General features: G+C 33.7%; 5 protein-coding genes and 1 long non-coding RNA gene across 7 annotated transcripts in view; 4 read left to right on the top strand and 2 right to left on the bottom strand.

The window, feature by feature from the left end:
* LOC140839617 (rho guanine nucleotide exchange factor 8-like) overlaps window positions 1-1,953 on the top strand; it is a 2,874-nt gene extending 921 nt beyond the window's left edge. Inside the window, exons 3-7 of the mRNA XM_073206448.1 lie at window positions 16-170; window positions 286-360; window positions 464-730; window positions 823-1,143; window positions 1,253-1,953. Coding sequence (XP_073062549.1) covers window positions 16-170; window positions 286-360; window positions 464-730; window positions 823-1,143; window positions 1,253-1,690 — 1,256 coding nt within the window. The 3' untranslated portion in view covers window positions 1,691-1,953. The remainder of the gene's footprint in view (window positions 1-15; window positions 171-285; window positions 361-463; window positions 731-822; window positions 1,144-1,252) is intronic.
* A 15,091-nt stretch (window positions 1,954-17,044) lies between these two features.
* On the top strand, window positions 17,045-26,868 carry LOC140839616 (aldehyde dehydrogenase 1-like). Its single transcript, XM_073206447.1, has 9 exons — window positions 17,045-17,231; window positions 17,734-17,876; window positions 21,937-22,320; window positions 22,402-22,491; window positions 22,599-22,772; window positions 22,874-23,011; window positions 25,831-25,968; window positions 26,064-26,125; window positions 26,389-26,868. The coding sequence occupies exons 1-9, from the start codon at window positions 17,129-17,131 to the stop codon at window positions 26,660-26,662; spliced, it is 1,506 nt and encodes a 501-aa protein (XP_073062548.1). The 5' UTR covers window positions 17,045-17,128; the 3' UTR covers window positions 26,663-26,868.
* A 14,989-nt stretch (window positions 26,869-41,857) lies between these two features.
* Window positions 41,858-44,103, top strand: LOC140839613 (MLP-like protein 43). Its single transcript, XM_073206445.1, has 2 exons — window positions 41,858-42,137; window positions 43,557-44,103. The coding sequence occupies exons 1-2, from the start codon at window positions 41,951-41,953 to the stop codon at window positions 43,823-43,825; spliced, it is 456 nt and encodes a 151-aa protein (XP_073062546.1). The 5' UTR covers window positions 41,858-41,950; the 3' UTR covers window positions 43,826-44,103.
* A 1,187-nt stretch (window positions 44,104-45,290) lies between these two features.
* LOC140839615 (uncharacterized) lies at window positions 45,291-46,741 on the top strand. The gene is made up of 2 exons (XR_012119765.1): window positions 45,291-46,531; window positions 46,575-46,741. It is a non-coding gene; the product is annotated as an uncharacterized lncRNA (long non-coding RNA).
* A 115-nt stretch (window positions 46,742-46,856) lies between these two features.
* Window positions 46,857-51,431, bottom strand: LOC140839614 (casein kinase 1-like protein 3). Its single transcript, XM_073206446.1, has 15 exons — window positions 51,217-51,431; window positions 51,079-51,119; window positions 50,482-50,551; window positions 49,951-50,099; window positions 49,755-49,850; window positions 49,590-49,660; window positions 49,156-49,217; window positions 49,003-49,066; window positions 48,813-48,897; window positions 48,583-48,709; window positions 48,320-48,396; window positions 48,116-48,170; window positions 47,561-47,697; window positions 47,169-47,356; window positions 46,857-47,012 (listed from the first exon to the last, which is right to left on the bottom strand). The coding sequence occupies exons 1-14, from the start codon at window positions 51,290-51,292 to the stop codon at window positions 47,177-47,179; spliced, it is 1,290 nt and encodes a 429-aa protein (XP_073062547.1). The 5' UTR covers window positions 51,293-51,431; the 3' UTR covers window positions 46,857-47,012; window positions 47,169-47,176.
* Window positions 51,432-53,081: 1,650 nt separating this feature from the next.
* LOC140839612 (putative E3 ubiquitin-protein ligase LIN-1) lies at window positions 53,082-61,801 on the bottom strand. Of its 2 annotated transcripts, none has more exons than XM_073206443.1 (15): window positions 60,782-61,801; window positions 59,220-59,405; window positions 59,024-59,115; window positions 57,773-58,933; window positions 57,551-57,695; window positions 57,218-57,478; window positions 56,648-56,954; window positions 56,431-56,555; window positions 56,244-56,360; window positions 55,525-55,656; window positions 55,319-55,441; window positions 54,363-54,473; window positions 54,124-54,270; window positions 53,441-53,686; window positions 53,082-53,346 (listed from the first exon to the last, which is right to left on the bottom strand). In XM_073206443.1, the coding sequence occupies exons 1-15, from the start codon at window positions 61,583-61,585 to the stop codon at window positions 53,329-53,331; spliced, it is 3,975 nt and encodes a 1,324-aa protein (XP_073062544.1). In that variant the 5' UTR covers window positions 61,586-61,801; the 3' UTR covers window positions 53,082-53,328. The 2 variants fall into 2 exon arrangements, with proteins under 2 accessions (XP_073062544.1, XP_073062545.1); XM_073206444.1 differs by having other exon boundaries at window positions 60,789-60,925.
* Between the last annotated feature and the right edge of the window lie 10,288 nt (window positions 61,802-72,089).

The raw sequence follows: 72,089 nt of genomic DNA, 5'->3' as shown, positions 1-72,089 counted from the left end.
ATCAAATTCTTGCAGCTTCTGTTTTCGGAGAACAAAGTAAGTTAGAGCCCATGTCTGTAGAGAGAAAGGAAAGATGGAAAAAGGAAGTAGATTGGCTTTTATCAGTTGCCGATTATATAGTAGAATTTGTTCCTTCTCAACAGAAATCAAAGGATGGAACAGACATGGAGGTAAAATAGCATTTGTCACTATAGTATTTTCTTCAAGTAAAGGGCAATATTTTTCATGAGTACTCACTGTATTTGTATGATTATATTTTGAATGTATTTATTTCGTGTTTCATAGATAATGTTGACGCAACAGAGGAGAGACCTTCTTTTGAATATTCCAGCCTTACGCAAGCTTGATGCAATGCTTATCGTAAGAATTTGCTACTTATGTCTCTTGCCAAATCGTTAATTTCTTTTACTCTTGTTACTTGCCACTTGCCAGACATAGTATTCTTATGAAATTATAAGGGCAGGGTATCCTGGAAAACTTTGAAGGCCAACAAGAGTTCTGGTATGTTTCAAGAGATGCCGATGAGTCTGAAAAAGGGATCCAAAGAAATGATAAATGGTGGCTGCCTACGGTAAAGGTTCCCCCAACAGGACTTTCAGAAGAATCGCGGCAGTTTTTGCAAAAACAGAAGGAAGCTGTAAATCAAGTATTGAAAGCATCCATGGCGATAAATGCTCAAATACTTTTGGACATGGAGATCCCGGATAACTACATTGAATCGCTCCCCAAGGTGTGTGGAAAAGGAGAATATTTTCTTGTATTAGAATGTTCATTGGCAAATCAATATTGTTTTATGTTTTGTGTATGTCTGGTATCTTGCAGAATGGTAGATCAAGCCTAGGTGAACCAATCTATAAAAACATTACTGTCGAGTTCTTTGATCCTCAGCAATTCCTTATGACAATGGACATGTCATCCGAGCACAAAGTTCTTGACCTAAAGAACAGAATTGAAGCGTCTATTGTGATATGGAAAAGGAAAATGCACCAAAAGGATGGGAAATCCGGATGGGGTTCGGCTGTGAGCTTGGAGAAGAGAGAGCTTTTCGAAGAACGAGCCGAGACTATCTTACTACTTCTCAAACATCAATTTCCCGGAATTCCTCAATCCTCACTCGACATAAGTAAAATCCAATACAACAAAGTACGAGTGAAAATAAGGAAAAAAACATTTGATTTCGATCTTTTCCAATACCAAGAAACCGACGTTACAATATTATCTATTTTGATACTTCTAAATTCTAACATTGTAGGATGTGGGGTTGTCAATACTTGAAAGCTATTCCAGAGTACTGGAAAGCTTGGCCAATACAGTGATGTCTCGTGTCGAGGATGTCTTATTTGCAGATTCTCTGGCCCAAGATCAATCGCTTGAAGCTGCAACATGGAAGCAATCGATGAAAAATTCCTCTGAATCACAGCCACTAAGCCCAGAGGCCGAGGCAGGGAATTTGAGTTCTGCAGCAGAGACACCAACAGGTTCAATGACTTTGTCTGATTTCATGGGGTGGAATGTAGAGCCTCCCATCACAGAAATCAGGAAGAATCGTTCAACCGGCAACTTGTCGTCTAGTAAGGATGAAGAAGAAACATTGGTGACAAAACCTGCTCGTGTTAACATTATCAAGAAATTATCTTACATTGATAAGATTGAGATGAGTGGTTTGAGAAGTCCTACATTTCGGCATTGATTCATTTGCGGAGAAATATAAAGATAGATACTGATTAACTATATGCAATAAGTAAAAAGAGAACAGAGGTTTAACTTTTAAATGTACAGATGCTGATGACCTTTGAGGCGTCCATCGGTCGAGTTAGCTTATAAAATGATCGCCCTTCCTTCCAATTTTGGATAGGGAAGCATAAGTCACCTGCCCTTTGGTACTTGGAGTGGTTTGTTTTTTTCCCTTCTTGTATCTGTGCAACTTATCTAATACTCATTAATTTGGAAATTTGTCATTGTTTCTTAATTTATCTAATTGATTACATGACCATCTTCTGAACTGATGCATGTATCAATCCATCCATATAAGCTCATGCCTATGCATGTAAATGAAGCTGACACAGCCAAAATTCTGTGCCTCGATCGATCCATTGATATTTTGCTTTCGACAATGTTTTATAATTTTTTCACAAAAAATCATGTTTCTATACAATTATGAACATGATAAACAATATATGGAAGCGGATCGAGCATTACCTCTGGCCATCGAATAATTTGTAAGTTTTCTGGTTCCTCTGATTGAAACCTCCTAAACACTACAACTCTCTGTAGATGATGTATTTTGTTCTTAGAGGTGTGTGTTTAGAGACCTCAATCACTACTATTTATTGGTATTTATCATACGATCAATGAGTTTATCGGGAGCTCGAGAGTCAAAAGGAGAGGCGCATGCGTGTCTCAATTTTCTAAAGTTGAGGCGGTGCATGTACCGTTTTTAAAAAAATGTAGACTATGGCCGTCTTAATTTCCTATACATCTTTTCTTCTTTTGATATGGGCCAATTTTTTTTTACGTTCTCCGACTTGGCTCATATATCTCTTTTACCATAGGAGAAAACAAAAGCATGAATCATCTTGATATGTCCTCTAAAAGTGATTATTATCTTACATGTATTACAATGAATTATGTATCTCAAATCTGTATAGCTTAATGAATAAACCGTATGTTTACTCTATGTCCAACTTTATTGATATTTCTCGAATCAATGAATGTGTGCACAAAAAATATGATAAAATATCACATCAAAGTTTCATTAATTTGTTCTTACAACAAAATTATACAAAGAAACCAAGTCTCGGTCTTTCTGTATGATCCTTAAATTTCAATGGTGGCATGCCTTTTGTCAAAGAATCTGCAATCATCAGTTCAGTGCTCATGTGCTTGATAATTAATTTCTTATATTTAACACGTTCTTGTATGGCTAAATACTTAATGTCGATGTGATTGCTTCGACTACCACTTTGTTATTTTTAGCCACAAAAACAGCAGCTGAGTTATCATAATATATTCTTAATGGCCTAGATATAGAATCCATAATTCTAAGCCTTGAAATGAAAATTTTCAACCTTACATCATGTGAGGTTGCCTCAAAACAAAGCCATGAACTCAGCTTTCATAGTGAAAGTAGCACTCAATGCCTGCTTTGCATTTCTCCAAGATACTTCCAAATTCTCAGTTCGTCTGAACATAAGCATGTAATATTTGATCCCTTGAAGGCACCTCATCACTTTCTTTGCAGCTTTCCAGTGGTCTAAACATGGATTACTCTGATATCTTCCCAACATACCAACAACAAATGCAATGTCGGGTCTAGTGCAAACCTGAGCAACATCAAGCTTCCGATAGCAGAAGCATAAGGAATGTTTTTCATTTTTTCCTGCTCTAAATCATTCTTTGGGCATTAGCTTAAATTGAACTTATCTCCTTTCACAATGGGACCTATACTTGATGAACAATCTTTTATTCGATCTCTCTCTAAATGTATAGCCCAAATTCAGTATACGTAAAACTCATGCATTTATTTAATTGTTAAATTATTTAATCAAATTTAAAATGATTTTTGAGATGCATGATTTATGAAATTGAATTATTTTAAATTATTTATGTTTATGCGATGCACGTTAAATGTTTTCTTGAGTTTCATGTTTCAGACGATTATTCGATGCGGGATAGAGGAAAAGAGGCCGGCGACGATTTTGACGATTTTAAAATGTGGTATTTTATTTTAAGTTAAGGTTGGGACATTTTAAAAGATTTATTTAATTTTTAGCAGTCTAAAAGCCTAATTTAATTATTAGATAATTTTATGATTTTAAACTTTTAAAGATGTAGCACTTGTGCATTTTATTTTAGTTTGGGGATTTGTAAAGTTGGTGTGGATTAACTTTTATTTAACATTTTAAATTATTAATTAAGCAATCTACCCACAATTAACCATTAAACTCACGCACACACCCACATTTACACACACAAAAATCGTCCAACACACAACACACACATACACATTCATTTCAGATTTCTTTAAAAAGAAAACCTAGGGTTCTATAGCAAGAGCAGCCGTCCATTTTCCCTTCAGTTTTCCAGCAAGTTTTCGTTCAGTTTCTTCAAGGAAATCGAGCCACAAATCGTTCCGGATCAACCTCGCATCTTTCCTGCTTCGGTGTCGTCATTTCGGTAACGTTAAATATCAAAAGACATATATAATCTTTTGTTTCTGCATCGATCTTGTTATATTATATATTCTTATGTTTATTAATGAGTAAAAATCCATCTATGTTGTAAAAAGTTTGAGCAAAAATTTTTTGGATCGGTTTTGAAACGATTTTAGATCTGAAAAATTGAAATTTGCTGTCATTTTTAATATTGCGACTTTTCGGTCAATTTTCTGGAAAAACTTTCCACATATAAAAATAGAACTTTTATATACCTTCAATTTGACAGTAAATTCGAAATATTTGGATAAGAAATGAGTGAGTTATGATTGTTTTCGTGGGACTGCTCAAACTACATTTTTTAAAAATGCGTTCTTGATGTGTTCTTGAAGTTTTTGGGTTGCAGGCTTCGTAGGGCACCGCCGGGCTTGTGCTACTACATTTAGATATGTTATAGGATGTATTTAGGTGTTATTTGGTGGTTTGATTATGTCGAGAATGACTTGGGATGTAATAGAAGTCGTAGGAAGTGAAATGATGTCGAATTACGGGTTATTGTTGTATTAAAGTTGCTTGTCGATGCTTGGGGACGTTTGGGGTGTTTGTACCAGTTTGAATCAATGTAATAGCATCCTATGATGAGTCTCGAGGTGTTATTTCATGGTCCCTAGGCTTGGATTGGAAGAATGAATAATAAGTTAGTGAATTTTCGCGAGTTTGCAAGTTCAGAGGCTACCCCAGACCCCGACACGGAGTCCGTGCACTTTTTCTTTCAAAATGCGAATTTCTAGCACCTACACGGACCCCGACACGGACCTTTACACGGGGTCGTGTCCTTTTAAAAAAACTTTTTTTAGGGATTGTTTTGGGGTTTGATGTAATGATTTAGTACGATGATGAATGAGGTCAAGTCCCGAGAGATTTAGAACGTCGTAAGGAAATTTGTCATTTTTGCGTGAGAGCATGACTATACGTCTAAGTTATGCAAGTTAGGGTTAAAACTCATGTTAGTACTTACAGCAATGGCCTCAAGCGAGATCGAACGAATCCCTCAACGCCAAGTAAGTATGTTCGACGTGCAAAAGAATATATTTTTATGTTTTTGAGGTATGCTAAATGTCTTGTGACCAAATTATGAACGGGTTTGGAAGTCGGTGAACGTGACCGAGGACCTCTCCACCCCGGTAAAGCATGACCGGGTTTAGATTAGGATTGGAAAACGGTAAAGCATGACCAGGGTCCAATCCACCATGCAAAGCATGACCAGGGATCTCATGTATGTGGCAGTGGATTTTCTCTGTCAGCCAAGTACTGTGGTTTAGTCTGATCAGGCAAATATAAGTATGAGTTTCTTTGAAACATATCTCTACGCAAAATGATGTTATGTATGGTCAAGTATGTATGATGCAAGTATGTTTAAGAAAAGTCTTATGATGATGGCACGTCTACGTTCATGCTACTATGTTCGAGTTTCAAGTATGTTTATGCTATCACGTTCAAGTTTCAAGTACGTTTATGCTATTATGTTCAAGTTTCAAATATCTAAGCCCTACTTTAAAGATGCATGTGGTTTTATTATGTAGTACTTGTTATCTTCAGTTTATACATGTTAAGTCTTTAGACTCACTAGACTTGATCGATGCAGGTGAGGATGACTTTGAGGAGACGAGGGGTGGGGACCAATGAGTCGACTTGAACTGAGTCGAAGGCTAAACCCGATGACCGCCCATGTTTTTATGAAAACTTTATGCATGTTCAAATATTCTAATTTCACGTTGTTTATGATGTTTAAACAATAATTTTTAGCAAACTTTATTGGTGATCTTTTGTGACAAATATTTTGGATGAACAATTTTTTTGATAATCAAAATTTGAAAGTTATTTTGTATTTTAGAAAATTTTTATTTTTCCGCAAATTTCAAAATACTTAAAAAAAAGTACGGTACATTACACTAAAACTTTGTTGATATATGTTTCTTGAGACAGACCTATAATACCTCTAATTTGGTCTCTATGTTTCTTAATGTCAATGACATAAGATGCATTATCCATATTTTTCAAATCAAAGTGTTTAGAGTGAAATTGTTTCACCTCATATAACAAACCTTTGTCATTGATTGCAAATAATATATTACTTTCAAATTTTGAATAACGAGGGTTGTGAATTAAAGTGATCTTTCTCAAAAACTATGTTATTTGAATGATCATTTCCACCAATCAAGTCATTCTCAAGAAATTTTGCATTTCTTGATTCCACAATTCTAGTGTTGTGAGATGGACAATAGAATATGTACCATTAGGATTTTTCGACATATCCAATGAAATATCCACTTATAGTTCTTGGGTCCAGTATCTTTTCATGTGGGTTACAAACTTTTATTTCTGAAGGACAATCCCAAACGCGTATATGTTGCAAACTCGGTTTCCAGCCTTTTAAAAATTCAAATGACATCTTTGGGATAACCTTAGTTGGGACTCGATTTAATATATACACATTTGTCTGCAGAGCTTCAGTTCACAAGGATTTAGGAAGTTTGGAGCTACTAAACATGCTCCTCACCATGTCCAATAATGTTCGGTTTCTCATCTCAGCTATGTCATTTTGGTCCCGAGAACCAATCATAATATATTAGGCAAAATCTCATGCTCTTGGATAAACTTCACAAACGGAATAGGTGTCTGTCCATTCTCACTGTATCTACCATAATATTCTCAACATCTATCAGTTATCACAATCTTAATTTGTTTTTCACATTGCATCTCCACTTCAGCCTTGAAAACCTTAAAGCTTCAAGTGCTTCATTATTGTTATGAAGCATGTAGATATACATGTATCATGAGTAATCATCAATCAAGAAGTTGAAGTATTTAGGACTTTGCATATCCACATCTGGACCACAAATATTTGAATATATGATTTCTAATATCTCAGTACTCTTCTTGGCACCTTTTTAGACTTAATGGTCTACTTTTCATTTATGCATTTTACACAAGTCTCATTATTAGTAAAATCCAAAGTACTAAGTACTTTATTATTCACTAATCTTTTAATCCTCTCTATGGAGATGTGTCCCAATCGCATGTGCAACAATATAGAAGAATATTTATTTATAACACATCTTTTAATACATCTTTAAGCATGCATAGTGGTGTTATTATTTCCCTTGACTTTGGCTTACTTCTTACACTTTTTTGTGTAGTCATAAAACATTATCACTTATTTTCATTAATCTTCCTTCCTCTTGAATAGACATGATCATTAATTCATTTATTGACCACTTATCTTTGAGTGATTGTAGGAAATTTTGAAGGGTCCATATTGTTGTGGAAGAGTGCATAAAATGAAGTGCACAATAAAAGTTTCATACATTTCCACTTCAAGTGTCTTGATTCGAGCCGCTATGTGCCGCATTTTGCACCCCTCTCACACTGATGAGCCTTAATGAAAAGAATTCCATAATTAGGGTGTTGGCAAATGCCTTACCTGAAGACTGAAACCGTTCTTCAATAGCTTCAATAATTCTTTGACATTATTATGCTGATATATGAAATCATGCATGCCAATAGAGATTTTGGTCTTTATAAACATTACGCAGAGTCGATTAGATCGCTCTCATTTTTCATAAAGATAAACATCATCTAGATTGTTATTTTCAGTAATAACGTATGGTTCGTCTTTCCATATAGAATAATCAATATTCATCCATCCTAATTGAAGAATAATTCTTTTTTCTACATATTTTATAAGTATCGCCCTTCAGTTCGAAAATGAAACATTTCATATCAGAAAAACTCGAAGGTTGCATAAATGCCTAAAAATATAATATGTTTATTATTTTTAAAATTTTGAGGTAATATCATGTTTTACAATGTTAATCATTTTTTTAAAAATCTAGTTACATCAAATTTGTCTGTAGGCTAAAATTTTAATTCAACGAGATTTTCTGGAACTTTATGATAAAACTATCAAAATATTTTTTTTCCCTTAACTCCTGTGGCTAAATTAAGAAAAATATAATTTGATATTTTAACCTAATTAGTTATATAAATATAACAAAAATCCATATAGGATGAAATTTATTATGTTTATATAATTAATTGCAATTGATGCCAATTATGTAATTCAAATTCACTTAATGCATAATTTTTCAGAATTAATGATAATGTGACTATTCCTCAATTATTTAAAATTATACAGTTCACTGAAAAAAAAATTGGTTTTACTTATACTTTATATAATAATTATTTAGTGACACAATCGACACTTTTCAAGAGTGCTCACAAGAAATATAGGTAGAGCTAAGGCCTTATAAATACCTTACTTCTAGATAGAGCTATGTTTTCCAGAGAAACCGGTAGCAAGTCAAATTTAAATCAATTTATGAAGAACTCTATCGATCATTTTTTCTTGCGTCACCTTATAATTATTATTTAATTTAATTATCTACATTTATGTTAATCTTTATAAGCCAAATTTTTCATTAAAAATAACTTTATATTTACATTTTTACTTGATACGTTTATTAAATTTATAAATAACTTTTTATATAATTTAATATGAACATAATGTGAATTTTAATGTTATAAAATCTCATATTAAAAGCATAAAAAATATTTATAATTTACTTTCAGTGTATTAATATTATTCCACTTAATATAGTATGCATATATTTAAACAATAAATTATACATAAAAAATAGAATAAATATTTTTATGCACAAATTAAATTAGACAAAAACTTTAGAACAATTTTAATGTGTACAAATTATCCAAATGCTATATATATTTACCTAATTATGCATATAACTTAATAACACATTATTTATTTATTTATTTATTATTACTATTATTATTATTATTATTATTATTAATATTAATAAACAAATAATGCATTTACCGACAGTGTGTGGGTCTCCTTTGTTTTTAATAATTCAACACATGACTTTGTATGTGCATCAGAAATATTGAATGCGATTCAAAAGCTTCATCTTCTACAAGCTTTCTTCTTCTTTTGAATATTTTGTTACTCTAAAAAATGTGCTCTAAAAAAATTTCTCATTTTATTTTCAAGATTTAAAGAAAGAACTTCAAAATACAATCGAGAGCAAAGTTTTCCGAAAAAAATTTCACGTAAATTTCTTAATATTATATTCAAACTTCAAATTTCAAGTTTCTTATGCAAAACTTCCATAAATAATATTTTCCAAAATTTCATGATATTTGGTTTTCATAAAATGAAAAAAAAAATATTATCAAGGTAGATGTATCACGGATCTGATACCAAATGTTATAATTTTTTTCAAAAATTCATGTTTCTATACAACTATGAACATGATAAACAACATGCGGAAGCGGATCGAGCGTTACCTCTGGTCATCGAATAATTTGTAACTTTTTTGTTTTTCTAGAATTGAAACCTTCTAAGCTACTCCAACTTTCTGTAGATGTTATATTTTGTTCTTATGAGGTGTATGTTTAGGAACCTCAATCACTGCTATTTATAGGCATTTCTCGTATCATCAATGAGCTTATCTGGAGCTCGAGAGTCAAATAGGCTCAGGACGTGTCTCAATTTTCTAAAGTTGAGACGATGCATATACCGTTCTTAAAAAACGTAAGCTATGGTTACCGTCATTTCTTACACATATTTTCTTCTTTTGATATGAACCATTTCTTTACACAATGATCTTCCCTTCAGATACTATAAACCGAGTGAGGTTTGGAAAAGACCATGGATTAGAAGCTCTTGACAATTGTCTTTGTGTTAAATTCTTTGCAACTTCCATTTGTCGTTCGCCATGGCTCTAAACTAACTAGTACGTTGAAAGTATGGTCTTCACTATTTTATATTACTTGACATTTGTGTCGGCAGAAACAAGGGGGGGACCATTTAAATAAATAAAAATAAAACGTGGGCTGTTTGATTGAATTATGTGAGAAGATATTCTTCACACGGTCAGGGGGCACTATAAATAGAGCTCCCCCCCTTCATTCTGAAATCATCCCTTCTTCGAGTTTTCTCTCATCTTATAAGCATTTGAGTGCTTAGTTCTATAATATTTGTGAGGTGTTTGTTCTCCTGTATTAAGAGAGTGTGTGTTCTCTTTGGAAACACAGTGAGTGAGTTGTACACCACAAAATATTATAGTGAAATTCTTTTCATCTTGCCCGTGGTTTTTACCCTAATAATTTTTAGGGGTTTTCCACGTAAATCTCGGTGTCCAGTTTATTCTTAATTTTCGGCTTTTATTATCTCAAATTCCGCACGTGGGACCAATAAGTGGTATTAGAGCCTTGGTTTAAAATTTCTTAAAATTTTGAGTATGCTCTGTGGTTGCAGCCTGGACTAATCTTCCACATCAGAAAATATTTTTTGAGATTTTTTATTTAAGGACGGGATTATTTTGTCCGGTCTACTAAAATTGTTGTAGACATAATGGCGGGAAGGTACGAGATAGCAAAGTTCAACGGAAGCAATTTTATACTGTGGAAAATAAAGATACAAGCAGTTTTAAGAAAAGAGAGTTGCTTGGCGGCTATTGGAGATAGACCGGTGGAGATTGCGGATGTTGGAAAGTGGAATGAGATGAATGATAATGCTGTTGCCAATTTACACTTGGCTATAGCAGACGAAGTTTTGTCAAGTATCTCTGAGATAAAAACAACCAAAATTATCTGGGATACTCTTACAAAAATGTACGAGGTCAAGTCGCTACACAACATGATTTTCCTAAAGAGAAGGCTTTATACTCTTCGGATGGTGGAATCCTCATCGATGACCAACCATATCAACACACTAAATACTCTATTTGCCCAACTCACTTCCATGGGGCATAAAATAGGGGAAAATGAACGTGCGGAGCTTCTATTTCAAAGTCTACCAGATTCATATGATCAACTTATCATCAACATTACCAACAATATTCTTATGGGCTTTCTAAGATTCGACGATGTCTTAACTGCGATTCTCGGAGAAGAAAGCCAGCGCAAGAATAAGGAAGATAGGTTGGTAACCTCGAAGAAAGCCGAGGCTTTACCGATGATAAGAGAGAGATATTTATGGACCGTGACTCCAGTGGGAGTCAAAGACGAGGTAGATCAAAGTCAAGAAGTAAGAAGAAAAATATCTACTGCTTTAAATGTGGCGGTAAAGGGCACTTCAAGAAAGAGTGTACGAGTATCGATAAAAGTTCTCAAGGAAATGTGGCTAGTACTTCAGGCAGTGGTGAAATATTATTCAGCGAAGCAGCAATTGTTGCAAAAGGCAGACACAAATTTTGTGACACATGGATTATGGATTCAGGAGCGACGTGGCATATGACGTCTCGGAGAGAATGGTTTGATCATTATGAACCAATCTCAGGTGGATCTGTATTCATGGGAATTGATCATGCCTTGGAAATTGCTGGGGTCGGCACTATCAAAATTAAAATGTTTGATGGCACCATTCGCACCGTACAGGAGGTACAACATGTGAAAGGACTGACGAAAAATCTTTTGTCCTTGGGGCAATTGGATGACATCGGGTGCAAAACTCGTATCGAGAAAGGGATCATGAAAATTGTGATGGGCGCGCTTGTGGTTATGAAGGCGGAAAAGGTTGTTTCAAATCTGTATGTACTTTTGAGAGAAACTCACAAAGAGGCAGAACTAGTTGTTTCATCAATTGGTTCAGGAGAGGAATTAACAGTGTTATGGCATAGAAAGCTCGGGCATATGTCAGAACGAGGGTTGAAAATTCTCTCAGAACGGAAGCTGCTGCCGAGACTTACAAAAGTGTCACTACCCTTTTGTGAGCACTGTGTTACCAGTAAACAACACAGATTAAAGTTTGGCACTTCTACTGCCAGGAGCAAAAGCATATTGGAGCTGATTCATTCGGATGTTTGGCAAGCACCGGTTGTATCCCTAGGAGGAGCGAGATACTTTGTCTCGTTCATTGATGATTTCTCTAGGAGATGTTGGGTGTATCCAATCAAGAAGAAATCAGATGTTTTCCAGATCTTCAAAGAATTCAAAGCGCGAGTTGAACTTGATTCTGAAAAGAAAATCAAGTGTCTGAGGACTGACAATGGAGGAGAATATACCAGTGACGAGTTTGATGCATTTTGTCAACATGAGGGCATCAAGAGACAGTTCACGGCGGCTTACACACCTCAACAGAACGGAGTGGCGGAGTGGATGAACAGGACCTTGTTGGACATAACAAGAGCTATGTTGAGGACTGCGGGTCTAGAAAAGTCATTTTGGGCAGAAGCAGTCAAAACCGCTTGTTATATTATCAATCGTTCTCCTTCAGTGGCGATTGATCTGAAGACTCCGATGGAGATGTGGACGGGGAAGCCGACGGATTATTCTCATTTGCATACATTTGGAAGTCCTGTGTACGTTCTGTACAATGAGCAAGAAAGATCAAAGTTGGATTCGAAATCCAGAAAATGTATCTTCTTAGGTTATGCTGATGGAATAAAGGGGTTTCGCTTGTGGGATCCTACTGTTCACAAGCTTGTCATCAGTAGAGATATTATCTTCGAGGAAGATAAAGTAAAGGGAGACAAAGGCACACTGAATTCAGAAACTACTATTTTTCAGGTGGAAAATAAGACGGACGAAGGTCGGATTTCTTGTGAAGCAGTACCAGAGCACGAAGAACAAGATCATGTTGAGTCTGAGGTTTCCAATGTGAGGCAGTCAACTCGAGACAGAAGACCACCAGGTTGGCTTTCAGATTATGTCACTGAAAGCAACATTGCATATTGTCTATTATCAGAGGATGGTGAGCCATCGAGTTTCCACGAGGCTACTCAAAGATCGGATGTATCCTTGTGGATGATAGCAATGCAAGAAGAGTTGAGGCATTAGACAGGAATAAAACTTGGGATCTTCTTACACTACCACGAGGGAGGAAAGCCATTGGAAATAGATGGGTCTATAAGATCAAGCATGATGGCAATAACCAAGTGGAGCGGTATCGTGCTAGGTTGGTGGTAAAAGGGTATGCTCAGAAAGAAGGCATTGACTTCAATGAGATATTTTCTCCTGTGGTTCGGCTTACAATAGTCAGAGTGGTGTTGACATTGTGTGCGGTGTTTGACCTACATCTAGAACAGCTAGATGTGAAAACAGCATTTCTTCATGGAGATCTTGAAGAAGAAATTTATATGCTCCAGCCAGAAGGTTTTGCAGAAAAAGGCAAAGAGAACTTGGTTTGAAGGTTAAACAGATCTCTGTACGGTCTCAAACAGGCGCCGAGGTGTTGGTACAAGAGATTTGATTCCTATATTATGAGCCTTGGATACAACAGACTGAGTGCAGACCCTTGTACATATTTCAAGAGGTCTGGTGATGATTATATCATTTTGCTGTTGTATGTGGACGACATGTTGGTAGCAGGCCCCAACAAAGATCAGGTCCAAGGATTGAAGGCACAGTTTGCTAGGGAATTTGATATGAAGGACTTGGGACCAGCAAACAAGGTTCTAGGGATGCAAGTTCACCGAGAGAGAAGTAACAGAAAGATTTGGCTTTCACAGAGAAATTATTTGAAGAAAGTCTTGCAACGCTTCAACATGCAAGATAGTAAGTCAATCTCAACCCCTCTTCCTGTTAACTTCAAGTTATCCTCCGAGATGTGTCCTAGCAGTGAAGCAGAGAGGATGGAGATGTCTCGAGTACCATATGCATCAACAGTGGGAAGTTTGATGTTCGCCATGATCTGTACAAGACCGGACATTGCTCAACCAGTGGGAGCAGTTAGTCGGTATATGGCGAATCCTGGAAGAGAGCATTGGAGCACTGTTAAGAGGATCCTTAGATACATTAAGGGTACCTCGAATGCTGCATTATGTTATGGAGGATCGGATTTTACACTCAGGGGCTATGTCGATTCAGATTATGCAGGTGATCCTGATAAGAGAAAATCTACTACTGGTTATGTGTTTACACTTGCAGGAGGAGCAGTAAGCTGGGTTTCAAAACTGCAGACAGTTGTGGCGTTATCTACAACAGAGGCAGAATACATGGCAGCTACTCAAGCTTGCAAGGAGACGATATGGATTAAAAGGTTATTGGAGGAGATTGGACACAAATAAGAGAATGTTCCTTTGTTTTGTGACAGTCAGAGTGCCTTGCACATCGCAAGGAATCCAGCCTTTCATTCCAGGACTAAACACATTGGAGTCCAATTTCACTTTGTGAGGTAAGTAGTAGAATAAGGAAGCGTGGATATGCAGAAGATCCATACGAAGGATAACATAGCTGATTTTCTGACCAAGCCAGTGAAAACTGATAAGTTTGAGTGGTGTAGATCCTCAAGTGGTCTAGCGGAAACGTAAGCAGCAGGGAATAAAAAGATTGAAAGGATGTGTGGAGATGTGTTTGATTCTCAATCAAATCTCCAAGTGGGAGAAATGTCGGCAGAAACAAGGGGGGACCATTTAAATAAATAAAAATAAAACGTGGGCTGTTTGATTGAATTACGTGAGAAGATAGAAGACGCGTTTTATACGCGTTTTATACGCGTCTTCACACGGTCAGGGGGCTCTATAAATAGAGCTCTCTCTTCATTCTGAAATCATCCCTTCTTCGAGTTTTCTCTCATCTTATAAGCATTTGAGTGCTTAGTTCTATAATATTTGTGAGGTGTTTGTTCTCCTGTATTAAGAGAGTGTGTGTTCTCTTTGGAAACATAGTGAGTGAGTTGTACACCACAAAATATTATAGTGGAATTCTTTTCATCTTGCCCGTGGTTTTTACCCTAATAATTTTTAGGGGTTTTCCACGTAAATCTCGGTGTCCAGTTTATTCTTAATTTTCTAGCTTTTATTATCTCAAATTCCGCACGTAGGACCAACAATTTGGAGCGTGAGATATACATTATTCGACGCTTAAAAGTATAATTAACTTTTAATTCTTTGTTTAATTCATAGGAGAAATCAAGATGATTGATCAAGTAAAATTTCATTTTCGGTTTTTACTATCTCTTTTTAAATTTAAATTACATATCACAACCGAACAGAAATCCATGTTGAATCAACAAACTATAAATGACAATAATTATATACATAAATCTATTGATAAATATAGATTATTTGTTATGAATATTCCAAAACAACATAGAAAATTGTCATCTTGTATTTATTTATCTAAGACGGGAGAAGGAAAAAGAGTGCATTATTTTCATATAAAAATTGTATATTTTGTATTGTTCTCAATGCGTTGATACCATAACCTTATATATAAATATATATGAGAAATCTTGTATCCATCACATAATATGTACGGAAAAGTTTCTATACACAGTGAATATATCGTTTATTGATTTGTACATGTAAAATAACAATCACTGTGCACTTTACTAATAGAAATTCACATGTACTCAAATATACCCAACCAGGGGCGGATTACACGGTGACCACGCCTCCCAAAAATTTAAAAAAATTTGGCGTTGTAACGAAACCTCGCAATTCGCGACGTTTTTATAAAAACGTGCTATAGGCGGCCACGGCCCCCCCAATTTTAAAAAATTTTTTACATAGAAACTGTCGCGGGTAGCGGTTTCAAAACCGCGAATCCTCCATATGCGCGTTTGAGGAAACGTCGCAAAGTGGCCACCAATCAAAACCTGATCGCCCCTGACCCAACAATATATTCGCCATAAGTTTATCATGATGAAACGCCTAAACTCGTTGGGATCGTTTTATGCTACATTAAGAGTGATTATTCTGATTTATTTTCTATACAAGATATTTATATAAATGTCTGAATTCAAAACAAAAAAATAGACCCGATATAACATAGATGTACCAACTCCAATAAAGGTGAAATCTTAAATTTTGTGTACCTAGGTTCGCCATGCACTTACATATTCTCCAATTTGTAGCCTTGGCTTGTCCGACAACAATTAAATTGTTGAGCAAAAAGTTATCACATTAAAAGGTTCATTTATTATAGCATGCAAGAACATGGAATATATATCCACTTTGATGTTGTAACCATAGATTTCAGATTATAAATCGAAATTTACATATTTATTAAATCTCTTTATTTTTTAAAAAAAATTGTGTACATTTTTTTCCTGTAGAAATGATTACAAAAATATCATTAATCCAGCTCAATTTTAATTCCATCCGAAATCAACGTGGGTAAATAGACTTGCTAAAGCATGATAATCTGCTGAGTTTTAATATGCTGCACACCTACCGTGCACACTTATGTGAGCACCGATGAGGTGTCATTCACCCATTGGATACACAATTTTTCTATATTTCATCACATCCAATTGGTGAATGAAACCTCATCGGTACTCACATAGGTGTGCACGATAGATGTACAGCATATCAAAACTCATAATCTACTTCGTTTATATATTTGCAAAGATGTATAGAACTGCGGTTCGAAATCGCCATCAAAAGACTTATGCAATCCTCCAATCATCAATACAAAGCTTGATAAATCGTTGAGCTAGCCGAGAGTTTCTAGAATAAGTAAAAATGTTTACTTATTATTATTATTATTCATTCTAACTTTTCAATTTTTATTACAAAAAATAAATCGAATAAATGCAAATACATGCCCCTCCAGATTGACACCTCTCACCATAAAGTTATTTTTTATTCACAAAAACTTTTGTGACATCGTTTCAAAGTTAAATTTTATGAGACGGATCATCAACCTGATCTAACTCGTGAAAAATTACCATTTTATGCCAACGATATTATTGTCATAATAATTTTAGATCGAATCAAATTGTCTTACAAATAAAAGTATCTGAAATCGTGTCATCACTGTTTGTTTTAGTGTGACCTACCAAAAAAATAATAAAAATTAAAAAATTGATCCACCCACAAGCCCATGGGCCTGCTTGCTCCTTTAAAAGTGGGCACCCCTCTCCCCTCCCCGTGTTTCACATTTCCCAAATCGGGCAATCATCTTCGCTCTTTTCTCCTCCATTATAAGCGCAACTGTTAAAAGAAATGCCGGTGCAATCCAATCAGATTATGGAGTCTCACGTGAAGATTCCTGAAATCAAATTTACCAAACTATTCATCAATGGAGAATTCGTTGACGCTTTATCAGGTTAATTCCTCCCCCTTCTCTCTCTATTTCTATTTCTGTAACTGCTTTTTTCTTCTAGATTTATGCGTAATTTTCATGTAAGTTTTATGGAGCAGTTGATGAGAACATGAAGATACTAGTTATTTCAACGTTTGTGAATTGTGGAAGACTTGTGCTTATGAATTTTGTTTACTTGAATAACAACATTATTTTTTAAGCTTTTTTTACGGTATGAAAAACCTGGACTCTCCTCTTTGTCGTTGGAATTTTTTTATACGAGAACTTGGAAAACATGAAAGTTCGTAAAACTGCTTTCGTACTGAAATTAATTTTAAGCTTTTTTTAATTTTAAAATGGCACAAATTAGCTAGAGACCAAATGTGAATCGTTCGCGGTTCAATCAATCTGGTCGGCTTTGAAATCAAGATATTTAAATTACATTTTACAAAATTGGGTTTAGATTGATAATTTTTTTGTTGTGATTATGAATAAATTGAGGTGAAATAGTTGCGTGTTGAATCAGGAAAGAGATTTGAAAGCATTGACCCGAGAACGGAAGAGGTGATTGCAAATATTGCCGAAGGGGACAAAGAAGATATTGATTTAGCGGTAAAGGCTGCTCGGGAGGCCTTCGATCTTGGTCCATGGCCTCGCTTGCCCGGACGTGTAAGTCTACGATAATAATTTTTCATACATATTACGTGCATGTGATCCAACATCAAATTTCAACTAGGTGTCGTCAATACTTGTTTTTTTTTTTTTTGAGCTGGCGAGATTTTAGTCTATGATTAAGTTTTATAGGTCTCGTCCTAATTTTAAAACTTTGATAATGTTCGAATTTTTATATGCTACTTTATTTATTTTATATATTTCAAAAAAATTAGATTTTTCTATCATATGCAAGTAGCATGTTGTGCAAACATTTGTGGCCCAGAAGAATAAAAAATATTTTTTAGGCAATAATACACATGATTAGGTACATCAATTTTTTATAATAAGAATAAAATATCAATTTAGGAAAAACAAAAAAAGAAGCTTGGCTCTCATTATTATTACATTTATTTAACTTATTTAGTTGGGGTTTTTTTTTAATCAGATTGTAATATTTTTCCAAAAGTTTTATAAAAGTATGTTATTTTTGTATGTTTTATCGAACTACTGTAAAAATTAAATGATGAATTGAATAAAAATTTACTCCAAGTTGTATCGTTAACACAGGCGGGGTAAATAAATTTTTAAAAAATATAATGTACGTATGTATAAATATATGTGTATGAATATGTATATAATATTATATTATATATTATTTACATGTGCATAAATTATATTATTATTATATATATATAACCAAATATTTGTCATATTACCGAAAAATTTATTTGGTTTAAGAGTGATTCAGTGTGGTATATCAAATTTTCAAAGAAAATTGTATATTCTATCAAAAATTCGTTATAAGAAAAAAAATATACAGATGTCGTATCAAAATTTTGGTACGAAATAAATTTAATATCATTCATATCGACAATTTCGATATGATATCGATATTTTATCGTCTTTACCGTTATAATTATATTTTAGTTTTGTTTATAAACTCATTTTCAAATTTTAATCTAATTGTATATTAATTACATAGAAGCACTATAATTTTATTATTTTGCTCTCCTTATTGCATATCAATATTTATTTAAAAAACAATTACGTTATTTTGTTAAAATTTTGAAAAACATGATAGTTTGATAAAGATTTTTTTAAAATACAATAAACTAATTAAAAAAACCCTATTTAGTGGACTTGTTTGTGGCTTGGTTTCACGGGAGATCAAGACGATTTTGTACTATTTTGATCCGAAAACAATTACAGTCGGCTTTGCCGGATGATTCAATTCCACAAATTTACTGCTAATTAACTTAAAAATATTTCGTGTAGTTAATAACATTCTTCATTCTTTTGTCCACATTACATGCTAATTAGAATTAAAGTTTTGGACCAAAAAACTTAGGGAATGATTTTCTTTACGTTTTGCAATTTTCAAAGTGGTGGTTGATTGAGAAAATATTGCATACCATTTTGTGTGAGAAAATTATATTTTGAAAACACAAAAATTTTTATGAGATGGATCTTCTATTCGATCTGATCCAATTAATAAAAAATATTTTTCATGATGAATATTGATCGGGTCAGTCAGTCATCTTACAATTGACCTACTCTTTAAAAAATTTGATGCAATTAGTTAGTATAAAGTTAGATTTATTTTATTATATATCTAAGAAAAATTTATGATCTAATGAAAAATACTTGAATTTTCTGGTAATAATAGCGGCATCTGATTTGCGTGCCCGCTCATACTTTTTAGGCCCGCCTTATTTTGAGGTGCCGACATAAGATTTGACTTTCTTGCGTCATTCTTTACCGATTGCCACCGCACAATTCTTGCATGGCAAAGTCAAGATTTGCTTTCTTTTTCACTGATTTTTTTATTTAATTTGTCATATATGGTCGTCCTCCTCCAAATTAAAATGTTAATACACATCTTGTCAAAAAAAAATGTTAATACACATGCATGACACAACATTAATATATACAGTGTACCGACGCACGTATATAATATTTTTTTATGATTCATTTGATTTATATTTATACGAAGATCAAAATGTAATTATGAGAAATAATGACGGACTACAATCAATTTTGTTATATGAATTAAAAAAAATAAATAAAAAAGGAAAAATATCCAAATTGTACTACAACTGATAATTTAAGAAACAAACTCTATCAGCTAAGCTACATGTGACTTGCATTAAAATTTAAACACTTTATTAATATATATATATAATAATTATTAAAACAGACTATGACACCAAAAGTCAATTATTTTAAGTGTCTCAAATTTAATAATATAGTACAGATTAGTGTCTATCTATACGTGTTAACACGTATATGTACCAAATTTTTAGACATCGTATTTATTTTCAAACTAACCTAGCAGCATATTGAACCTTTAAGGCCAACCGATTTAATAGAATCGATGTTATACAGATATTCTAAACAACTGAACCGAATTTATAAGGGGAAAAAAGGAAATAAAAAATCATCATATAAACTCAAAATTGGTCGATCTTTCATAAAATTTAAACTGGATTGATCTGAATTATTGGACACCCCAGAAGGTTCAATATTAAAATAACGAAAAAGAAGTTAGGTCCGATGGAATTAATGATCTTGGAAGAAGTGTATTCAATATAAAGAGTGATGACTTTTAGTTACTTTTCTAGATTTTAAAAATATAGAGTTATTTAATCAAGACTTTTGTATATTTCATAGAAGTTTTTTTAGTTTTTATTCAAAAAGTCAAGTGGTATTCATCTATGATTTTTAAAATCGGTACGAATTTCTAGATATATTCAAAATTTTAATTGACTTTTAATAACTCTATGAAATCCATTAACATACAAATATTAAAGTCTATAGTAAAACTATAAAATGTCAAAAATTGTCTTTGATTCAATCTAAAGATTGACTTTTAAAACCTTTCTCTAATATATACCAAGTATTATATATTCAATAATAATGACAGATGATACAGTAAATTATGATATTATTTGTTGTCTCCTTGTTTACAAATTAAACTTTAATTTCTTTATGAAATTGTGCAAGGTTTACAAATTATAATTATGGATTTTTCTAATAAAATTATTACAATATATAGAGGAAAATAGAAAAATTTATTGATTCATAGAATTGCAAGTGCTAGCAATTTAATTTATTAAATAAAATTTTATTTTTATTAATTTTTTAATAAAATTTGATTTCTAATTAATTTTTTTAATAAAATTGATTTTTAATTATTTTTAATATTTTCAATTAATATGCATACTCTCGTATGTTTACTAGAAAAATATATATTTCTATGAAGTATTGTAAAAAGACTTCATAAGTCTATGAAATTCTATTTTCAAATATATGAGATTCTATGAAAATTAATAAAAATCTATCAAATTCATAAAAGTCTACCATTAAGAAAAGTAATTAGAAGTCATTAAATATCTTGAGTGAATACATTTCACTAAGATTTGGGACAAATTTGACTAAATAAAGTGTCAAATGATCAAAGAAATTATGTCAATTATAACATCCTAAGTAATTATATTTGTTGTATCGAAATAGAAATTTTTATATGATTAAGAATCAAATAATTTTTAGCTTGTCGAAATTTGTGAGTGATCGTTAAGAACTTTCAATTCGTAAATTTAGTATGAAATATTTTTACTTCTACTAAAAAAAAATTTATTTGAGATTTTGTTGGGTATTTGAGGTCTAATACACGCTCAACAATATTAGACCTTGTATTCTTTTTTTCTCCCTTCGATTGGGAAGGAGGTTTGTTATAATGGAGTCTTGAACCGAAGGCTTCATTCCAAATCTAAGACCTTTGTGTCAGATGGACTATTAGTCATTGACAATAGACCTTGTGCTCTTAATATCATACCTTTGTCACGAAGGCTTGACTATACTTGGGAGGAATCATTGGGATATGGTACTCTTTGTAACACATATTCGAGCTGTTCGAACTTTGAGGCTAGCTGTTCCATTAGAAATGCCGATCCCTCGGCTTGCTTTTATTTTCATGCAAACTGTTTCGAGTTGTTGATATCATGTAGGCCTGTCAGCTACATCCTATCTAATAATGTATAGCAGACATTAATTTGATTCATGTTTTATGGGGCAGGAAAGAAGAAAGATAATGCTGAAATTTGCGGACTTGATTAATGAAAATTTAGAAGAATTAGCGGCCCTGGATACAATCGATGGTGGAAAGTTATACAGTATGAACAAGATACTAGACATTCCCAATGCAGCAGAAACAATACGTTACTTTGCAGGGGCAGCCGACAAAATTCATGGGGAAACTTTGAAAATGTCTAGGGAACTACAGGCATATACGCTACGTGAACCCGTTGGTGTCGTGGGGCATATTATTCCCTGGAACTTCCCGTCTACTATGTTCGCAATGAAAGTTGGCCCTTCATTAGCTGCTGGTTGCACCATGGTTGTTAAACCTGCGGAACAGACTCCTCTTTCTGCTCTTTTTTACGCTCATTTAGCAAAGCGCGTAAGCTTTCTTATGAATTATTATGATCTTGTTTATTTGTTTTGCACAACTCGTCCCAGCTTGTTAAATGTAATTCCGCAGGCTGGAATTCCAAATGGAGTGCTTAATGTTGTGACAGGATATGGACATACGGCTGGTGCTGCCATTAGCTCTCACATGGACATTGACATGGTCATATATATTTGTATTTATTTTCATATAGAAAATATTTTCCTAGATCTTTTTCCTATACATCTCAAAACCACCGGGCCTCATCTAATTTTTGTTCCTTTGTTCAGGTTAGTTTTACGGGTTCTACAGAAGTAGGGCGCCTTGTAATGCAGGCGGCCGCGTCAAGCAATTTGAAGCCTGTTTCTCTAGAACTAGGAGGCAAATCACCCTTCATAGTTTTTGATGATGTCGATGTTGATAAAGTTGCAGATCTAGCTCTCCAAGGAATTCTATTTAACAAGGCAAAACAAACTTAATTATTCGATTAATTCTAATGCGACACCATTTCTCATATGCAACACTAGTTTTCAAGTAATCATATGACATGAATGGAATGTTCCAGGGTGAAATATGTGTGGCTGGATCCCGCGTTTTCGTTCAACAAGAGATATATGATAAATTTACCCTCAAGCTCGTTGAGAAGGCAAAATCATGGGTGGTAGGGGACCCTTTTCACCCAAATGTTCGTCAAGGACCTCAGGCATGTATTCGATTTCTTAGTAATGATCCGCAAAATTGAAAATGAAATTTTTCTAAAGGATAAGAGGAACAAATCAAGTTTCTGTTACTTATATGGAAACTGTTTTGAAACCTGTTATTAAATCTCATTATTATTATTATTATTATTATTATTATTATTACATATAAATATACCACTTTCAATTGTGAATTTCTATGTTTGTCCTTCTCTATTTATTTATTTAGCTTAGTAAGTTGTTTTTTATATGAGTTAACTTGTAATTTCTTTGTTTTATCTTAAATTACTAATGACTAACTATTAATATACATATGAGGATAAATATTCATTGAATACATTGAATTTTTTTCCTACCTCCCCTCTTGCGGTTCTACATGGCTTCTTTTTGTTTTTTTTCCCAGAGTCCGGTTAATTAATCTACTTACATATAAATTTTTTTCCTACTTCCCCTCTTGCGGTTCTACATGGCTTCTTTTTGTTTTTTTTCCCAGAGTCCGGTTAATTAATCTACTTACATATAAATTATAACTTCCAATTGTGAATTAGTAAAATATAACATTTATGTCTCTAAGGATTTATTTTTATGGTTATCACTCCCTCATCTAAACTATATATTAGTCTATATTTATTTTATTTTATTTCATTAATTTGTTTAATAAATTGGATTTTTTTTTGGTTTCATTTTATTTTAGTGATTATATATATATATATATATATATATATATATATATATATATATTTACTTAATTATTTAATGTTACATTGGTTTCTTTGATTTAATTAATTTAATTTATCAATGGCTCGTGTTTTATTTCCATTTCTTTTTCTTAATTTTTTTTATGATTTGGTTAATCTACATAAAATACCTATCATTTTAACAAAATTACGAGATTATAGTAGTCTTGAAAGATTTATTTTGATAGTCATTTTGTGCTCTCCTCTTCCGAATTATATATATATGAGCAATAATATTCATTAAATACATTGCATTTATTCCTACTTTTTCCCGCCTTACGGTTTTACATGCCTTCTTCTTGTTATATTTTTCAGTTTGGTTAACTAATTAGTAAAATATATTTGAAACTTGGTAGAAAATTTAAAAATTACTTCTCGATCTCTAAGGATTTATTGTTGGTTATTTTGAGCTCCCCTCATTCAAACTATATATTAGTCTATATTTATTTTATTTTTATTACATTATTTTTTTTTAATGCATTGGATCTTTTAAGGTTTTATTTTCTTTTAGTGATTATCTATTTTCATCCTTCTATGAGTTTTTTTACTTAATTATTTGACTCCACATTGATTTCCTTGATTTAATTAGTTTCATTAATCAATGGTAAGTGTTTTGAATCCATTTATTTTTCTGAATCGATTTTTTCGGTTCTGTTAATCTATATAATATACTTATCATTTTTACAAAATTATGATATTATAGGAGTTTCCAATGATTTATTTTTATAGTCATTTTCATCACTCCTCAACCAAATAATGAAATAAGGTTATTCTTATTTTCAACCTCAATCTCAATATATTTTTATCGAATAATTTATAACAATATTTGACCTTAAATAAGACAAATATTACAATAGACTTTAATATGATACTTTATTTTATTAAAACTTCTTACATTGTGATATTTAATTATTGTCTGATTATATATATCAATTTTACGCTTTTCTATAAGTCTGATTAAAACATTCAGTAAATATATTTTTTTATGGTACTTTTCCAAAACAAAAAAATAGACATTGAGAGTATGTAGATTCTATATGCACTTTTGCAAATTTTTTAAATATTTTATTTGTAATATAATTTGATTAGTTTGATTTATTTCAACTTTACTAAAAAAGAGAAATTAATGAGAAATTAAAAATAATGAAAATTTATTTATATTTATAAAATAATCCTTATCATTTTTTAACGAAGATAATCTTTGTAATAAATATAAATTATAGTGATACTTTATTAGCATTTGTTAGATATTTAATTTTTATATATGATATTTTTAACTGAGTATTACGTATTATTTTATTAGTTGGTCTCTTGTGAGACGATCTAAAAAATTATATGTGAGACGGATTAACTTTGTTATATTTACAATAATAAGTAATACATTTGGCATAAAAAATAATATTTTTAATGTGTTTGTCTCAAAAAATTGACTCGTGAGACCATCTAATAAAAGTTTTACTACACATATATTTGAATGATATTATTAAATTTTTATTTCACATGAAATTATTAATAATAAATATTAATTTACAAATGATCCATTCTGATATAAAATTAATTATATATAATATGTATTCTAAAAAAAACAAAGAAAGTTACACCAAATCTAGGGGTTAAAAGTTAGCAAAATGACAATTGATATTTAACTTAATAACAAGATTAGTGATTTTATTTTAACATTATTATGATAATTTAGTTAATTAAAGGAAGACAATCGTTTATTTAAATGTATTCCATTTAAGTATATTGTGGTTTTGGTTTTGGTAAAACTAACTATTTGTTATTTTTATTTTTATTATTTTTCCATTGTGAATTATATTTGAATGAAAAATATATCTGGTAATCTGAGAAAAGTGTCATTATAATATTGAAAAATGTATAAGTGAATACATATGATTTATAGTCATAATATATTTTATCTATTGTGTTTTGATTATTCAGATTACATGCAATTGGACATTCCTAGTTATGTATAAATGGATCACTTATCTCACGCCACTTTCCGTTCATATGATTTTCGTATGACACGAATGAATTTATTCTTTAATAATTAACTCCGGGATTTACTTTTTAATGTTATTTACAAGGTTGATAAGAAGCAATACGAAAAAATACTTTCATATATTGATATTGGAGAGAAGGAAGGTGCCACTTTATTATATGGTGGTAAGCCATATGACAGAAAGGGTTATTACATTGAGCCAACAATTTTCGTAAATGTCACTGTAAGTATTTGATATTAATCAAGTTTTTTTTTTTTTAATTTTTGAGTTAATAAGACATATGTTGTATAATATTTTCATCGGATCTATTTGCATAGGACGATATGACTATTGCAAAGGAAGAAATATTTGGACCTGTAATGTCAGTTCTCAAGTTCAAGTAAGGTCTTCATTGATTTTTAATATTCTTCAAAGTGGTGATAAACAATCTGATCTCCTTAGCTCTGACTATCACATATCATTCAGAAGTTACCCTGTCAATTGCTGTTATGATTGTAGGACTCTTGTTTTAATACGATATTAGTGCAAGTAATTGTAAAATTTCAATTTTGATCATGTATGTTTGTATTTTACGATTTCGGTTTTCTTTGTTATCAAATTTCCGTCTTAGTCAGTATATCTCGGTTCCAACTGAATTTGTAGGAGTGTTGAAGAGGTGATAAAGAGAGCTAATGATACAAAATATGGATTAGCAGCTGGAGTTATGACAGATAGCTTGAATATTGCAAACACAGTATCGAGGTCGATCCGAGCTGGTGTTGTTTGGATCAATTGTTATTTTGCTTTCGACAATGATCTTCCCTACGGGGGCTATAAAATGAGCGGATTCGGAAGAGACTGTGGACTGGAATCTCTTCGTAAGTATCTTCAGGTTAAATCGGTCGTAACTCCCATTTATAATTCCCCATGGCTCTAAACTAGTTTTGCATGGATGGATCCTCATTGCAAGGCCAACTTATCTTCTATTGTTTGATATAATAATATTAATATTCATTATGAAAATGTGACTTAAAGTGGTAAGACATTCATGTTTCTGTATTTGGGAAGTGAATTATGTAAATCAATATGTCGTGTATACTTTATCCGAAGCCTAAGTTATAAATCAAGATTAGTTATGTATCACTTTTATCCGAACCACTATTAAACAGACTAAAAAGCATGTAAAATTAAACTTAATAACAACAATAAAACAGCGGAAACCAAATAATTTAATCATCTTACAGCTCAAACGAAAACATAACAATAACAGCAGTCTTAAACATTAATACAACCGTATAAAAAATATAATCATGCATGAGAATACGATAAACCAAACAAAAACTTCCACTGGATCACCACCGAAAAAGGAAAACACGACTGCTCTAGCCACTGCTTTGAGCGTCCGAACCATCACAAACTAAGACATGCCCCGTGGAATAGGCCGGGTGCTCAAGTTGAAAACAAGGACGGGAGCGACAATCGCTGTAGGACCGAGCACTTTACCAAAAGCTATAGCTGGTGGTAATGGTGCAACTCAAATCTTTTAAACCACACAGCAGCTCAAGCACCACAGTTCGATCTCTCTACCAAGCAGGGACAATTATTGCACCCAACAATCTCCTTCCCAATAATTGCACTCCTTGCAATCAATGATAATCAAACTCGTGACCTTGGCTCTGATACCAATTGTAGGACCGAGCGCTTGCCGTTTTACCAAAAGCTATAGCTGGTGGTAATAGTACAACTCAAATCTTTTAAACCGCACAGCAGCTCAACCACTAAGGTTCGATCGCTCTACCAAGCAGGGACAATTATTGCACCCAACAATCGCTCAATACAAGAATGTACGATTATACAAACTAATATGTTGCATGTGAAATGCAATATGCTCGGATATCAAGGATCAAGTCAAGAATCTCATGCTCAGTCTAGAGACGTTGAGTGTAGTCTTTGATTTGCACTAGGCATGTTTTGGGTCCCACACTCATCATCAAGACGTGGACCTACAATATCCAGGTCATCAAACACCGCGGGTTCCGTCGTACACTATAGCTCTCGATGCCCCATCGTCTACAATACAGAATAAGGCTGAACGGCTCCAACAAACAAGGTATATCTCAAAAGATATCGGGCTCAACATGATATGTAATGCATAATATGCCAAAGTAGTAAAACATATATTACGCAACAGATAAATATACAACATATAAGTGTGTATACTACGCTTGAATATCTCACTCAGAACATCACTTACCTCACTAAAACAATCTGACATAAAGCTTACTCGTCTGAATCTAGACAATACCAACATAATGAAATCACTATCAAACCAGGTCTTGAATTACCAAACATGCTCCAAAGTTCTCCCCAATAATCCTTAAATCACTATTTAATGCTTTAGTATTATACATGCATCTGTCGTCAGTCCGTTAATGATGTCTCAATCCTAGTTCATCGACCCCTCCTTGAGTTGACACTAGCTCTGAAACTTCCCGATACCAAAGTGCCCTAGAAACTGGTTAGAAAATATAAGGTATATGACTAGAACTCTCTCTTAAGGAAGCAATGTAAGAAAAAATAAGAAATCAGCTTTCATTTATAGGCTGCATCCGCACTAGTTCAAGAAACCTGAATCAATCTTATATGTCATGTGTCAAAATCTCATTCTTCTAGTTGGATTCGTCGAGATAATGTAACCTGAAATAAATTGAGTTGTCCATTTTAACGTCGGTAGATCTCAACATGTTGATATCGAATTATCAATTCCTTAATAATATTTAATTAACAACCATTTAATCATATTTTAATTAGTACTTAATTCAAAATAAGGGTTTTGGTCATTACAAGTTAGGTTAAGTTGTATCTTTATTATTTTAATTTAAATACATAATAATAAAATTTTGCATAGATATGATAACTATATTTCTTGAATTAAATTTTTAAATTTAAAAGTCTAATTATATAAACTATTAATTACTCCATGAAAAAACAAATGTTTGAAAATTCAAATATTTCACGAAACAAACATCACACGATCAAAATATATGATATCGATATAAAATAAAAAAATCTTCAAGCATCACGTAATAACTTTCAAGTTTCGAGCTCTACCTATTCATCGTTTGTATTCAATCATTAATGATTCAGACCGTTAATATAATGAGTGGAATGAAAGACCCCATATATATACAAGAAGTGTCAAGTGTGCCTCAATGCACCCATTCCAAAACTCCGGCACATGGTGAGGGCTCGGGTTCGGTTCGAGTCCGAGTTTGGTCGATGTGTAACTCCCTCTTGTCCCTCGTGGATTTGTACAAGTTGACCGGAAACAACTACTAATCTTTCACACAAAATGGTAGATGAGTTGAATATAGTAGTATCGTTTTCCCAATGTGATAGATGACCTTTCACCCGCCAACCATATTACGTAATGAGTCTTAATTAGACTATATATATATATATATATATATATATATATATATATATATATATATATATATATGATTTGTTTTATGTGAGGATGGGCTATTGAGTAAAACCATGACGTGGTCAATCATGAAAAATTAGTATTTTTTATGTCAAAAATAATATTTATTAGTATAAATATAAACATGGTTGATCTAGGACCGAGTGCTTTCCGCTTTACCAAAAGTTATAACTGGTGGTAATGGTTCAACTCAAATCTTTTAAACCGCACAGCAGCACAAGCACCATGGTTCGATCGCTCTACCAAGCAGAGACAATTATTGCACCCAACAATCTTTCTCCCAATAATTACACTCCTTACAATCAATGAAAATCGAATCTGTGACCTTGCCCCTGATACCAATTGTAGGACCGAGTGCTTACCGCTTTACCAAAAGTTATAGCTTGTGGTAATGATGCAACTCAAATTTTTTAAACCGGACAGCAACACAAGCACTACGGTTCGATCGATCTACCAACCAGAGACAATTATTGCATCAAGCAGTTGATACGTCTCACGAATAAAAATCTATAAAATCGTGACACAATATACTTATTCTCTCGAAACTCATTAATCGAATAAAAAACTGTTGCATTAATATTGTGAATTAAATAAAAATATCTTCAACTTCATTTTCGGCTCGTCAATTATTGTGGAGATAAGGATTGTGTATGCATCAGCTAATTTGGCAAAAACTTGTGTGAGACGGTCTCACGGGTCGTATTTTGTGAGACGGATCTTTATTTGGATAATCCATGAAAAAGTATTACTTTTTATGCTAAGAGTATTACTTTTTATTGTAAATATGAGTAGGGTTGACCCGTCTCACAGATTGAGATCCGTGAGACGGTCTCACATGAGACCTACTCAGCTAATTTAAATACCGTGGGCCAAATTTATCCGAGTATTTATTCATTTGATGCGTCATACCAAAATAATATGTAATATTTTATTATTTATTATATGATTGCGTATGATCTCACTTAAAATTAATTTCGAGATCTTATGCAACATTTATGTACATATTTAATTTCGAGATCTTATGCAACATTTATGTACATATTTGAAAACGACTATAATTTAAATAATGAATCTTGCAGATTTTATTTTTAAAAGGAAGTGGAATTAAAACAATGACAAGCGTTTATTATCTAGCTTCTTGCCTGCTTGTCGCCAATATAGGCATTTCAAATCTTGTAAAATCCTCGAATTTGTTTGTTTTCGACTCATACCAAGTCCAAGGCTAAATAATGTAAAATCACCAAATAAAATATAAGCAACTAGTATCACTGTTTGGTGTAAATAATTATACATTAATCAATTAAAAATCATTGTTTTTTTAAGACTTAAGAATTTGTCGTGAGGACTTTTCGATATGCACTGGATAAATATCTCGATTAACTTAATATTCTACAAACCACGTTATTGTTATTATTCTGATAAACAATAATGTACATGCAGTGTGTGATAAATTCGTCCTAGAAAGTGTTGGTTGGTAACTGATAAGTGAATCAAACCATTCACTATTGAACAAACGTTCACCTAGGGGTGGTATATCATACTGTACCGTATCGAAAATCATATACCGTATATCGTATCGAAAATTATAATATAAGAAAATTCATACTGATACTATATCGAAAATTTCGGTACATAACTAACATATCGATTATACCGAAATTATACAGTATACAGAAATTTTGGCACGATATCGATATATACCGTTTTATACCGAAAAAAACCTTACATTTAAATTTTTTATAAATTTATTGTTTTAAAATATTATATATTTTAAAATTTTGTATATTTTTTCGGTATTTCTAATGAAATTTTCAAAATGCTTACCATTACTATACCGAAAAATTCGGTATTGTTACCTTACCGTACTAAAATATTCGGTATACCGAAAAAATTCGAAAAATTCGACATTTTTTAAGTACAGTAATCTCAGTATACCGAAAATTCGATATTTTTTCTCACCTCTATATTCACCTACTCCACCAATTTAAATACATCACATTATTGTTTCATTTAATGCTTGGAACATGACGTTTGAATTACTGCATTATTTTCATTTTATTATTATTATTATTTTATTATTCATTAAATAATACTACATCACTGGTACCAATTTTAACCCAATATTGTAAATCCTATTGTTCAAATGTTTGAAATATATTATTTGGCTGCCATTGGGAAATAAAATATGAAATTCCATTTAGAACCTACTTCATGCCGCTATTGACACGTGCTTCATCCAACTCTACCAGTTTAGCTACCAGTCACAACTTACGTGTAATCTTTGATTGGACGGGAATTGCGATAATCGACAAGTTTATCGTAAATATTTGGCCCCCGGACAAGTGATGTTGGTATCTACCTTGATCGGATTTCATGTGAGACCGTCTCACAGATCTTAACCTGTAAGACGGTTCAACCCTATCAATATTCACAATAAAAAGTAATATTCTTAACATAAAAAGTAATATTTTTCATGAATGACCCAGATAATATATCCGTCTCACAAATACGATCCGTGAGACTCTCTCACATAAATTTTTGCATAAGACCCATCTCCTAAATCCAATCTCACCACCACTTCCTTCCACCGATCGCGCACCGCCAACCCCTGCCGCCGGCTCCACTCCGGCCGACCGACGCCGCCTCCGATCGGCCGACCACCCCCGCCGCTTCCGGCCGTAGCCGTCCCTCGTCGACACACAAATGGAAGGACAATTTTGTTAATTCACCAAAAAATTATTAATTATCACATTTTTATCTATCATACCAAACATAATATTATTTTATCATTATATATTATATTTCTACTTCAATCATTCTTCTTATCATTTCTCTCTTGATCATTTCATTATCCTATCTTCTAAACCAAACGCAGTGTTGTAATGAATTAGCAATTTATCAATCCACCAAAATGATGGCCAATTCGTCTTCTTTAATGAAGGGTAGCAGCACGATTACAAATCGAACCGTCCCAATCCATAAAATCACGCACAAAATAAAATCAGATCGGCAAAGCTAATGATGATGGGTTGTGAGCCGACTGAATTTCCAGCTTTTATTGCTATGTCTAATCCGATATAGCAAACCATTTTTGGTGCCGTCTTTCTTCTTTCAATGGGGCTGCGCAGCCCACTCCCTGCGCCAAATTTGGCGCAGAGGTCTTGTTTCTTTTTTTTATTTGTATTTATTATAAATATTTGTATTAAAAATTATAAATATTATTTAAATAGTAATATAATATTTATTTTATTATTTTAATAATTAGATATTTAATCATATAAATTTAAAAATAATAATTGTTGAATTTTAAAATATTTGTTTATTTATGTTAATTATTATTAATTAAGGACTAACTTGATTTAATGATTTATAATTAATATAATTTTAATACAAATGCAAAAAATTTAATATAATAATACAATTCATAAATAAATTGAAAAAGATAATCGAAATACAAATACAACTTGAAACACATAATTCAAATACAAATACAAATACAAAGACTTGGAGTAAATGAGTTGGAGATAAAAAGAATATTTCGAGAATATTCTTTTGGTGTAAAATTTGAAGTAAATGGGTTGTAGATGAATGTTGTATTTGGTGCAAAAATCGTACTATTTTAATATAAAATTTATGTTAAAATAGATTTTGTGGTCGAAAATGTTGATAACTAAGATAACACCAAATCGTGCTGTGTACGTCAATTAACGTTTCCACGCACGAAAGTAAATTATGAAACAAAAGACATGCATCCACCAGCTATTGGAACTCATAATTAATGATTTGTCAATTTGAATTCTGCTCTCGACCACTCTTCAATCAAGTGTCAGAATTGATCTTCGACAAAGCAATTTAAAATTTAAGTTTTATTGATTTTTATTAAAAATAATATTTATTTTAATAATATTTTACGATTTTATTTTATAATATTTATTTTATATATATATATATATATATATATATATATATATATATATATATATATATACATGCAAGTTGTATAGATAAAATACTTAAATATATTATAAGTATTGATGCGATCCGGGTTAAATGGGTGAGCTGGATCAGGTGCTCTACCGGATCTGCTAACAAGATGATGAAGGAAACTGAGCAAGGTGTATCCCAACCAGAAGCTGCTTTCCTGGACGAATAAGATGCCCTGCACTCAAGGAGATAATAACGTGAATGGGCGTCGGAGGGGTGTCCGGCTTGGCCACTCCGATGCTTAAGTTAGTGATGGATTCAAGCTAGAAACCAATGTAACCAAGTGATGGTTGTGATATTGGTGTGAATGAATGAATGTAAATATAAAGAGAGAACCTGATATTTATAATAGGAGAAGTAATTATGACCTCGTTCTCCGTGCTACCTACTAATTATAGTAGGACGGCTGAATACACCCTATATTCTGACATGTCAAATCTCATACTGGTCACATCCAGTCCATCTGATTTTGTCAACTCATCGGCATGGTGTGAGAGATGAGACAGTCGCCTACATCCTATTCTGCTAGTATACTCGAGCGAGGTGCTCATATCGAGGTGGCCCGGGTAGAAAGTTCCCAGGAACTTGTACGAGAGCTCGGGGAAAAGGTGTCCCGGACGTTTACTGGCCCGGCCTTCTGATGAACTATCTCCATAGATTCTCCCTGTCCTTGAGCTATCCCCTCAATGTCCCGGGTTGCTTGAGATCCGGGCTTCAGTGCAGATCTTCGCCCTCTTGGCCTGGATTTATCCATGATCCTTGCACTATGCATGGCCCGGGACATCCGGGGGTATCAAGTCATGAGGTCCAATTCCAAATGTTACGTGGATCATGAAATTTATTAAAAAATGTATTGTATATTCTAAATTCGTTCTTAGTCGATTAATCCGCCTAAAATAAAGATAAAGGTCGATTGAGTTTGAGAATAATATATGTGATGTAAACAACATGTTTCATTGGTAAGAGCATGAATATGTTCATTCATATATATATGATTGCTCAATGGATGAGGCACTGAACAACCCTTGGACTTTTCAAATAGTCGCCACTTACCGAGTAGATTAGTGTGTGGTTATGATTGTACAACATTAGTCCTTTGACTCGGGACAATATGGAGGCTCTATGTACTAGCATTGTACTTTGATTCATTTACATACTCCATGAGGGTCGTCGGATGACGAGGTTGAGTGTAGTTTTGACATATATACATGGGAGTCGATACATTGTAACGTGGAATTCATCGCTTACCTATGGGTGTGGATCTTCTATGCGTTTTGACAAGTTGATAGTGCATCTGGCCAGAGTAAGACATATGCATTATGGAAAAGTGTTTCCTTAACTGTGCATATGATGTCACTTTAATTACTCAAAATACATCACATCGTTATCAAATCTGTTTTCAATTCTCATATGCAAAAGATCTTCGATCGAGATATGTGTTTAAGGGATCATATTTTACATTAAACATAACATATTTGTTTTTACATGTACTATAAGGGATATATAGGTGATCATGAGCCAATGCTTCTAGATGCACTTATTATGCTCTGATAGGTGCAATCATACCTAAGTTCTGAAATTTTTGATCAATGAGTCGATGAAAAGAATAAGTCTTATTAGGGTAAGCCTGAATAATGATAAATTTTGTTCTAAATCATATGAATTTGTTAACTTACGGCTAGCTGTATCTCTGAACCATTGAGAGTAAAAAAAATTATTGAATTTTGTATTCTCATTCAGATAGTCAAATTCAAATAGTTGAATTTAGTGACTGTAAGTTTGATAAAGATCAAACATATTGTTAATAAAAGAGTTTATAAATGGATCCCATATTTGGAAGTTGTGTAGGATAGATTGATTGTTAGTTTTGTGAATAAAGTGCAACTGTCTAATTTAGTGAATGAGTTTCATCGTAACTAACTGTGGGGACCCGGACGCTAATCAAGTTCTTAATCATCATTGGGACTAATTAATCAATTATAGTAATCAGGGTCTAAATTTTTTTTTTTAAATGCGGAAGGTAATGGAATCAAACTCCTATACATATCAGTATGAAAGTAGAAATCTCACACATCATACAATAATTTACATCTCAGGTTCAACACCTAACTATCAAGTGTTTAAACACCTATCTCTAGTCCAAGTCCGGAATCACCACTCTAATCTCGATCTGTCTTCACCTCTGTGACCCTGTACCTGTCCCACCTGTTGTCATGCACACATACAAACAAGACAACAGCCGGATAACTCCGGTGAGATATAAATATCACAGTATAAACAATGTATTAAATGCAATCATATAAAACATATATAAAAGCATAAACAAACATCAAAACATGTATCTAGTCTGACTACATGAATCAATGACTCGTGATCTAATCTTATCTTATCTCAAATCTAGGGATCCCAATCTAATTTAGACTCTGGTATTATGTATCGAGCATCTACGATAGACGTCGATCTATATCTAAAGTTCATCGATACACCGTAAGTCTAGAGTCTTATCGGTTCTGAGAAAGACTCGGCGGTTCTGCCCTAAACTCGGACTCTGACTCTGTTCTAAGTCAATAGATTAACATATCAATCTGATAATCTGCAAATATCAATGCAATAAAATAAAGTATGTGATTTAGGGAAACTCAAGTCAAACCTAACTCGAGTTGTGCAATCCCGAATCATCATTTATTTATACATTTCTTGATGTCGATCTGATACAATCAAAGTCTTGATTCAAAGTCTGTCACTGTTCAATCTGACAATGACAATACCAATATTCTGTATCAATATTCTAATCAAATCACAATGTCTCTGGTTTTATCAAATTCTGACAATATAACAGTACAATCTTGCGATACTGATAATACTATATCAGTCTATACCAATTCTAATCATTTACAATCAACCCCTGTTCAAATCTGATATTGATTCTAGTCAATTTCCTTCTGAAATTCATAACAATTCCATATTCAGTCCGTTTCTTAATTTGACTTCGATTCTACGCTGTCTAATATGTCAAGAACAACATATATAACGTGTATTCAATTCTAACAACATCATAATTTCAAAACATGTCAAAACGTAGTAAAACTTACGTCCTGTAGTAGCCTGCGTTGATAGGAACACAGTATCGAAGTCGGATTTAAAATCTAACGGACGGATTGATCGTAAAATCAAATTTTGAAATCAAAAGCACTTTTCCCCCGAAGCTTTCGGTTTCTTCTTTTCTGAAGAAGCTTTGCATGTATATATATATCAACGTACATGCAAAAGCCAAATGTCGATTTTTCCTTCTGCATGTCTCGCGCATATGCGCGACTCATTTCCGCGCATATGCGCGAAGCCCTCTGGACCTCCCGCGCATGTGCGCGCCTACACGTCGCGCATGTGCGCGCATATATGTCGCGCATGTGCGCGAATGCTACTGTCCTCGCACTTCAATTTTCACACGTGATCTCCTTTCGTGTCTTGGTTAGCCTTTTCATAATCACATTAAATTAGTACTCAATAATGGTTAATTAACCGTGATTAATTTTCGGGCATTATACTAACTGTCAAAATTGAATAATGCAAAATTTTGGCATTCAAATTTTTCATTTTCATTATATTAACGAGTTTTGTATCATCGTCACATAAGAACTGTCTGATCATCGATTGGGAATGTAACAAATTCACAATCCTGAAATGTTCTATTAGTAAATATGAAATTTCTAGTAAAAAAACAATTAGTAGATTTTTCAATATTCAAAAGACCCATGGAATATTTTATGGGAATATAAAATTAATTATTTATTTAAATAATTATTATATAATTATATTAAGTATTTTCAAAAGTTAGAAATAATCCACGAGAATATTCTAGAAGGACCTAGAGTACGTTAATTGAATAATAGGTTTTTAATTATATAATGTGTTATCAAAAGTTGAAAACACAATATATGATTTTTGACAATGGGAATTTGCTAGCCCTAGATGAAAAATGATTCTAGAAAAGTTCTAATAAGATTCGGATTGAGTCATTAAGAGAAAATAAATATTTTTATCAAAAGTTGATAGCGCAATAACATAAGAAAATCTACTTGAGATTATCTACTTTTTCCCTCCCTCACATCAAAGAAAACGACCACCATTGTTCTTGTAGAAGAACCTCTCGATCAACACCTCTTCCACCACCACACCGCAGTTTGTCGCCATCGTGATCCCACCACCTTTCGGCGTCCGACTCTCAACATAAAATTTATTATATATTCTTTACTACGAATTAAAAATATGAATATAGTCTTTTGATCATTTACGTGATTAGAAGATTGAAAAACGATGGTTAATCTAGTAGATTGTTCATATAAACTTACAAAAAGATTGTCGCTACTAATCCCAGAATAATTTGGTGTCCGGCATCTTAGAACGCAAAGGTTAATAACACTAAACATCCTACGAATAAATTTGAATAATACGATACCTAAGTCATGTTTTGAATGTCAAACGAAATTTTTAAACATCTGTTACGTCTTGGGTGTGAGAAAACGACACTGCAATAATGGTATCATAATCAGACTCTCTATATCATATAATTCATTGTTTATTGTTTAAATAATGTTGAGTGTAATTATATCTAGCTGAATAAGATTTTTTACAGAAATTGCAGTGGAAGAAAAATGTTTTTAAATAAAATAATAATTTATGTGACTGCCCAAAACTTTTCAGACAATAGGCACGGGCAGTGCAGTTTTTCAACAAAAAAAAATTATTTTTTCGCATGGGCGGATCGAAGCTGTTCTCACAGCCTAGCTCATGCGGTCAGCTCCTGCTAGTACACTAGGTAGTAGGGACGTGAGGGCCAGGTTGAGTAAATGTGTTTATACAACGAGAAATTGGCTTTCAGTCCCCAGCCGTCGATTTTTTTTTGTGTTCAGTCCCTGGATATTTTTTTAGTACCACATTTCCACATGAAGTGTACCACATTTTCACATGAAGTGTACCACATTTTGTATGACATAGTACGGCCACAATTTTGTGGGTAGTGAGTGAACCCAAAGAAATGTTTTAATTGAAGATTTTTCACCAACTTCCCCTTTATACAATGTATTAATTTATTTTTAGTCATGGTGGTTATTGATAAATTTACAAAAAATGTGATTTAAGTGATAACATTTGAAATTATATGTATTTTAAATAAATTTTTTTTATTGAATTTGTTAAATGTGGTAGGCATATTTACATATTTAAAATATGGTTTTCAACTAGAATGTATACAACTGTGTTTTAAAGGTTATTCGATATGCGATCGAAAAACGGAGATCGGGGATCATATGAGGGGAAAATATTTTTATTAAATAATTATTTTAATTATTTAATGTATGATATATTTTAAATGATATTTTTTAAAATAACAACTTTTGGGGTGTTTCTGTACGCCGAGTAGTATTTTAAACCGATATTCGAATTTCGATCAAAATATGGAGTTTTCGAGAACTTGACTAATATTTTCACGAATTTTACTAAACAAAATATTTTAAATATTAACTAAGGAGCCTAGTATACCATGTTAATGTGCCTAAGCTTGCACACTTGTTTTATATCAAACTTTAAAACCCTAAAATCCTACCCTCACACCCCAAACCCACGCCCCCACCCTAAACACTACAAAGACTCTCTCATCAGCCTAGTTGCACACATCGCACGTGAATATTGAGAAGGAAGCCACAGTTTTTGAAGAAAATTCAGTCTAGGGTTTTCTATGTTGAAGCTTTTCGCATCTCAACTAGTTTTTCGAGCGTTTTAAATGAAAAGACACGCCTTAACTTTTTTTCAAACATACTTCACACCATATTACATGATTGAAGTATGTTTTCATGGAAAATATGTTAGTCTTTTATTTATTTTCATTTTTATGACATAACATATCAATAACTCAAGTTTTTGTGATCCAAACCTTAATGTATTATTGCTTGAAGGGCTGCCACCTTAGGGACACCAAAAATGGATGAGTTAAGAGGGTTTGAGGGCCTAGATAAGCTGACATATAAGGTGTTGTACATGGAGTGGGAAGAGGTTGCTTGAAAATAGACTCCTTGTGAGCAACGACTCTTCGGCTAGGGCTTCCTAGGGCATGCGGCATGTCCAGTGGTCTTAGGAGGGTCGTTACAGGGTCTTAGATAGGTTGCACGAAGGCTGGAATGAGGGATAGATCAGGAGAAGCCAAGGAACGAATGGTCGAGGGTTTAAGGATGGGCTAGGGCTAGGGCTCGGCTTTGGGTGAATTAGGCAAGGAGGCTATGCAGGGCCCTTTCTGGGTGAAGGGCTGGGCTCGTAAGGGTCCTAGCCTCGAGCCAATACAGACCACGCGAAGCTAGAAGGGGCTGGAGGAGAGTTGAACATGGCTAGGACTCTTGACAGCCGCGGCTGGGAGATTGAAGATGAACCACGCACGTTTACGTGCATGGGCAGCGTGGGCTGATCTAAGAGGGTCCTGGAGAGTTCGGTGAGGGTCCTAGGAGGGTCGAATAGGGTCTGGACCAAGTGGTTAAAGGCTAGAGTCGAAATAGCATAGGATTGAATCACACTAGAACTAGGACTCCATGTACAGAAAAATTCAGTAGCTTCCTAGGCATGTTCAAGGACTTAGTGGGCTTGAATTGGGTTGAATATGGTTTAGTTAGGTGTTGTGAAGCTTGAGTTCAAGTTTGGTAAGTTTTAGTTAACTTTCGAATTAATTCGAGTCAAAATCGGGATGTATGTCTAAGTTTAAAAACGAATCGAGGAATCTATCGAAAAGCTAAGTTCTATGCCTAAGGAATATTTATAGGATTGTTTTAAGGTTATATGTTAAGTTTGGAATGATTTGGGACGTCGTTTTGAGGTCTAAGGATAAACACGAAAAATTAGGCTTCTAGGGGTGAAACGATCATTTTACACCTAAGATTTGTTAGTCGTCCTAGCAGAGCCATGAATGTTGTAATTTATGCTAATATGTTTATTTTAAATGTTTATGAAATTTTACGATGAAACGTTAACGCTAAAAGACGTGTTGCATGCTTGGTTTAAAAGAAAAATGATTTTTATATATATGCATGAATTTTTATAAGTGATGAAAATGTGAACGTTGGATGAGGTGAAGTGATTGTGACTAATACGATGATATGATTAGAGATATTGTGAGGGAAAAGGCCCCAGAGGGAGCCTGTTTACGGGAGAAGACCCCAGAGAGAGCCCAACGATCGTATTTCCATCTATATGATATGATGATATGTTAGGTCAATGCTCAGTTGACGGTTGAAAGTATCGCTGATGTCCCCACCGCAAAGTACTGTGTTATACATATATAGATCCATCGACCTTCAGCTGATATGAAAGTCACAATTAACGATGAGAATTCAATAAAAGAAAAACATATACATATATGATGAAAAGAAATATGATATGCTGAAAGAAAATATGATATGATATGATGAAAGGAAATTGTTTAAGTTTATGCATGTTAATGAGAAGTTATTTTAAGTAAAAGTATTTTCACTGTTGTATGTGATTGTGTACGTATTATTTGCTATCATGGTTAAGGTTTATTGAGTCATTAGACTCACCAGATGTTATTGATGCAGGTGAGCATGATATTGATATGGTTGAGGGACTTGATGGATGATCTTGCTGGATTGAAGATGCACACAACCCGATGACCAACGCTAGTTTTCCGCATTTACATTAAGTTTATGATACGTTAAAGATTTTACGACATTTTATGATGATTTTGAGTGGTACGTATTTAAGAGGATGTTAAACTTAGTTTTATTGTGAAATATTGATAATTTTAAGATTGATAAACGATTGACGATTTTATGCTTGAATTTCCTTCTTTTGGATTTTCAAATAATAGTTGGTTAGTTTATTTTTAAATGGTGCAAAAGTATTTTTAAAATATATTTATACATGTATATTTTCGGCCGAAGTATCATAGGAGGAAATTTTTTTTAATACTTTTTAAAGAAAAACGAGAAGTGGACGTTCAGTTTAATTAGCAAACATGAAAATTCTAGTCAAATTTTGATAAATTGATTTTTCAATACTCAAAATACACATGTAATATTCTAAGAGAATCTAGAATTAATTTATTATTTAAATAATTATTGATTAATTAAATTAAATATTTTCAAGAGTTGAAAATAGTGTATGAGAATATTCTAAAAAGATCTAGAATTTGTTAATTGAGTAAGTAATTTAATTATAACATGTGTTATCAAAAGTTGTTTTGTATTATTACATTATATTCCCTATTTTTTTTTGTTTTGTATTTATTTAAGAAATTAATATTGTTATATAAATCTAAGTTAATAATTTTAAAAAATAGGTACCAAGTAAAATTAATTTTATTATTTCATAACTTTATGAATAATAATTATGAAAATTTTAATTTTTTTTAGGAAATAAATAATATTGCACCAAAATTAATTATTTAAATTATTCAAGATTAAATTTAATATATGCATATTTTGATAAATTCTTGAAATAGATTATTTGTTGTAAATAAAATGGCAAGATAATTTATCTGAGTTGAAGATAATTCTGAATTTGGCGTAAAATTATTCTATTTGTTGCAATAAAATAGAGTTATTAATTGAAAAGAGGATTAGATGCAACTAGCCCGGCCCGTCGTCATCTTATTTTCTGTTCTATATAATGAGGGCAAGGCAAAATCCTTTTGCTGTAACTTTCAACCAAACTTGTTAGTAGCCTTCAGTTTGCATTGTATCCCTAGGAATAGCGATGGGTTTGATCGGTACGCTGATTGCTGCGACGGAATTCAAGGCCGGTGGAGATTTGTTTCATGACCTTTTCAAGAAAAAGCCGCAGCACATTTCCGCCGCTAGCCCAGACAAAGTGCAGGGCTGTGATCTGCATGAGGGTGAATTTGGAAAGGTTGGTTCCATCATCTGCTGGAGGTATACTCATGGTGAGACTAAAATATTTCTCAAATTAAAGGACATTTATTTACTAGCTAGCTTCTCTTTATGTACTTTAATTTGTTGCATGTTAATTTTGTGTGCATGTGTGTGTGAATTTAAGCATGTAGATACGCATGGATATGATTCAGTCTATATTATATCGGGAGTGTTAAATCTTATATATGTTTTGATACAAGATGATCAATAATCAGATATCTTATCATGCTTTTTCCAGAAGTATGGAAAAAGATGTCGTCAATATGGTTTCACTAATTCTCCCCTTTCGGTAAGAAAGAAAGAGCGTGATTTAGTTAATGATTTTTTTATTAAAAGACATCGAGAATAACACTTTTTGGTATATCATAGTTATCCAAATCCTAGAGCTTGAAATATCATAGATCAACTTGAAAGTTGTTCGAATAATGGAAAAAATCAAGTGTGATGACTGATGAAGATGATGATAAACTAATATAGAAAATTAGCACAAGAAATACTCCATCTTTTCCGTAAAACTCTATGATAACTACTCATATAACATTTTTTTTTTCAAAATCCAATTTTTTTTTTATAGATGTATAGGATTTCGATCTAATTTTTTTACACAGAGAATGGATTTTATTTTTCAGTTAATGCAAAAATTATCAACATGTTGAGTGAGTATTTAACGAAGTGCAGCTTACTACAGTAGACGTGTATTATTAATCTCAAATAGATTATTCAACACACAAAAAATTAAATTTTTACGAATATAACTTTTCTTGAAATATGTTTCAGCCCAATTTTTTTAATTGATTCACCCCAATTGCCAAGATTAATTCCAAAGTATACATGAATCTGTTAAAAAGTAATGGGCATATAAAAATTCGAGACCACGCAATAGTTATAAGGAAAAAACTTGTGTGAGACGGGTTCACGGGTCGTATTTTGTGAGACGGATCTCTTATTTAGATTATCCATGAAAAAGTATTACTTTTTATGCTAAGAGTATTATTTTTTATTGTGGATATCGTTAGGGTTGACCTGTTTCATAGATAAAAATTCGTTAGACCGTCTCAAAAGAAAATTATTTTAGTTATAATTAGCTCGTTTTTCCTTTACTCAGGAAATTTGTTTTTTTCCTAAAAATAGAGTTTTGAACCAAAAAAAAAAAAAAACAAAACAAAACAAAACACCTAGGGAGAAAAAAAACAAAATCCAGAATGTGGAGATCTAAGTTTAGACAATTGCGTAATGCCTCGGGGGCATATCTTCGAATTGTCCGCTTCAATACAGCTCGCAATTATATCGACATGTGGAGCACTGACAGTACAATATTATATTATAAAATAAATCATATTATTTTAATATATATTTGGTTGCAATATCATCGAGTAAAATTTGACTTTATCCTAATTTGTTCGAGTTTGAATATTTTATGCAATAAATAGATGGGAAAGAAAGGACAGCCAAACAAGTGATTCAAAAGATAGACGAGAGTAAAAAGTTGATGGAATTCAAGATGCTTGAAGGAGATTTGATGGAGAAATACAAGGCATTCCTCATAACCATCCATGTGGAAAACAAAGGTGGCATTGAATTGGTAACATGGACATTGGAGTATGAGATGCTTCACGATGAAGTCGAGCATCCGATTTCGTTGCTATCCTACTTCATCGACATCACAAAAGACATCGAGACTCATCACATTGGGAAATAGTATATCGAATGTTAATCCATGCTGAATCGAGAATAAATCTCTCGTGGTATCTGTCGCATATGTACTCGTATAAGTAATAATGGTTCCTCTCGTTGTCGTCGTATAGACCAACTTATTATTGGTGTGTATCAAGGCAATGTATGTGTTTGCAAATAAGTGATAGCTTGGTAGAGATTGTGAACAAGCTACACATGTGTCTAAATGTTTGTAAGAGATGTCATCTACTATGTTACTTTGAATTCAAAACCTATATAAATGTCCTTCCAATGTTGTGTGCTCAGAATTTGTCTCTCGAAGATTTTCTTTTATGATAATGAATTTGATAGTTTTGTTGCTTAGCAAATTCGAGGAATGGGATTATTAAATTCCTTGAATAATAGAGAATGATATTCATGATTGGGCTTGGGCTGTTTTTAGTATACTATGAACCGGGCTATTAGGCTGGTCATTCGGTTTTTTTATAAAGCCCAATAACCTGCCCAAACGATTCGTGCCGGTTTTTTAATCGGTCGGATATTATCTGCGTTTCCCAACAGATTCGGGGCTCCGCTAAAAAGAGCTCAAAAGCTAAAGAAAAGATCGAAATTGCTCTATGTAATACGATAGTAGAAATCATTTGAAACTGAGCAAAAAGAGGCCACTCGATACATTCACATAAACGCATTGTTAAACCAACGAAATCGAATACATACGACCACCACGAACTCCACGTTGTAAACTGACACAACGAAAACGAGTGATTTCGTATGTGAATGTCTATTTTATCTACTATATTATTAAGTGTGAGAACATAATAATAACTATCTAAAGTGGACACCAACTTTTTTTTTCCGGTTTTACCCTTATATGATACTAATATCACACTTTTATTTATTTTTTATTTCAACACACTTTATTTTTATTTTTTTTATTTCAACTATTTAAATATCAATTTAATCCCTCCATAATTTGTCAAATTTCACTTTAATCCATCGATAATGATAAAAAGATTGTACACACACGCAACGCGTGTGCAGAATAACTAGTATTTTATTAAGTTGAAGACATGATAATAACCATCTAGGAAGTACACCAACATTTTCTTCTTATTTTACCTTTATATAATACTAATATTACAATTTTGTTTTTTTTTTTAAAATTTTAGCGCAAATTTTTTTTTATTTCAACAATTCAAATATCAATTTAATCACTCCATAATTTGTCAAATTTTACTTTAATCCATCGATAATGATAAAAAAAATATTGTACTCACATACATCATGTGTGCATGCAGAATAACTAATTTAAACTAATGACATTAGAATATCACATTTTTTTTAAAACCAGAATATCAATATGTAATATATTAAGGTACCTTACCCTTAAGCTTATAGACGATAGTAGTTTTTTTTTTTTTTTTGTAAAAAATATAAAATTGAACTTGAAAAAAATAAACTGATACATTACATATATAAAAGCATAGCGATACTATTCAAGTTAATAGTACTTCAAGAAGTTAAAAAGCATCCAACATGCCAAAGTTGGAACTTGGACATTAAGTGAAGATACGCTAGTACACGGCACCAAAGAGATTTACTTCACCGCAATAGGTCCGATCATATAGATATAGACACACACATTCGCCAATACAACTCCCACTCATTTCAAGGCACGAATAAAATAGATGAACTGCACAATTTCGTTAATAAATGTAAAGGTTGAATAATCAACAAATTATCGGTAGTTTGTTCCCAATCACAGAAAACTTTAAACTTCCGAAAATCAACAAATAAAGCAGCCCATGTTCTTGCTTCCTACGGTTTATTTGGGGGGTCTTTTGTTTTTAAAATTTGTTGTCCACTTATTCTCAGCCCCTTCGTAAAACAGAACTTTGTTGGATGATTAATGAAAATGTTCTTTCATCACAAATTAAAAGGAAAAAAAAACTTCAAACTTATCTGGCATTGGTTGCATCTGCCATAGCGATAAACATCGCCACAAAAAATTTATCTGCTCGTACAATCAAAATCAGCATAAAGCGCTGGTGACATTGGTATTTAGCAGCAACAAGAGCAAAAGACACCGGTACATTAAACCATGCAAGAACCCAAATATAAGAAACATAGATAATTCAGTCTGGTTTAGCAAGCTAGAAGGATACATAAATGACACCAAAAACAGTTTCTTTAACAAACAAAAAGATCCCAACATAGAGTGACCAGATGATGCAGAAACATAAATAGGATAATTTACAGAGGATTCAGCCCATCATAACACGCTGGATACGTTACCTCCCAAAATTAAACAAAAGAAACAACACACACACGCACACACGCACACACAAAAGATTCATAATTAAGTGTGTTAAGCAGATGGTGCAAGATAAAAGTTAGGAGAACAATAAAATTCAGCATGGTGAAAATTATGATCTATGTGACGCTAAAGAAGGAGAGGACTGAGAGAGGCATAAAAGATAAAGGCATTTCTTCCTTCACAATCGCAGAAAGGGAAAAGAGCACTCAGATTCCAAATGCCAGTAAAAAGCTTGAGAGAACCAGGAAAGGACCCACGAGCAAATTACGACAAGAAACAAAAACAAAGGAACCAGTCAATGGAAGACGTTTTTGCCCTAAACTAGAAATAACTGAACAAGGCACAAAATTTGACAAATATTTCATCGCCAACAAATCCAGTCAGATTAACCAGGCATTCTCATGACAACACCGGGTGCACAGAATCAGAATCTTAAGGTGCCAAAGTTACATCATAGCATTAAAATGTCGTGCACATGTACAAGAATTCAACAGCCACCACATGGACACGTGAGACAAAATGATTTGTCACGGATTAACATTTCATTCCTCTTACTGAACAAAAAAAAGACAAAACAGCAACTAAACAGTTGCTTCAATGTAGGAGAAACAGAACCCTGACCTATATGCAAGCGCAAATACCAAAGTGTTCACTGATGATCTTAATTAAGACATCTAACATGTGCTTCACACCATAAAAGAATAGTGCATTTCAATTTAACGGCACACCAACTCCTATGTAATTGAACATTACCATATTCCACTGAAATGGAAATGAAGTCTTTATACAATGGTCATCCCATCCATTACTCATTACAACCTCAACAATTTCACACAAGCTGGGGAATGAACTGAAATGCATAGCATATGTGCAGTACTTTTGACAAGAAGTTTACCTGGAAAACATAAACAAGAAGTATCTAAGCAAAAGAAAATGGTTTTGTGAACATGCATCATAAATTGCGCGCTGAAATAAAAAAAGCTACAGATAGAAAAAGAGAGGTGGAATTGGCAGGTGGTTGAGGGAGGAAGAGGCTTAAGGGGATGAGTACCATATAAATCATTTGGAAGAAGAAATACGGCGTAGGGAAGAAATCCAACTACTTGAAGGACCACTGCTATCACCATTTTCTTGAGTAGCATTTGCTTCGGTTGATAAATTTGGTTTTGAGGCATTCCCTTTTGCCAAAACAGCAGGAGTGAATGAAGTAGGTGTCAACTGCGGTGCACCACTTTGCACCTACAAAAGAAAGAACATCATCTTTCCAGTTTAACTAAAACAGGAAGAACATGATATGATTGCCTAAAACAATAACAAGCACAAATCAAATGTTATGAACACATTATCACAAAAACAAGCAACTTATCCTTAAAGAAAGAAAAGGAAATAAAATGCAGAAGAGATTAGCTTGCTTCACTTTCTCTAACCAAAAAGGTTGCGTACATTTCTATCCATAGGGATCCCATGGGTAGGATTTCGATTCGCCGGAGATCTAAATTGCATGTGAACACCAGGATTAGTAGCAGCATTATTCGACCTCATACGATCACCCAATTCAGCCGAAAACAATGCATTATTGTCTGCAAAAACGACATGCCAAAGATTCCAGAATTAGCCATCTCAAAAAAATTGGAAATTATCCTTCTTACATGCATAATATAAATAATAAATTTATCCTTATTCTTAGTCTGTTTTTCGTGCCTTATATTTCAATTTCAACCTTGTTCATATATGTTCGCAGCACCGAAAACCATATGACAAAAATTAGGCTCCAACAATTAACTAAGAGAGTATATAGATTCCAATGCATAACTCTATTACTTGAAAATAATAATATTAATAATAGCTTCATCTTTACACCAGCTAGTAAAGAGAGTGTTTCAATGCACAGGAACCACCTTAAAACAATTGAATCGTTAATATTATCTTTCATGGGAAACAACATACACTCATAAGTTATCACTTAACTACCGAATCCACGTGTCAAAAAAATCTAACCTCGATGCTTTTCCATGTCCATTGGAACTGCTCGACTACCCTCACCAGAAATTGGCTGTGAAAATCAATCGCAGCAGTGTTGGAATATTATGCACACCAACTCACACAGTAAATGAATATATTTTTTTGTAATCTTTCCAAGAAAGCTATGAAATATGTTGAATCAGAAAAAATAAATGAAATAACAATGAAAACAAGTTATACCTGCAGCTGGGTTTTACTTGTTTGTGCCTGCTGATACTTCAGAATGGTCCAGTCAAATATGTAATCAAATTCATACCCTGCAAGATGACAAGAAACAAATCAACACTTCAAGCAATAAAAGATATGGGGACGATCCACACATCAATTCCAAACTTCAGTTTTCCGACCAATTTACAATATCCAAGAGTGTGATTTATCACCCACGTGAAACTTTTATGAAGCAAGGTATCTATGTAAACTTGGAATAAAGCCTTGGCCCTAACCTTCACGGGTAAACAGTTCGCGAAACAGGCGTTTCAAAAATCCATAATCAGGCCGTTGGTCAAATGTCAACGAATGACAATAATGGAAGTAGGATGCAAATTCCACAGGATGAGACTTGCACAAAACCTTCAAGATATAATTGATGAACAAAATGCAGAAAAAAAAAAATCAGAAATGAAAAAAAAAAAGAAAAACGACCAGAAATAAAATTATAGATTAATGTATCCACCTCAATGGGAGTTGACAGTTTTTTCTCACATATTTTGTCATATTTTTGCTTCTTCGTTGCAGCTTTCAGTCCCTGCCATGGAAGGCTAGAAGAAGATTCTAGGTTGGTCAAAAATTGTACAAGTAATGATCACATCCTTAAATAATGGAAAGCATATTCAAAATAGTGAAGGAGAAAAGAACAAGCAGACCTTCCTCTCAAGAAATACAGAAGTACATATCCAAGGGACTCCAAATCATCCCGACGGCTTTGCTCTACATAATAAATAAAGTGGGAGTTCAGAGCCTATCACGTCACTCTTTTATTGAAATAAATAAAACAAAAAGGGAAATCCTAGCTTTACCAATCCCAAGATGTGTATTACAACTTGCATATCGTGCGGTTCCTGTCAAATTCTTATTCTCCCTGTAGAGTATAAAGTTAAACAAAATAATGAAGATCAATAAAACTGAGATAGACTGCCGCTCACAAGTGTAATGACATGAAAACAATGAAACAAATCAGAAACTGATTCAAGGAGAGAGAAAAAAATCACAAGTTTAATTTCCCAAACAACAAAAATGAAGGGTTTTGAAAATGAACCAAGGTGTCAAATGAGGTGTGGCCAACCTCAGGCAAACCAATTACTCAATTGGTAGAACATGTGGTTTCTCAGGACTTCAACTCCCAAGCTCAAACCACATCAATTATATCATGAGCCAAATATATTGTAAAAACTAACAAAAATGTAGAAATTTTTGCCAATGGCTTCACAATTCAAAGAGTGAAAAATGTAACCTGTATGGAATGTGCCGGTTTGTTGTTGAATCTCGATATCTTTTAGCAAGACCAAAATCAATAATATAAACCTATAAAGTGTGGTAAGGGAATAAGAAACATAAAAAAAAGACGAGGTGAAAGGCTAGAAAAATCACAAGAAATGCTAATATAAAAATGCCATACCTGATTTGCTTTTCGACCAAGACCCATCAGAAAGTTATCAGGTTTAATATCTCGATGTAAAAACCCTTTAGAATGCACAAATTCTATTCGAGTTATCTATAGATACAAAAAAGGAGAAAAAATTCCAAATCAGAACACCGATACAATTTGTTACCACAGAAAAGGAGATAACAAAGACCATTTATCTATAGCTTACCATTTGATCAGCCAACATCAAGACGGTCTTCAATGATAATTTCCGACCGCAATACACAAAGAGATCCTCAAGGCTCGGACCGAGCAAATCAAGGATAAGAACATTGTCATCCCCGTCCACACCAGACCACTTTATACCTGGTATGCCGCCTAAAATGAGAAATGGAAATGCTTTAGAGACACGTAATGAAGACACAGTTCGATAGTCAGTATGACTTAACCAAACATGTTTACTGGAAGTAAGACCATGCCTCAGGACATAAAATAAATCTCAAGGAGACACTATCGAGTATCAACTTTGTGATTGTTGCCGACAAGCAAACAAATTGATGAATCTCGAGTGAATACATACACTAAAGCTTAATTTAACATATTAGTAAAGTAATTTCTGATATATTTCATTGGTCTCAGACATCAAATCAAAATAATTGGAACGAACCAAACATCAATCTATTGTCATTCACACAACCCATGGATTTGAAAAACACGTGCCAATTGCATAGCGAATCCCTTGAGATTCAATAGTACATACTTCCTCCTTGAAGAATGTTGTATAACTTGGCCTCATAAAGAAGTTGAGGGTGCTTGGTTTTATTATTTTCCTGAATACAGAAACAAATAGCAAAAAAATTTGATTAGCATCAAAAATTAACTTGACTTAAAATCTTATCTTCAACAAATAAACAAACAGACCCAATTATCCATTTCTGGAAACATGACCCTTCAAATAAAATAAACCAAATTTCTAACAACCCACGTGTACTCAATTTAACAAAGTATTACCAATCAATTCATGTGCAATGTGGTCATGTTTTTGAAGCAAATGAATATGAGGAACCTGATCCGATGTTCCTTTAAAACAAATAAATGTGAAACCCAATCGATGAAGCACTTAAAACCTGCTTACAAGCAAACAAAATAGCAATGGACCTGAATTACAGTAGCTTTAGTCTAATTACCACTTCCATTTCATGAAAACAATAATAATTAAACACAATAAGCGATCCACTCCCGCTGCATGCAATTTTACAATTCTATTCTCTCTCATCAAATATGCAGAAATAGAATCCATCAGTTTCATGAGCTAAAGACGAGAATAATAATAATAAATAATAATTTCCGAACTCACGATTTTCACAGCGACGATCTCAAAACTATCGATATGCGTAGCTGCGTAGGGGGAAAAGGTCAGAAAAATAATATATAAAAAAGGTAAATCTAAAGTGACGAAGAGAAGTATGATCCACAAATTCAAAAGAAACCTCACCGAGAAAGATTTCACCGAAGGATCCACTACCGATCTTACGGCCGAGCTTGAATTTGCCTCCGATGATCCTCTCCATCAGATCCAATCTCAATTCTCATCAACCGAATCCAAGCTTCTCGAAATTACTGTTTACAAAGAGCAATCGAGGAATTTTTTCCGGACAAAAAACAGAAGCCACACACCGAAAAGGGTTTATTGTTTGTTAGGTGATATATATTATTACCCCTATTAATCTCAAAAATCAAAAAGAAAAAGGAAATCGATGCATTGACCAGTTGTACAGTACAACTCAAGTCGGTATTCGAGCAGTCTGGCAGCCATGCGGATTTGGGAGGGCATGCCAACGTGGAGGAGAGAGAAATAATGTGGATTTCGTAATTTCATGTATTTGCTTTTAATTACAGCAATAATTTACTTTAAAGATGATTATTGAAAGATTTTTTCCCAAAATTTTAAATATTCAAAAACTATTAATTTTTTTTAAAATTAATTACGCAATTAATTTTTGGGTGATTTCTCAAACATATTTCTCGATCATGTAATAACTTTTCTTTCACTATAATATTTATAATTAAAACGAAAAAAAATGTTAATTAAACATTATAAATACTGATCTTTGGTATATTAGATAGATCTTATCAAGTTAATTAAACATTATAAATAATGAAAAAAATCATGTTAATTAAAATGAAGATATATTTCTCCATTTAAAAATTAGTATTATTGATGGAATAAATATGATTTTATCGTTAAGTTATATAGAAATGTATCCCACCATTCTCTACTTATCAATTATTTAATAAACATTGTCTCGAAGAGGAACATTTGATCAAAATTATGAGATTGATTTTTGATAACATTACAGTTCGGACAAGAATGTCGCGTATTATTTTTTTCAATTCAATTTACCTGACTAGTGTAGTTTGTAGGTTGATGCGTTAGTTTGAACAGTTATTAATGCATACCGATAAATAATGATAGCAGATTTTCTATCGTTTAAAAAAACTAAAAAAAACCATTATGTCTACTTTACTAAGTGGGCGAGCACATTATAGGGTCTGCTAATCAGGAAGAGGTTAAATATTTCGGCCAAACAGCTCACAACTTTTTTATTTTAAATATACAAATGAATCCCTAATTTACTTTCAAATATAATAAATCTTCTCTCTCTTATTTCATTTTAGTCTCTAATTTTCAAATAACATCCCTTAAAATCTATGATATTTAGTTTTAAACTCGGATTTATAATCATAAATTTTTAATTCAAATACAAACAAAATTCAAGAGTTGGTAGATTGTCATAAATCTATAGAATTTGAACTTGTACCTTGCGAAACAAGCTATAATGACGGCGAGCAGTTATTTTCTGAGATGATTTCACTGATATATATTTGTGAGATGAGTTGATCCAGTATATATTTGTAGTTAAAAGAATATATTTTATATAAAAAGTATTGTTTTTTCATGAATTAAGTCGAGTCAAAAATCCGTCTCGCAAAATTAACTCATGAAACAATCTAACATGAGTTTTTTTGTGTATGATCATTAATAAACATCCACAAGAGTGTTATTGTTTTAAAGATATATCTCATTCAATGCATTTACAAAATATATCGCACTGTCCTTGTACACATTTTCGAAACATAACACGGATACAAACCGCTTGGGAATGGCTCAAAGTCTGAATGTTATGTGATTTGTGTCAAAATTAATGTTTCATTATTAACACTAAAATTATAATTGAAACTCGTACAACATCGTACTTTACAAAGTAGAATGAATTTCAAATAACATCGTTAATGATCGTTAATGGTGGAACTTTAAATTAATCTTTATTAACATTAAAATACTATATAAACATGTAATGAGTGAATTTGAAGTTTATGATCTTGCTTTTCTAAATAACAAAAATACATTTGAAATTCATTCATCTAAGCACAACCTAAAGTTTTTATTGCGAATCGACCAACCAGATACATTTCTTTGTAATAACATCTCCATCAATAATGGATATATATGTGCGTGTGTGTTTATTCCTAAAAGAAAAGAATGTAAGAATTTAGGGAAGTGTTGATTCATAATCACCAAACTGTATCAATTTGAGTGCCTCCTTCAACTCAATGCCCACGTCTGAAAGAAAAATGAAAAAAGGTTTTTAAAAGTAATATTCTTTTCGTGAAATAAAATACTTTAAATTAAGACATGTCTTGTGATTTGGGAATACCTGAATCCTGCCATCAGAAGTTCCAATAAGCAACATATCTTGATTGGGATCAAGAGCCAAACAATGAATTTTTGCGGTTGAAGAAGTTTGGAGAGTTTCAACTTTGTTGTACTTGGTTTTGCACCAAACTTCTACTGTCCCACCTTTACATCCCAAGTATATCAGTTCGGAGCTCACCGCCATCGTCCGGACTTCCATCGTCGACGCCAGTGATCCGACCAGATTATAGTTTGAAGTGCTCCATATCTATGAATCACGCCGGATTAGTCAAAGATTGGCAGAATTTGGAGATGATACTGAACATTTTAGTGACTCTCAACATGATATCGACAAAAAATTTAAACATACAAATATAATGGAAAAAGTGCCCGATCGGCCTTTTAGCAGCCTAGTGTTCAATTCTATTCGTTTTTTCAATCATAAAAAATGTCAACACATGCATATGTGTACTAATGACACGTTTGCATCGATCGATAGTGTATACATAGACAAATACTTGTGGGAAACGGTCTCACGGGTCGTATTTTGTGATACGGGTCTCTTATTTGGGTCATCTATGAAAAATATTAATTTTTATGCTAAGAGTATTACTTTTTATCGTGAATGTCGGTAGGGTTGACTTGTCTCACAAGATAAAGATTACAAGAAACCTACTCGTATACATATATATGTATGTATATTACCTTCACAATGGATCCATCGAATGAAGAACCTGCAGCATATATCAGCCCATCATGAACTTCCAAGGCATAAATAGGATAGGCTCTTTTAATCAAGTTCTTGGATCTATTTTGAATATTTCCCATTGTTCCCGTGACCAAATCAATTTCCTGAAAGGAAAAAAAAAACAATTGTCAATTTAATTTTCCCATTTATATATTTTCTTGGCACATATTCCACAAGTATTGTACTCAAAACATACCTGAATGCTACTATCTTGACATCCACAATACAGTTTTCCTTGTACAAGAGCCAAACATTTAGCGTACTTATTCTGGTTAAGGAATTTTGAGGATCCATTCCATGAGTGTACCTTAAAACATGTGAATATAAGATCTTTATCTACATAATAATAGAAACTATATGAGATGGTCGCACCCACAAAAAATAATTTAAAGAATATTACATTAATATGTTAATCTTAGTAATATACTATGATATTTAAAAATATTAACACATCGACAAATTATACAAGTAGGTGCTCGTGATATCACATCAAGAATATAGTATACATCAATTTCGATATACTGATATTCATAATTTAATATCATTATATCATGTAGGTCTCTCACATTTTTTTTATGGAATTTGACATATATGTTGATGACTCAATGGCTAAAATTTGACCACATCATACAGAAAGAAAAAGTTTTCATGTGTAACATAAAATAATCTCTACCATGCCCACTTCTGTATCCACCAATGATGTGTCAATCATTGGATGTATAATTTAGATATGATAAATGAGTAACGTCTTATTGGTGAGTAATATGTATATTTTTACATATATATCTTCGTCTCTTCATGTCTCATCTAAGTATTAAAACAACCCTTGATGTAATAATCTAATAACAAATTGCGATAGCTCAAGCTATCAAAGTTATTTTTGACATCTTCTTTCTTTTGCAAATATTTGACAACGACATCTTGGTTGATATGATAATAGAGATTTACGTAGGTTTTAGAATGAAAAAAATTTAAAATAAGGATATTTATTTCTTCATAGGAAGAGATGCATCAAGAAACCAAATTTATTTTAACGAGCCACGATCTTCTTTGAAAAATTAATATAATAAATTAATTATATACAAGCAATGTGTATAAGAAAGAAATAAAAATAAGAATTGGAGAAAAGACAAGTGTGTGTGTGTGTATTACCTTGACTCCGGCTCCTTGAGGAATATAGCAAGCCATGCTATTAGCAACTACTAGGCTGTTTATTTGATCCTTCATCTCCTCAACTTGTTCAAAATGGATTCCATCCTCTTCTACAGACCATACCTGCATACATTTAAGCGAAACTTTCGGCAAGTCGAAATCTAACTCGAGTAGAGCGGACTCGAAGCACGAAAAAAAACCCATACCCTCACAGTGCGATCGAGTGAACCGCTGTATAGTTTGTCCGATGATTGTAGTATCGCCAAGCTTGTAACTGGTTTAGTGTGTTCTCGAACTTCTTGAATGATTTGTATCTTGGAACCTTTGTTGGCCCATACCTTTAGCAATGAAGAAGAAATTATTGTACGTTTTAAGTGCCAACGGCACCATTTTATTAACAAAATTCAAAACAATTCAGACAGGAAACTATGTAGCCAATCACACTAGCTACTCCCACGCAAGCAAGACTAGGCATAATGAGTTCCGGTAGCACTATTTCTTATCCAGACTGTTCCAAAAAATGATTAACTCGAGTTGTCGTCGATTATGAGCACTTATAAACACATTCATATTCCCCCGATATTTTGATGCTACATTGGGCATTACCATCATCTCTGTTGGATATACAATGTTCACATGACATTCTTTCGCATTCCACGGTCTCCAAGTATGCATCTAGTGATCTAGATGAACACTCCATGCACGCACGTATTAATCCCCGGTCCACAAGTTGGTAGATTGTTGCATCATGAGCTGCAGTAACAACTACTCCACAACTCTTACATCCAACTAGAATGATTAATCTAAGTCGCTACCGAAGGAATGATACCCATTTTTAAACACATTTAACGAGCCTTACTTGCAGGAATGGTTGTGTTACTGCGTATGAATGCAATCAGTCTAAAAGGAGAATGATCATACTTACTTTTATAGTTCCATCTGAATGGCCGGAGAAAAAAATTCCTCTGAAGCAGGTTATGGCCAGAACTTCTCCATTCTCGCTGCAATCTTCTTGACATAATTCTTGATGATTCCACAGATCCTGAAACCCTTACGAAGATTAAGGCGTCTAATTCATTAGAATAAACTGTTGTGAGGAGTACAAAACTTACTGCACTCGTGTCGTGCTCTTCTGAGAAGACCTTTAGCATCTCAAATGCCATGACAGATGATTTCTTAAGCTCCCTCAATCCTTTCAGAATATCCTTCATGTGCAAGGATAGATCATGCAATCCTTCTAAAATATGCAAGAATGCAGGAGTAATAACAAAATGCAACTTGGAAAAATTCAAGCACGCTGTTTACTATTCATTTAAATTGGCCACAGACCTGGATCACGGATGAAAGTGTTGAGTGCAATCATGGAAAGGACTCTGTTTTCGGTGTTTTTTTGGGTTTTGAAAATGGACACAAATCGCTTGAGCAAACATACGCGCGCAGCACCTACAATTCCCATGTCCGGAAGAATGGACAACATGTGCACAAGCCAACTAGCCGTCATCAAGCATATTGAATATAAATCCTCGTTTGTATTGTCCAGGCCTTCTGCTAAAGCCTCAAACAGCAACCCAAATTCATGGCTGACTAGAACAAAAGCCACTCTTTTCTCCCAATCATCAGCAGCTTTCTCTTCTTCCTACAAAGTCAGTAAAAAGTATCAACAACTTCAGCTATCAATTAGCAGCTAGACATGGTCGGAGCCAGAGGTGGGTGAGCAGTAGTGGCATCGTGGCAACCCCCTATTTAGTTTTTCGTTCTCTCTTGATCCATGTAATTTTAGTAATATATTTTCACTATTTTGCCCGTGAATTTCTCGGGCTTAAAAGCTTTAGTTTCACGCAATACTAAAATCCTGACTCGCAGCTAGAATCACAAAATTTGATGAAAAAAGAAACTGACCATTGTGTCCTGAGGATCGGCAGAAACATTGTGGTGCCGCTGATCCCTTCTCATAAAGGCTCGATAAGTCTTGTCAAGCCCGGCTCGTTTAAGAAGAATAGCTCTTGACAGGGATTTCCCTGAATATGAGAACCTTCCCTGCAGTGCAAGCACTGTCTCTGCAGCTGAAATCTGAGTAACCGGAGACTCTGAATTTCTGAGACATGAAATAAGAGCATCCATGGCCTCTTCACGATATATGCTCATCTTTCTCGGTTCATCCTAAAATATTCACATCGTTAGTTCAGATGTTAATAAGAAAGAACAAATACACGCTAAGTAAGAGAGGCGTACAAGAAGATCAAGTTGCAAAACTAGGCCGGCCACTATGGGAGACTGAGTCTGCGGCGTATTTTGTAGATATGTAAGAAGAGAATGCATTGTACTGAAGGTACCTTCTTCCTTCAAGATGTGCAAGATTTGTTCGTTCAAATTTCTTCTGCAGAATTTTGGACAGAGTAAGTCACACACGATCATAATGACAAACAAATACTGATGATGAATAGCCTTCACCACCTGTTCATTTTTACTAGTTCCGACAGAAAATGAACGATCTCGAACTGTTCATCGTCATTTACTTCAACAAAGATCTCCAACACACCAGCTAATTTGGCTTTGCTAGAAATAACGTTCCTGCATTTCCCATCCTCCAGCATGCATCTCAGCAAAATACTCACGGCTGCAGTCTTTTCCTCCACACGTTCAGCTTCCAAACTAGATATCACTTTCTCAATGACTTTGGCTGAAAGAATGCTTCTCAAGATTTCAGTTATAGTTGCTTCGTAGGAACTTCGAAGAATCTGCCCAAGGAGAATCACTGCCGCTGTTTTTGCCGTTGTATACATCTTCGGCACATTATCATCAGCATCATCATCAAGTACTTCCAAAAGATAGTCCACTATATCCATATCAACAAGACTCTTAGCCGCAGGCTTTAAGAGGTGAACTAAAACAAGTGCTTCACTTAAGCCTTTCTTGAAAAGTTCAACAAAGCATTCCACATCGGAATCAACCCTTTTTAGTGTCTTGATAACATTGTCATCTCTTGATCCGAACTCGGTCAGGAGAAAAACAATTGACCTCAAGACTTTGGTATCCGCGGAGTTGAACATTGTCTCCACGAACCCATTAATCACCGGTGGTTTCGATAGCATGGCCATCATTTCCGAATCCGCATTTGCTTCCTGCCAGCACCTCTCGATTCTGAGGACAGCCATTTCAGAATCACCCAAGACTTCTGATGTACAAAGGTCTGTAATCGCAAGTCGCAGCTCGCTCATGGTTGCATCAATGGTGGCTTGACTTATCACACTATTTGGTGAAGAAAAATGAATTGACGGCCCAAATTTCGGTTCACTAGCCGCTCTTACCCCTCCATATGGGCTATAATCAGAACCTGGATTCTGTTCTTTCCAGCTTGCAATAAGACGTTTGAGCACGTAGTTCGTCTTAGGCAGCACAGTACCGGTATGCAGCGTCTGTCGAGTAATGGGACACGTAGAATTTCCCCTGTCCAGCCATTCTTGAATTGCGCTCCTCTCGTAGGTCTGTCCGGTCTCGAGCGTTACCGGGTCATCGAATATATGAGTAGTTATGGGGCAAACAAAATCCTTTGGGAGAGTATGCTTTCCTCCACCAATATGAATACCCACATCTCCCATTATAGAAGAGGGATAACTGATATAAAACAAAGTTCAAGAAAAGAATCAATCACATTTTCAAACAGATAAAACAATCCCATTAATGCTTCCAAAAAAAATCACTTACCGGCTTGATTCTTCACCCGAAAAAGGTCGCTTTTGCTTCTGGGCTGGTTGGCTCCGCCTGGAGTCAAACAAGACCGTTGGTTTGATCGTTTCCTATGAGATAAATAAATAATTAAGACAAGATCAGCATAGGAATATCAGAACATAAAACATCGGGACTTTTATTTATTTTCCTTGTTAATGTCGATGAATTCCACCTCTATTTCAGCTTCAGAATCTGTGAAAGAATCATGGGTGGCGTTGGAATCGTCACCACCTTCGGCGGTTTGATTTCTCGTTAAGATTCTGGGCGAAACTCTCTCGGGGAATAAGGATGGAAACCTTGACAGATTCTTTGTCCCGTGGTTCAGTTCAAGCGATTTATCTGCTTCAGTCCACATTGGCTGTTTTAACATGTCCAAATCAATTTTGAGTCCTTGGATCTAGCATTAGGGTACTACCCTAATGCTAGCATGAAATAATCCCTTTTTTAGCTGTTTCGTCCTTTTCTTAAAAAAAAAGTACTACACCAAAAATAATATTTCCAATATAAATAGAGAAAAAGTTCGTTAAAATCATATGTATAAGTCTCTTGTGAGACGATCTCACGAATATTTATGTATGAGACAGGTCAACCGTATCGATATTCACAATAAAAAGTAATATTTTTGACATAAAAAGTATAAATTCTACCCAAATAAGAGATAAATCTCACAAATAGGACCCGTGAGACCGTCTCACACGAGTTTTTTTTTTATTAAAAATATTAAGTGGTAATAAAATGAAATAAAGTATTTTATCATATTTATATATATATATATATATATATATATATATACACACACATACATATTCAGATGTATGTGTTACGTATTTGTACGGTTAATTTTTTATATAAAAAAATAAACAAAATAAAGGTCATGTTACATGTATAACAGGGTTTACACTTTAAGTTACATGATGCATTTGAAATGAAAAACTATGTTAAATATATTTTTGAAAGAGTTTTTTAGATAAAATGTAAGGATAATTTTATTATTTCAAATGCATTAGTAATTAAATTAGTAACTCTTACAATATAATATTTTTTAAAATAAAAAATTGACGTTTTTTTGCAAATAAATGTCCACCAAAAGACAATAAAAATGTGACAAAAAAAATGTGACATCTCTGTGATCAAATAGTCATCAGAGAGCAAACAAAACGGATGAGTGCTATTTTCATAATTAAATAACCATAAAAACGTAATCAAAAAAGTTTTGAAATTATAAATTTTTCTAACATTTGTAATTAAATTTAAATTATGATAAAATCATTAATTTTCGAACTTTAATATAGTCAAGATCAAAGAAACCTAATCAAACTATAAATTTTTTTATGAATATAAAATAATGACTAAATAATTATTTTTCCATAGATATAATATATAAAATAAACTTTTTAAAAAAATTTAAATTTTCAAAAGGTAATCAGGTTTGTGCTAGGAGAAAGAAAGAAAAAATCATCCAAATAAAATTGAAAGACTAGGTCTCTCAGTGAGAATGTCATACGAACTTTTATCTGTGAGACGGATCAACCTTACCGATATTCATAATAAAAAATAATATTTTTAGCATAAAAAATAATATTTTTTTATGGATGACCCAAATAAGATATATATCTCACAAAATAGCTAAATTGAAAATCGACAGATATCGCATAAATTAGTTCTATTTTTTAAAATTAAAAATTTTCAGAGAGAGAAGATTAACGAGAGCTGCATGATATATAAAAGCATTACATTATACCGTCTGTAAGTGGGACCAAATTCCTGGCTGTTCATCTTCTTCTCTTCATCGCTGCACACAGCCGTCTCACCACGGCATTCAATATTGCTCCTTCGCAGTACTATTGAAGGTGGAGCAACGACATTTTTCCCGTCTTTATTTTGCAAAACCTCTTTAAAGTAACCCACAAATGTCCTGCAATTCTGGTCGAGTAAATCCTCGTAATCCCTCTCCAAATCCTTGAGGGCAGAAGCCTGGTCGCCGCTCATTTTAGACAACAGTGTTGTATTGTTGGAAACTATGGATAAATGATCATCACTGTAATTGCCACCTGAATTGTCAATATTAAAGGATGGATTCGAGGGCAAGATGTTTGATCTGTGATCGTTGTACCATTCGAGTAGAGGGAGAAAATGCACGAGAAACAATTCTTCGAACAGAAATGGCGCGATTTCTCGTCGACACAACGAAGGGTCTGCGCGGAACACATCGAGAAGACTGATCGAAGCGTCAACGGGCCGGTGGGAGAGGGAGTACACTAGAGACAAAAGAAACGAAGAAAAGGCAGTATTTTCAGAAGAAAGAAGCTTTTCCGCAAGGCGGAGAGACGAGCTCCGTATTGAGGAGCTGGTGGTGGAGATGGCGTTTTCTACAGTTTGCGAGGCGAAGTTGAGGGATTTGGTGAGTGGGGCAGGAAGTCTGCTCGTGAGAGCAGAGAAAACATGGTGGCGTAGTTCGGGTCGAGAGAGTGTTTCGGCGAAGAAGGCGTCTGTGTGCTGTAGCACCGTCTGTAGCACCGTGGTGGCTCCGGCAGCCATTACGGCGGTCGATCGGAAACTTCAATCAAGAGAGGTGGATTTGGATTGAATTATTGATGGACCGCAGCTACGTACAAATCAATGGTTGTTGATAATTGGAGAGTTGAGATTTGCCGGCTGGGCCGGCAATGTCTATTGTCCATTTGCCGCGTCGGAGAATGAATCTGAATTCTTAATTTGGCGGAAATTCTGATTCAGACAACAGACATAAAAGTGGACCAGATCCACCAGCATGAATCAGTCATCCTATGTATAATAATTAATTTAATTATTATATTCTCAAAAATGAATTTATGATTTATCATGAATTAAAATTATTTTTTATATAAAAAAAATATTATTCAAATATACTCATTTCACATAAATGTGAGAAGCAAAAACGTGTGTGAGACAATCTTATATATCGTGAGATTGTCTGACAAATATTTCGTCGGTCTAAACCGAGTTATATTTATTTAAAGAAGGATCAAATTATGTAATTAATAATTTGGCTCGGAAGGTGCATGGAGACAACACATGCAGACCAAACAAAGTGTAGATTTCAAATTCGAAGTCGAACAAAAATCATTTTTTTGAAAATTTATCCGGGAAAAAAATTCTTTATGCGTGACCATGGAGGTTAATAATGAGAGAAAGGAAATTTTTTTCGAAATAATGAACTTAATAAACATTTATAAATTTATGATATGAAAAATTTTATTTCATATCTTAAATTTATAAATGTTTATTACAAATTTTATATATAAAAGAAGTTTATGGTTTACGTACTTTAAAAATGGTAGAATATATGCTTTTGTTTCCGTGAACTCAACTGAGGCGTAAACGAATATTCGAGTCGGTTTGCGAGTTTTTTGAGTCGGTTCGATAAATATTTGATTCATATTCGAATTTATCGAACTCGAGCCGAATCCAAACATGTTCGAATTTTTTTTGAGCGGAACTCAAGCTAAAATTATCATTTTCGATAGTTTGTAAGCATTAATATTTTGTTAAAATAATAATGATATAATAAATATATATATACATTTCGAACTTTTCTGAATTTTCGAACGTTCGAACAAAGTTATCGAATCTTAATATCCAAGTAATAGTTCACAAATAAGTTCTACTATTTCGAGCCGAATATGAACTCGAAGTTTACTTAATTTGTTGAATTTTGTATCATGTGGAGACCTTAAATTTTTCTTTATTAGTTCAAAGGCTTACAATATAGTCTCATCATATGCATGAACCCGACCACGGTCCATCAACCATGGATTCCGTTCGGAACTATCGGATAGTTCCTGTTTCTATTCCAATTCCAGTTGATTTTAGGTCTCGCCTCGGATAAGGCTTAAGGGTTGACAGCTGAATGTTTAAAAGAATTTTCTTTCCATTCAAAAATAATTATACATAATATTTAATTTAACTCTTGGAATTTTCGAAACAGGAAAAAAAAAGTGAAAGAACTTAAAATTTTGAGCTGTTTTAAATGATCGACTTTTGTTGATTTGATAGATTTCTATTGAATTTTGTGGAATCTCACATATTTACAAACAGATCATTGGATACTACTGTAGATTTTATAGATTTTTGTAAACTTTTTATATGAAGTGATGAGAACATTGCTAGAGAATGAGATGTGAAGATTGTAGCAATAAAGGAATCCAAGGACATGAACAAACTCGAGTTGCATTATTTGTTTACAGATATGAAGGCATATGTGTTCGAGTTGAGTATCAGGATAGAAGAGGAGCCTTCAGCCCTTCAACATACCAAAGCTCTAACCGCTACAAGCCTACAACCCCTACACCAACCAGTGGTGAAGAGTCTTCAAGCCGAAATCTGCTGACAAGATTATCGTAAAAAGGATCAAGATTATGATAATCAAGCTTGCTTTAAATGTAGCAAATGAGTTGTATCGTAAAGTGTTTTTCTTGAAATATAATATCTATATACCATCATTTAACAAGATCTCATTATGATGATTGAAATATATGCATGTTTGCACATTTAACTGCACAAGATGATGACATATTGTATCTCATCACATATTGTATCTCATCACCAATGGTTCAATGAATATTCTTAAAGCTAACACTGTCATAGCCATATCCGAGGGAGCACTTCCGGAAAACCTCACCAATCCCCAATTTCATTCCATAAATTTGCTTGTATGATTGAGAATCTTGTCAATATTCTCTCTTTTTTCCTCTGTTATCTTTGTTTGCTGTAATTCTTTCTCAACTGAAGAAGGAGCGATATTGCTTCAAGAAAAAGCAGACATGTCTAGGAAATAACAGCTGCAGTGGTGGTATTGTCATATGACAGATTTTCTGTGTTGAGGTTGGCATAGGAGAACTTGATCTGTCGTGAAACAGTCCAATGATCAAGAAAGTGATCGGTGGATGCTGCCTTGTGGACTTATCATCTGTAAAGTAGTCCAGGCACGACTAATCGACTCGCCTGTTGCCAACCTTGAGGTTCAAGAGAAGACATTGTACAGCAATGACCACCCCAACGTTTTCTGGCAATGACTAATTTATTTTTCTTCATTTGTTAAATTCTTTACTTATTCTAATTCTACTGGGACAGAAGGCTGAGTCAGTATTAATTTGCTGTAAAGAAATTTTTGTTTATGCTGTCAAATTGTATGGTGATGTTGGCATTTGTTCCTTTCTGCTTTTTTCCCCTTCCATACTCTGTATATCAATTTGTAAGAGGATCAATGTACCTTCGAATTTCATGGCAAATTTTCGTAGTAGAATTCAGGTTAATTTGAATATGTGAAATCTTGGGATTCATTGTGGGCAAAAACTTGTGTGAGACGGTCTTACGGGTGGTATTTGTGATATCAATGAAAAAATATTATTTTTTATGCTAAGAATATTACTTTTATTATGAATATGGGTAGGGTCGATCCGTCTCACAGATTAGGATCCGTGAGACGGTCTCACATGAAACCCACTCTTCATTGTGATAAGCTTTTAATGTGATGAAAAATTGAAAATGTACTTTAGAGAAGATAACTTAAAATTTTTGGATTGCTGAATTGAAAATTTAATTTGAGGGAATTATTTCTTATAGTTTAATTGCCTCTTGGAATTATGATATAAAATGTATAATTCAAATCTAGCATGCAGTTTGTTCTATGGCAACAGAAATTTTAATGATTTGAAAATTTTCAAGTATTTTAAAGATAAAGATAAATGTATTTGAAATTTCTTCAAGACTATCAATTTCAATTTAGTTCATTTAAAATATTTAAATCTTGCAATTTCGAACTAAATCTTAGGATTCGATCTTCAAAAGAAATAAAAAAATCTTAGGATTCAAATAATAAATACACTGCATCTGTTGTTTCCTAGTCTTTTAAAGAGACAACTTATAATTTTATTTTTTAAAAAAAAAACTGAACTTATGAAATTTAAATGTTGTAAAATAAAAGGGTTTTTTTCAATCTATTGTAATTATCTCAACAAAATTGTAAAAATGGAGAAATCAAAGATAAATTTGAATACTTTCAACAGTAAATTGTATGAACTATAGCGTCAAAAAGTAGCTCTTACTACGATACCTGGTGTGCCTCCTCTATCTGCAGGTGCGTCGGTTCAAGAATCATTCGGGTGGATAAATATTTTTCCTGACCGTGACTTGCCATCAGTTCTTGTGCTGAAAAGTAAAAAGTTTTCTTCTGTTTTTATCATCTGATATATCAATGCATGTAGATACTACACTCACAACCTCAAGAAACATGGCATTTCGGCCATGTGTCCACAGTCGAACATGCTAGGAGTGCTAGCTGCCCGAAAGAATGCGAATGGAACAGGGCCAAGATTTCTTCTTCTCGGGTTGGATTCTAACCATTTCCAGGCCACCTGAACATGTTCCAAGCAAATTATTGTCAACCTTCTGATCAAGATTGCAACTTGTACTCACCTGACAATCTCCATTTCAATTCTATCTGATAAATTTGAGTGGATCACATCATCTCCAATCCTTGACCAAGACCAACTTACTTAATATGAACTTTGATCATCTGCAATACATGACCAAACGATTACTTGGGCTCGAGGCCAGTTTGTAGTAATTTCTTGAGAGGAGATGAGTTTATAGGAGAATCTACAAGGTACTCCAAGTTTATATGTACCTTAGCAAAGAATTAACAATGCATTTGTAAAGGAAACTATTGAGAAATTGTAATAAAAGATTGAGGATTTTATTTGTATTATTGTTGATTATGAATATCTATGCATACACTTGCATCTTAAATGAAACTGGGAATGAGAAGACACCATACTGAATTAAAATAATGACTGGAGAATTCAAGAGATCTTGCAGGTGCAAGTACTCGGTAACATGTAAGCATATCTGGAAAAAAAAGAGCTGCTCCAACTCTACAGATCAAATACTCAAGAATTTCTTAAAATGAAATATTTTATGAAACTGATTTTTCAATGCATGAGTTATTGTCTACTCTGATAATAGTGACAAATATGAAAATCCATGCAAAAAGAGCAAAAAGTGATATTGGCGCGGCTCAATCTGAGATCGTCGTTTACTCGCCACATGTGTAAATCCGTCTTCAAATTGAACCTAACCAATATCTCGTTCTTTAACTCCCAACATGCATCGATCCATTACTAGAGTTATTTTTTAATATTCTTCTGGAAATTCTTCTTAATTCCTCTCAAGATTTTGCTGGGTAACAACCAAAAAACGAAACATTCCATTATAAAAGGAATAAAGGATGCATCAAAATGGTCCTACGTAGGATCAGAAATGACAACATAATCATTACTTATGCCGACCTTAATCAACAGAAAAATAGACATGGAATCATAGGAGATGTTTCTGAAGAGGGTTTTCTATGTTTGGTCGTTGGGGTTGGTAATTTACAAGTCTAATCGCAAAAAAAATTATTGCTTTTTAACTTTGCCAACCAACACGATCTGGGACTTTTTTCTTGAGGAGCGAAATCATTCATCAGGCAAGAAAATGTGTAGCAAGAAATTATAAAGAGCTAGAGAAAACTAAGTAAAAATGCATTAAGCTTAAATACTAATCGATGCTGCATGCATGTATGAGGAGTTCAATTTGAAACATTATTATCGTTTAATCAAAATTTTCAGTATAGCTCTAACTCAAAACAACAAGAAGAAAAAAACTGAAGAAATTCACGCGAAATGGCGGGAATAGATAGATGATCTAATAAAGCTTTGTATATGTAACATAAATATGCACAAAGATACTCGAAGATGTAAGTAATGAAAAGAGGTGTATGTATGTATAATGTGTGATCGAGTAAGGTCGGCGTTGGGATGAGACGGAGAAAGAAGTGAAGGCAATGATATCAATGGGGGGAGTGAATCTCATTTTAGAGTTCTCATGCTTAATTTGAACTCAAATTCAAAAAACTTTCTTCCTTGTCTTGCGCATGCACCTGAAATATTCTCCACCAAGAAAACACAAACACCCCCCTTTTTGTCGTACCTTGTCTCCATTATTTTATTTATTCTTTTTATATCATGCTAGCTTTCTTTTGTCATTGATCAAGATTCTGCGTAGGAGGATATGTGAAAATTGTTATATACATACCTTTGTTTCAGGATCAGTGGCAATAATGAGACAGTCTTTAATTTAGCTCACATATGTAAACTAATACTTATTTTTGCTCAAACTAAGGTTATCCGATTTCGACCTTTTTTGTACACTCCAACCTCATGTATTTGCATGTTGTAGAGATGACAAAAACTTGTGTGAGACGGTTTCATAGGTCGTATTTGTGAAACGGATCTATTATTTGGGTCATCCGTGCATGAAAAAGTAATACTATTATGCTAATAGTATTACTTTTTATTGTGAATATCGGTAGGGTTGAATCATCTCACATATTAAGATTCGTGAGACGGTCTCACATGAGACTCACTCTGTAGAGGTATTTGAATGACTCAATTAGTATATGAAAGAAATAGCAAATATCCATCTATTCGATGTAAGAAATAATTGTGTCACAAAATGTAAGTAAAATGTTTACAATGATCATTAGATACAACTTTCATATATATATATATATATATATATATATATATATATATATATATATCTGTGTGTGTGTGTGTGTGTGTAGAGGAGAAGAAGAGACAGCGGGGACAAAGGAGAGGGTACCTTGGTGATGCAACTGCAGACAATAGTCTTGGTTTTCTACACTTTATACTAACTCACTACTCATGCTTTTACCTCTTTAATTTAATATAATTTGACGAGATTTGGGAACCCAAAGAGCCTTCGCTGTTGAAAAGCGACCCTTCGATTTTTGTCTCTAAAAATGTAAACTCATTATTTGGGGTGACACTTCGCGTGGCCTGATTCTCACACGCCTTATTCAATCTCCTTGTCACTTCTTGCCCTACGTTAGATTTAGCAAACTTGGTAAATTTTGAACATTTATAAGAGGAAATTGGTTAAATAACCTCGGTCAACTCTTTTTTTAAGAAAATGAGATCATCAAGTGTATTCGAAATATATTTGAGGAGATCATTTTCTTAAAAAAAGAGTTGACCGGAGTTAAAAAATAAAATACCCCCATTTTTAACTGTCAAATTTGGATTTAAATTTTAGTCATATGAATTTCAATTTCTGATATTTTAATAGTTTTTCATCCGAATGTTGGTTTCGTAACATTCATGAGTGTCACGTCAACTAAAAAACAAAGATATCATACTAAAATCAATGTTCTAAAACGTTTATTTAAGTCTTACTTAATTGTACTTAAGCTTGAAGCGTCTCAAAACGCTTTTCTTTGGCCCAAAACGGTCAAACACAGATTGACCACATTGTGCATCGTTAAAGACGTTTAAGTGTGACTTATAAAAATAATTGACGAATAAGAAGAAGATGAAACATATATTAGCGATTTTATTAGTAAATAGTGTTAGCAATATATAAACATGTTTAATAACGATTAAGTGTGCACGATTTTTTACTCGGGTTACCTCGATAATAACACCCCACTCGAGTGCACACGGTTGTGATACCTTATCTTAGTAATCATTACTGTTAAAATCATATGGATTTGACAAGGCAAGAGGGAACGTTTGACGTGTCAGAGAAGTTAATGTCAGATAGCAGGGTATGGACAACAATCTTGACATAATTAGTAAGTGGACACTGAAAACAAGGTCATCATTGACTTTCTTCCTATAAATATCAGGTTTGTTTAGCATTTATGCATTCATGCACATATATATTGCCCACATAATATACTCTCTAGATTTTGATATACCATTGGCATATTATTCTCTTGTTACATTGGTTCTCTTCGTTCGCCTGCTGACTTTAGCATCGGAGTGGTCACGCTTAACACCTCTCCGGCGCTCATTCACATGATTATCTTCGTGTTTTCAGGTCAACTGCAGTCATTCCCAGAAAAAAAACCTCTGATTTGGACATATCTCGTTGTGCTCTCATTCTCCATTAATTTTAGACCCGATCTAGTAAATCGCTCAACCTAGCTCACCCGATTTACCTGGATCACATCAGATGGTATTCTTCTCTTGTTGCTATAGATTCTTGTTTATCAGGGAACAACACCTTGGACCTGTGTTTGTGATGTTTTTGTCTTCTGTGTGCTTGCATTGCCGTTCCACTGAAGTAGAGTGTTGCCTGGACAGTTGTGTTCCTGGCTAGATTTATCAGTAGTAAAGTGACACCTAGCTGAAGGGAAGATACATGACACTGTTAGGTCGATTGCTAGCCATGTCGATTTTTCAGACAAGAAATGTGGGAAAAGGGTATTTTTTGGGTGGAGGAGGCTGTACTTGCACAACTCAAACATACCGATTGTTTTGAACAATGAGCATGAGCACGGATCATATTAGTCCATGTGAAGTTGGTTGACATAACTCCCCATAAGTTGGTGCCATATAAGTGCGCTGCAAGAAGGATGACAGGTTGTTAGCAATCAAGAAAGGATGAACAATTAATTAAATTTGCTAAAGCTTCAAATATATTGAAAAAATTGCATCAGCGATAGCTGTAAGATCAAGTTATTAAACATAGACCAGTTTCAAAATATATACTAGCACTGGTATGAAGTTATCTGCAATTGTTGTAAACTTTTTATAGCAAACCATAAAAAAAATCTATTTGATAATAGTGAAATTATAAAAATTCTTTTCACTAGAATTTTTTTTTGGTGGGAAACTTTTGAAAAAACAAACATGGATTTCATAATATCATTTTGGAAAGTTGGAAAATCCCAATTTCAGAATTTCAAAGGAAATTTAAAACAAGTAGTACAACAATAATGCATGAATACTTTCATTTCACATGTAGTAATCTGGATTTGGATTAAAGGTGGTTGCCACCAGTCAACGACTGCCTACAATACTGAAGAATTTGAGAACAAATATCAATATTCTCCTACCAGTATCAAATGCAGATTACAAAGAATATATAAAAGATAGCTGAGAAACAGAAAGAGCTAAAACCTAGTAACAATAACAACTATTCCTATAAACCAGTACTACTCTAAACAACCCACCTAAATAGAACAAATGAATGGCCTACGAAACATACTAAAAAATAATGCTGACTAGGATACAATAAATCAACATTCTCCCTCAAGCATGGTTGTAGATATTCTGCATACCAAGCTTGTTACTTAAGTTATCAAATATGACCCTAGGAAGAGCTTTAGTGAACATATTAGCAACTTGTGAGCTTGTTGAGACATATTTCATCTTGATGATTCCACTCTCAATCTTCTCTAATATAAAATGCTTGTCTATCTCAATGTGCTTTGTTCGGTCATGATGGACATGATTTTTCGCAATACAAAAAGCTGCTTGATTATCACAGTACATCGAGATTGAACCATCTGTCTTCATGTTGAGATCGTGCAGCACTCGTTTGAGCCATATCCCTTAGCAGATTCCAAGAGCTAGAGATCTGAATTCTGCTTCTGCACTACTACGCGCAACTACAGATTGTTTTTTACTTCTCCAAGTAACAAGGTCCCCCAAACGAAAGTACTATAACCTGATGTTGATCTTCGATCCATTATATCTCCAGCCCAGTCTGCATCAGTATATACTTCAATACTTCGGTTGGTGTACTGTTTGAAGATAATGCCCTTTCCAGAGGATAGCTTCAAATACCTGAGAATCCGATTCACTGCTTCCGTGTGTTCTTCACGAGGGTCATTCATGAACTGACTTACTACACTTACAGAGAACCCAATATCCGGACGGGTATGTCATAGGTAGATAAGTTTCCCTAGAAGCCGTTGGTATCTCCCCCTGTCCACTGGTGTATCACTTTCAGCCTTGTCAAGCTTCTTAGTCGAGTCCATCGGAGTCTCTGCAGGTATACATCCTGTCATGCATGTTTCTTGAAGCAAATCAAAAATGTATTTACGCTGGCAGATAAAAATTCATTGGTTGGACCTAGCAATTTCCATTCCAAGAAAGTATTTTAATTGTCCCAAATCCTTGACTTCAAACTCCACCGCCAGTTGTTTCTTCAACCGAACCAGCTCTTCTTCATAATCACATGTCAAGATGATATCATCAACATAAACAATCAGTATGGCTATTTTACCATCCGATGAGTGTTTGACGAACATAGTGTGGTCTGCCTGAGATTGTTTGTACTCTTGCTTGACAACAGACTTGGTAAAACGATCAAACCAAGCTCTCGGAGACTGCTTGAGGCCATAAAGCGCCTTTTTTAACCGAAGGACTTTGTTTTGTTGTCACGAGATTCCATTCCCGGTGGAACCGTCATGTATACCTCTTCCGCTAGATCTCCATTGAGGAAAGCATTTTTAATATCTAGTTGATGAAGTGGGCAATTATGATTTGCAGCAAAGGACAGAAGTACTCGAATTGTGTTCAACTTCGCTACAGGAGCAAATGTCTCTTGGTAGTCGATGTCGTATGATTGAGTAAAGCCTCTCGCAACAAGTCTTGCTTTAAACCGATCAACACTTCCATCTGCCTTATATTTGATCGTAAATAGCCACCTGCATCCGACATCATTTTTCTCTTCTGGTAATTCAAATATCTCCCATGTTCGATTCTTCACCAAGGCTTGAATCTCTTCATTTACTGCAGCTTTCCATTCAGGAGTATTCAGTGCTTCATAGACCGAGTTGGGAATCTGAACCTTGTCGAGAATAGTTACAAAGCATCGGTACTGTGGAGATAACACCGAGTATGACATGTACTTGTCCCAGGGATGTAAGGTACACGATCTGACTGGTTTCCTGGCAGCAATGGGTAAGTATAGATCATTAGTGGTAATTGTCTCAGGAGTAATATTACCTGGTGAACTCGTGTGAAGACTTGGTTGAGGAGTCGGTTTGATCTCATAAGCAGGCATAGGTGTGGGTTCAATTGTTTGTTGAGCAGGACTTGTCGTGACAGGTTCTCCTTGATCATCAGTGTATAGAATCGGCTCTGATGGAGTATCAGGTATGGTGGTCGGTTCAGTCTCTGTGTCCCAGAACTGATATTCATTT

This window comes from Primulina eburnea, chromosome 8, assembly GCF_022965805.1.
Source record: "Primulina eburnea isolate SZY01 chromosome 8, ASM2296580v1, whole genome shotgun sequence".
Lineage (NCBI taxonomy): Eukaryota > Viridiplantae > Streptophyta > Magnoliopsida > Lamiales > Gesneriaceae > Primulina > Primulina eburnea.
This window is presented reverse-complemented; position numbering and strand designations above follow the sequence as displayed.

Excerpts from the sequence above, each read along its gene's own strand:
- LOC140839616 (XM_073206447.1), top strand. The coding sequence starts at position 17,129 with ATGCCGGTGCAATCCAATCAGATTATGGAGTCTCACGTGAAGATTCCT. Across the intron at positions 17,232-17,733 it reads ATTCGTTGACGCTTTATCAG|GAAAGAGATTTGAAAGCATT; the intron begins GTTAATTCCTCC and ends GTGTTGAATCAG. Across the intron at positions 22,321-22,401 it reads ACGCTCATTTAGCAAAGCGC|GCTGGAATTCCAAATGGAGT; the intron begins GTAAGCTTTCTT and ends GTAATTCCGCAG.
- LOC140839613 (XM_073206445.1), top strand. The coding sequence starts at position 41,951 with ATGGGTTTGATCGGTACGCTGATTGCTGCGACGGAATTCAAGGCCGGT. Across the intron at positions 42,138-43,556 it reads CTGCTGGAGGTATACTCATG|ATGGGAAAGAAAGGACAGCC; the intron begins GTGAGACTAAAA and ends TGCAATAAATAG.
- LOC140839614 (XM_073206446.1), bottom strand. The coding sequence starts at position 51,292 with ATGGAGAGGATCATCGGAGGCAAATTCAAGCTCGGCCGTAAGATCGGT. Across the intron at positions 49,218-49,589 it reads AACCGGCACATTCCATACAG|GGAGAATAAGAATTTGACAG; the intron begins GTTACATTTTTC and ends TATACTCTACAG. Across the intron at positions 48,710-48,812 it reads AACTGTCAACTCCCATTGAG|GTTTTGTGCAAGTCTCATCC; the intron begins GTGGATACATTA and ends TATATCTTGAAG.
- LOC140839612 (XM_073206443.1), bottom strand. The coding sequence starts at position 61,585 with ATGGCTGCCGGAGCCACCACGGTGCTACAGACGGTGCTACAGCACACA. Across the intron at positions 58,934-59,023 it reads TCGGGTGAAGAATCAAGCCG|TTATCCCTCTTCTATAATGG; the intron begins GTAAGTGATTTT and ends GTTTTATATCAG. Across the intron at positions 55,442-55,524 it reads CACTCGATCGCACTGTGAGG|GTATGGTCTGTAGAAGAGGA; the intron begins GTATGGGTTTTT and ends AAATGTATGCAG.